The sequence below is a fragment of the Glandiceps talaboti genome, chromosome 4 (genome assembly GCF_964340395.1).
Source record: "Glandiceps talaboti chromosome 4, keGlaTala1.1, whole genome shotgun sequence".
NCBI classification, from domain to species: domain Eukaryota; kingdom Metazoa; phylum Hemichordata; class Enteropneusta; family Spengelidae; genus Glandiceps; species Glandiceps talaboti.
Window position 1 is genome coordinate 6,791,513 of NC_135552.1, and position 72,089 is coordinate 6,863,601.

Consider the following 72,089-nt stretch of genomic DNA (forward strand, 5'->3'; position numbering starts at 1 on the left):
CTCCTGTAGTTTATTTGGTCGACAACGTACATTAATTTTATTCAATGTTTAGTAGACATTGCTGTGTATCATGTTATGATTTTGCCCACGAATTGTAGGACCATATTTTTGACATCAATTAAACAGCACATATATGTTGGGGGCTATGTCTTCGAAGAAAGAATTCTTGTTGAACAAGATGTGTGGTATATTTTTGATAGCTGTAAATCTTAATGTAGCACTGTTGATTTAACTTGAAAGTTTTAACCTTTGACCTTGTTATGATTGTTTTGCAGGGTAAAGTGTGTGATAGATGATGAAGATGTAGCAAATAATAGAATTGTATCTAGTACAGTGGAATCATTGCAGTCGTTAGACATACAAGTATGTGAACACTTTATCAAAACTTTGGGCGTGAGAAACAGCTGTCCAGTAGGGTTATAAAAAATGTTGGTCTAGAACAAAAGAATGATTGTATGTAATCTGTATGGTTCAACTGATAAGATAACACTAATGTGAGAAACTGGGATTGAAACCCTGGCCTTTAAACTCATTATGATACACATAGATATAGTCAAAAGAATAGATGTGTCACATCACTTTCCTTACATTTAAATTGGACGTTGAGTTTGTAGTGAACTGAATGAAGTAACCAATTACAGCTGCCTGTCAGTGTGTGCTAGATTATTACAGACATGTGCTGTTCATCCCTTCCCCAGCAGGAGATTTAGCTAGAATTTTTATGGAGTTGTCTGTTTCACTATACATTAGAGAGAGATTGTAGAGAATGACTACATGAATAGTAACTAGACAAGTTTCAAATCTGACATACATGTAGAAAGTAACACAATGTTCATGAACCATCCTTAGCATCCAGTAGGCCATGTATTGAATTCAAGTTGTCAATTACACCACAAGACATACAGTACATGTACAACTATAATGATCAGTATGGCAGGGTGTATGGCAATGGCTGCCATCAGTCTACTAGACCAGGTGAATCACCACATCCTTGTAACATATTGTGCAATGGAGGCTGCCATGGATTCATACAAAAGACAAATGCAAGGAGAATTCAACATTAACAAGTGAGAATTTTTTTATGTTCACTTCTAAATTATGAATGATTTTATGTACATGTAGAACAGGTCTGTATGGATGTCAAGTTATGTACATGTATAACAGGTCTGTAAGGATGCCAGGTTAAAAATAGCCATTTTATACCATAATAGAGTCTTAAAATATATCAAAGTATACTGGTTGTTCACTCTTCAACATATCACTAATTTGGTCATGTTGTTCATTTGTTTGACAGCTTTGATTTGAATTTGATAAACATACATGTAGAATTACTGGGCCACCGCAAACAGAATTGATGATAGAAGATGGCTTGATTGCTGTACATGTACTTGAACCCAGACATCTAAAAGCCATCTTTGACGTCGAAAACTGTCGTCATCACTGCATTTTAGTAAGTACTTTATCAGACAGCATATTAACTTTGAACTTGGCAAGGCATCACATTGATTTTATCATTGTATGTGTTGTGATGTCGAAATCTAGTTTTTCCTATCATATCAGGTTATACCACTAAAATACCTCACTGTATCAGGTCTGCAACAGGGCTGTAGCAGGCCTGCCCCATCAGGAATACAGGCCTGTGAATATCTAGCTGTTTATTTAATGATGATGTCAAACCATGCTGTGGTATTACATAGTGGGACCAGTATCTGGCTTACCTGTGTGTATTTGTGAAGTCTAAATCTTGTTCCTTCCAAATCAGTGACATGACAGTGTAAAGTGTTACCATTGTATGCTTCAATCCAGGGGAACCTTAGGAAATAAAGGCATTTTCATAAATTTTGGATTCTGGAGAATCATTTCATGATTTTACATCACATACATTTCATGTACTGGTAATTGCTGAGAAACATCAAATTGAGCCTGTGTCTCAGTTTCAGTGATCCAGCTACTCACTGGTAATGTCATATAGTGTTATCAAAGTGTGTTTCAATTCTAAAGGCATGCAAACTTACCATGTGTTTTGTTTCTTCCTACCTTTATCCAGCTAATCAATGGTGACATCAAACCTACCTCCAGACATACAGGATACAAAGAATCATTGTCTATTTTGCCAGTTGGTCATATTGGCGATATAAAACTGAAGACGAGCTGGTTGGATGACATTGTACAAGTTTTACAGGAGGTAGGTGCCATCACAAATAATAACTGTTACAATTTACAAGTATGAATATCATAATTCATAGTTACTAATGAAAGTGTCTACTCACAGAGTCAAAGCATTTCTTTTGAAGCAAATCTCAAATTTTGCCAAGATCGATATCTCGTCAACGCCAATGAAGATGTTTGCTGAAAATTTGGGATTCGTATCCAAGAAATTGTTTGACTCTGTGAGTAGAAATTTTCATTGCAAATGACAGTTTTGTGTTGTATAGTGATTATGTTTAGTAACCTTGGCAACAGAAGAAGGTAAAACTTGCATAGATTTCCATACTTTCTACTTCTCTTCAGTGGGGAACGCATTATAATTAAAACACGTACATAGATTTTACCTTCTATGATGTACTGTTTTTAAAAACAAAAACACTGCATAGCACATATTCATTATTGAATTTGATCAGAAAATACTATCATACAGTTCATCACTTATTAATGATTGTAATGTTATTTTATTTGACTCAGTTAAATATAGGTATCTTAGCTATGAAGGGAGTGGTCAATGAGCGTCTCCATGACTACTGCATGTCTACTCAGATAGTGGTGGTAGAGAAAGTGAAATACCATGCATTGCAAGCACTGGCTATTTCTACACATGCTAACATTGTAATATATACCACTGATGCCATCCAGGTATATACTGGTACTATTAATGGTGCTTGGATCAAAAGAGCAACAAAGAGAGGTTGATTTTATCTTAGTTGTATTTCTTACACTTAAGGACCCAGAAAAGTCAGTTTCACCTATCCTGTATTATGTGGCCTCTCTAAAATAGAGTTATAGAAATTGGAAAATCTGTCTTAGAAGAGGTCTGCCATGTACTGGAGAGAGGCATTATGGGAATTAGAGTATGGAGCTAATTCACACATCTTGCAACACGTGCCTCAGCTAAACTGCTACAAAAAAACTTCACTACAAGCATTTTATATTTCAGCTGAAAAATTGGGAGTAGATATGACTAAAATAGGACCACAATAGTATTCAATATACTAGTTCACACAAGTTTTATCATTATTTTTTTTTAAAAAGGAGGAATTCTAGATGTCCAGTAAATAACAAACGATAACAGAGACATAATAAACATTCAAATATTTTACATCACCCTAATGTAATATTGATTTGTTGTGACCAGGAAGATGTTGGCACAGTAGTCTCAGTGGAATGCTGGGAGTCAGGATGGCAGCCTAAGACTGGGGTAAGGACCAGTCAGTTGAAAAGAACAGCTTATGTGAAATTGACAACACAGGGTCCCCTGCAAGTGAGTATGTTCATACACCCAGGTCTGTGGCACTTTGTAATGTATCTGGTGAAATTTTTATAAGTGTCATTTCCTGTAAACTGAAATATTGAGGTGCATTTTCATTGTTTTGTAGAAAAAAGATGTATTGTAATCAAGAAATGTTGCTTGCAATTAAATTGTGGGCAATACCTAATGTTTTTGTCAAAAGTTTTTGAGAATTGAAGATTTCTATTTGGCTTGTATGGAGGTACCAGTATAAAAGAACACATGAAATAGCAGCTTGAAAAGAAAGTTAAAGAGCTTTGTATTCGATGAATTGTTGATGTTTTGATTATGTTGGTTCCACCATATTGTAAATGTTTATAGTGTTAATACTCTACACTTTGGGACAGTGTATTTTTATTAGATGTTATTATTATTTTCTTCTTTCAGACTGTAATTCTATGTGGTCCATCAACTGTAAAACTTACAATATTAGAAGAGAGTTTTCAGAACTGTGTTCACAGACTACAAGATGTGATTAGTACAGACAAGGTATTACCTGGTGGCGGTGTACCTGAATTGAAAGCTATGCAATGTATACAAAGGATGAAAGGTTAGTATAACTGAATTGGGTGACACACACACACACACACACACACACACACACACACACACACACACACACACAAAAGCATGTAGAGACACACTGACAGATACTATGTACACATAAATATACTCTCACAAATTTAAATTGCATAATCACACACAACATACAACACAACACAGACATGTACGTACATACATTGTACATACGTACGTATGTATGTACATGCATGCATGTGTGTATACGTATGACGTGCATGCATGCGTTTGTTCATACATACATACATACTTACATACATACATACATACATTATGCATACATACATACATACATACATACATACATACTGAGATTTGCACACTTGAATACCGTAGTATAGTTCCATTATGATTAGTACATGTTATGATTTACAGTACGTTTATCTTCACTCATCACGTCTAGTCAATGTCGTTACCAGTACCCTCACTACCAAGACTCAGTAGATACATGATGTATTTGTTGCTAGTGTCCGTTCAATTTGCCTACCTATTTAATTTATCTTTTGAAGTCTTTACAATTATGTGTATTGTACTTCCATAAATATATTTGTGATAAAGGAAAGTTTCTAATTAGGGACCGGTCATTTTTGAATTGTTGATGATTTGAAGTTAAACTTTTGGGTTCGAATCGTCAGTGATGAGTACCGCACGTTCTGTATGTGCATTATGCCTGCTGACTTTTAGACTGTATGTTAGAGGTTACATTTTTGTACACAACTAGTTTTTAAATAAAACATATTTGAGCAGTTTTTACCTCCGGTAAGGATACAGGAGGTATTAAAAGGTGGATGTCTGTCTGTGTGTCAGTTTGTCTGTCTGTCTGTGTGTCTGTCTGTCTGTCTGTCTGTCTGTCTGTCTGTCTGTCTGTCTGTCTGTCTGTCTGTGTCATCATTTTCTTAAAAACGGCTAGCTCAATTATACTGAAATTTGGTACACACAATGTTTGGGGTAATGGCTAGACCTGATTAGTTTTTTTAGCGAGATCTGTTCTTGCTAATTAGAGAAATTTGCTTATCAATGAAATAAACTAATTAAGCTATATCTTAAGACTATACTTCAATTTCAATAAAATTTAGTATATTCATTAAATATAACAAAGTGCACATGTCCTATAAAGTTTGTTGATGTACCTTACAGAGTTAATGAATAATTTGCATAATTAATTATTTTCAGTAATTAGGCTATATCTTAAGACTGCATACTTCAACTTCAATTCAATTCAGTACACACTTTAACCATAACAAATCGCATATGTTCTATAAAGTTTGTTGATGTACCTTACAGTGTTAATGACTATTTTGCATAATTAATGAGTTTCTGTAATTAGACTTTCTTAAGACTGCATACTTCAATTTACCTTTCCTTACAGTGTTAATGACTAATTTGCATAATTAATGATTTTCAGTAGTTAGGATGTATCTTGATAATGCAAGCTTCAAATTTTATATAATATGGTACATATATCAACCATAATAATATGCACCTGTCCTATGAACTTTGTTGATACAACTTTTACCTTTAATGAGTAATTTGCATAATTAGTTATTCCCTTACGGGAGGCATTCAGTTTAAACCTAGTTTTAGGAATACGACAAAATATAATCTGCGTCTGAATGTAGACTAAGATATACCCACAGTTACAAGTATTTTGACATCAGAGTCAGTAGAGATGTATATAGAAAATGTAGATTGTATTTCTGGAACATACTGGTTTGCCCAATTATTTTTACACTAGTCAGTAAAAACAACATATTTTGTATAATTTATTGGCACTGTGGAATTCTACTGACTTTAGTGTAAATGTAACTGTGAATATACCAGTATGTTCCTGAAATCTATATGTACATCTCTACGGACGATCGTTCATTGTGTTGAAATGTCAGTACAATTTCCAAGGATTTTCCTTCTGTGCTTTTTGAGAATATTGTTAACAGTCTTTTGTTATGAATTGAACTGTTTCAGTGCCCCATACATAGAAATGTCATAATGTCATAATAGAAAATGCCATAATAGTAAAATGGTGGTAATGGTGATTGGCATTCTTCCTCATGAAACCATTGAGCTAGAATTGTTTCATTTTCATCTTCAGATTTACTTTGATCGGTTTCATATTCAAAATCGGAGCTAGAACTTAGCGGCGCCATGCTGGAGTACGAACACAAAATCGACTTTTGACAATTTGAACTTTGCTTGATCGTACTGTGGCAGTCTCATTTCAACAGAAGTATGACGAAATATGAACATTTTATAACAATATCACTGATTGGACATGTTTTATATAATATTGATATGGTATTATGTGAGATGAGCGAATCAGAATATACCATACAAAATACATGTACATGTATGGTATCTAGAATGGGCCAGTGTATCGGCTCATATCAATTTACATATGAATGGGTTGGCCAATTGTTCGAAAGAATGAAAGGGTATCCATGTATCTCTATGATATCAACATTTTGACTATTCCTGTTTATTCTGACTTCTTGGAAATAAACAGAAAGACAGAATATTCCTACTATTTCGGTTTATTCAAACTTAGAAAACTTAAAAAATGAAAGCGTACCTATGGTATCTCTAGGATGTAACAGAAAGACAGAATATTACGACTATTGAACTTTAGTGGCAATGGAAGTGTTCAGAAATTTGCAAACACTCTTTTTATGTGTATGTTGATACAATCTAGAATGTGCAAGATTTGACGCAACCTGGGTAACGGATGTCAATTTTCCATTTGCTCCTGTAGTTTATTTGGTCGACAACGTACATTAATTTTATTCAATGTTTAGTAGACATTGCTGTGTATCATGTTATGATTTTGCCCACGAATTGTAGGACCATATTTTTGACATCAATTAAACAGCACATATATGTTGGGGGCTATGTCTTCGAAGAAAGAATTCTTGTTGAACAAGATGTGTGGTATATTTTTGATAGCTGTAAATCTTAATGTAGCACTGTTGATTTAACTTTGAAAGTTTTGACCTTTGACCTTGTTATGATTGTTTTGCAGGGTAAAGTGTGTGATAGATGATGAAGATGTAGCAAATAATAGAATTGTATCTAGTACAGTGGAGTTATTGCAGTCTTTAGACATACAAGTATGTGAACACTTTATCAAAACTTTGGGCGTGAGAAACAGCTGTCCAGTAGAGTTATAAAAAATGTTGGTCTAGAACAAAAGAATGATTGTATGTAATCTGTATGGTTCAACTGATAAGATAAAACTAATGTGAGAAACTGGGATTGAAACCCCGGCCTTTAAACTCATTATGATACACATAAATATACTCAAAAGATGTGTCACATCACTTTCCTTACATTTAAATTGGACATTGAGTTTGTAGTAAACTGAATGAAGTAACCAATTACAGCTGCCTGTCAGCGTGTGCTGGATTATTATTACAGACATGTGCTGTTCATCCCTTCCCCAGCAGGAGATTTAGCTAGAATTTTTATGAAGTTGTCTGTTTCACTACACATTAGAAAGAGACTGTAGAGAATGACTACATGTATAGTAACTAGACAAGTTTCAAATCTGACATAGAAAGTAACACAACGTTCATCATTTCATCCTCAGCATCCAGTAGGCCATGTATTGAACTCAAGTTGTCAATTACACCACAAGACATACAGTACATGTACAACTATAATGATCAGTATGGCAGGGTTTATGGCAAAGGCTGCCATCAATCTACAAGACCAGGTGAATCACCACATCCTTGTAACATATTGTGCAATGGAGGCTGCCATGGAAACATACAAAAGACAAATGCAAGGAGAATTCAACATTAACAAGTGAGAATTTTTTTATGTTCACTTCTAAATTATGAATGATTTTATGTACATGTAGAACAGGTCTGTATGGATGCCAGGTTATGTACATGTAGAACAGGTCTGTATGGATGCCAGGTTAAAAATAGCCATTTTTATACCATAATAGAGTCTTAAAATATATCAAAGTATACTGGTTGTTCACTCTTCAACATATCACTAATTTGGTCATGTTGTTCATTTGTTTGACAGCTTTGATTTGAATTTGATAAACATACATGTAGAATTACTGGGCCACCACAAACAGAATTGATGATAGAAGATGGCTTAATTGCTGTACATGTACTTGAACCCAGACATCTAAAAGCCATCCGTTGACGTCGAAATTGTCGTCATCACTGCATTTTAGTAAGTACTTTATCAGACAACATATTAACTTTGAACTTGGCAAGGCATCACATTGATTTTATCATTGTATGTGTTGTGATGTCGAAATCTAGTTTTTCCTATCATATCAGGTTATACCACTAAAATACCTCACTGTATCAGGTCTGCAACAGGGCTGTAGCAGGCCTGTCCCATCAGGAATACAGGCCTGTGAATTTCTAGCTGTTTATTTAATGATGATGTCAAACCATGCTGTGGCATTACATAGTGGGACCAGTATCTGGCTTACCTGTGTGTATTTGTGAAGTCTAAATCTTGTTCCTTCCAAATCAGTGACATGACAGTGTAAAGTGTTACCATTGTATGCTTCAATCCAGGGGAACCTTAGGAAATAAAGGCATTTTCATAAATTTTGGATTCTGGAGAATCATTTCATGATTTTAAATCACATACATTTCATGTACTGGTAATTGCTGAGAAACATCAAATTGAGCATGTGCCTCTGTTTCAGTGATCCAGCTACTCACTGGTAATGTCATATAGTGTTATCAAAGTGTGTTTCAATTCTAAAGGCATGCAAACTTACCATGTGTTTTGTTTCTTCCTACCTTTATCCAGCTAATCAATGGTGACATCAAACCTACCTCCAGACATACAGGATACAAAGAATCATTGTCTATTTTGCCAGTTGGTCATATTGGCGATATAAAACTGAAGACGAGCTGGTTGGATGACATTGTACAAGTTTTACAGGAGGTAGGTGCCATCACAAATAATAACTGTTACAATTTACAAGTATGAATATCATAATTCATAGTTACTAATGAAAGTGTCTACTCACAGAGTCAAAGCATTTCTTTTGAAGCAAATCTCAAATTTTGCCAAGATCGATATCTCATCAACGCCAATGAAGATGTTTGCTGAAAATTTGGGATTCGTATCCAAGAAATTGTTTGACTCTGTGAGTAGAAATTTTCATTGCAAATGACAGTTTTGTGTTGTATAGTGATTATGTTTAGTAACCTTGGCAACAGAAGAAGGTAAAACTTGCATAGATTTCCATACTTTCTACTTCTCTTCAGTGGGGAACGCATTATAATTAAAACACGTACATAGATTTTACCTTCTATGATGTACTGTTTTTAAAAACAAAAACACTGCATAGCACATATTCATTATTGAATTTGATCAGAAAATACTATCATACAGTTCATCACTTATTAATGATTGTAATGTTATTTTATTTGACTCAGTTAAATATAGGTATCTTAGCTATGAAGGGAGTGGTCAATGAGCGTCTCCATGACTACTAAATGGCTAATCAGATAGTGGTGGTAGAGAAAGTGAAATACCATGCATTGCAAGCACACATGCTAACATTGTAATATATACCACTGATGTCATCCAGGTATGTACTGGTACTATTAATGGTGCTTAGATCAAAAGAGCAACAAAGAGAGGTTGATTTTATCTTAGTTGTATTTCTTACACTTAGGGACCCAGAAAAGTCAGTTTCACCTATCCTGTATTATGTGGCCTCTCTAAAATAGAGTTATAGAAATTGAAAATCTGACTTAGAAGAGGTCTGCCATGTACTGGAGTGAGGCATTATGGGAATTAGAGTATGGAGCTTCACACATCTTGCAACAAGTGCCTCAGCTAAACTGCTACAAAAAACTTCACTACAAGCATTTTATATTTCAGCTGAAAAATTGGGAGTAGATATGACTAAAATAGGACCACAATAGTATTCAATATACTAGTTCACACAAGTTTTATCATTATTTTTTTTTAAAAAGGAGGAATTCTAGATGTCCAGTAAATAACAAACGATAACAGAGACATAATAAACATTCAAATATTTTACATCACCCTAATGTAATATTGCTTTGTTGTGACCATGAAGATGTTGGCACAGTAGTCTCAGTGGAATGCTGGGAGTCAGGATGGCAGCCTAAGACTAAGTCAGTTGAAAAGAACAGCTTATGTGAAATTGACAACACAGGGTCCCCTGCAAGTGAGTATGTTCATACACCCAGGTCTGTGGCACTTTGTAATGTAACTGGTGAAATTTTTATAAGTGTCATTTCCTGTAAACTGAAATATTGAGGTGCATTTTCATTGTTTTGTAGAAAAAAGATGTATCGTAATCAAGAAATGTTGCTTGCAATTAAATTGTGGGCAATACCTAATGTTTTTGTCAAAAGTTTTTGAGAATTGAAGATTTCTATTTGGCTTGTATGGAGGTACCAGTATAAAAGAACACATGAAATAGCAGCTTGAAAAGAAAGTTAAAGAGCTTTGTATTCGATGAATTGTTGATGTTTTGATTATGTTGGTTCCACCATATTGTAAATGTTTATAGTGTTAATACTCTACACTGTGGGACAGTGTATTTTTACTAGATGTTGTTATTATTTTCTTCTTTCAGACTGTAATTCTATGTGGTCCATCAACTGTAAAACTTACAATATTAGAAGAGAGTTTTCAGAACTGTGTTCACAGACTACAAGATGTGATTAGTACAGACAAGGTATTACCTGGTGGTGGTGTACCTGAATTGAAAGCTATGCAATGTATACAAAGGATGAAAGGTTAGTATAACTGCATTGGGTGACACACACACACACACACACACACACACACACATGTAGAGACACACTGACAGATAATATGTACACATACATATACTCTCACAAATTTAAATTGCATAATCACACACAACATACAATTCCACAACACAGACATGTACGTACATACATTGTACATACGTTTGTATGTCTGTAACTGAGTCCAAAATACATTGACGTTTTCCAAGGCATAATGACCCACCATAAAAGTTAATAGGTTTTTGACAGATTTGTTCTCATTTTCACCAGAGATGGTTCATAAGTGTCTGATGTTGGCTGGAATTTCCAGCCACAAACCAGAGATGGTTCATAGGTCTCTGTGGTTGGCTTGAATTTCAAGCCACAAACCAGAGATGGTTCATAAGTGTCTGATGTTGGCTGGAATTTCCAGCCACGAACTATCGCTGGTACATAGGTCTCTGTGGTTGGCTGGAATTTCAAGCCACAAACAAGAGATGGTTCATAGGTCTCTGTGGTTGGCTGGAATTTCCAGCCACAGACCTTAAAATTCACCCATATTATGCACAAAGTGGTGAAGAAAAATAGCCTATTTCCATTTTTTTGTGCATATAATGACCATGAAATTGACCATTTGGAATGGTCAATATATTTTGGACTCAGTTATGTACATGCATGCATGTGTGTATATGTATGACGTGCATGCATGCGTTTGTTCATACATACATTTTTTGTACTAGTACATACATATATACTTACATACATACATACATACATACATACATACATACATACATACATACATACATACATACATACATACATATACACACACATTATGCATACATACATACATACATACATACATACATACATACATACATACATACATACATACTGAGATTTGCACACTTGAATACCGTAGTATAATTCCATTATGATTAGTAAATGTTATGATTTACACTACGTTTATCTTCACTCATCACGTCTTGTCAATGTCGTTACCGGTACCCTCACTGCCAAGACTCAGTAGATACATGATGTATTTGTTGCTAATGTCCATTCAATTTGCCTACCTATTTATTTTATCTTTTGAAGTCTTTACAATTATGTTTATTGTACTTCCATAAGTACATTTGTGATAAAGGAAAGTTTCTAATTAGGGACCGGTCATTTTTGAATTGTTGATGATTTGAAGTTAAACTTTTGGGTTTTCTTAAACCGATCCTCGACCTCAGATTCAAAGACGACAGCCAACTTGAAAGCAATGATACACACACAAAAAGGTAACAATCAGACATAATATTATTTTTCATTCATTTATTTTAGTAAGTTTCAAAGTAACATTTTTAATTTTGTGTTATTGAGATTAAAATGTTCCAGAGAGAAGACTAGCATAGTCTTGTTGGCTACGGAATCGCTTCACACATTTTGTCTTCAAAGTTTGGAAGCTTCGGGCTGATTTGGAGACCATTAAATTCCTTCCTTTCTTGTTAGTCTTCAATGATGACAAATATACATCGGTTTTATCCATTTTATTTTCTATGTCTTGGAATGCCTTTGCAAGTGTTTTGAAATATTGAATTCCCTCGTCAACAATATCTTTGGCTGTTACAGTAGTAGTATCTCCAGACGCCATTTTGTCGTTCTGTAAAATAATATCTTTGGCTGTTACAGTAGTAGTATCTCCAGACGCCATTTTGTCGTTCTGTAAAATATAAAAGTTGTATAAACATCAGATATTATGATATATGACATACACAATAGTTTGTGACATGGTCATATGAACAGCGCCATCTATCATAGAGTACAAGAGACTAACAGTTTGCACTTAAAAGTTCTAAGTTTACCAAATTATGTTGTGTGTATTGGTTAACCTTTTAGTACTCATCAGAAACTACTGTTGCTATGGTTTCCAAAACAATAGTCTTATTAATATTTGTCAGTAATATCATGTCAGGTATCATGTTCATTCCGGAATTCCAAGTGGTCAGAATTCTGTTGTCAATTTATTTGAAATAGATTGCGTCATTGAAACAAACTTACCGTTTGATCAATATCATCCATTTTTACAGCAGAATCCTGAAGTAAGCCATCGGTGGCATAAATTGCAATATTGTCAAATTGGAACTTTGGTAATTCAGTTGCTCCGTCAGCTTCTCCGTCAACATCTTGCAGGAGACTTGTACAGTCGTCATCTGGCCGACGTACGATGCAATTTCTCTTGAAAATTCGGAGTCTTCTCGCTGACTTGGAAGAAACTGTTTTCTTTCCCATCTTGTGAGGCTTCACTTGTGACAAGTAGACATCACTTTTATCTATTTTGGTTTCTAGGTTTCTGAATGCCTTCCCGATTTCTTTGAAGAACATAATGCCTTCTTTAACAATATCTTTGGGTGTACATCTATCTGTAGACGAAGTGTTCGACACGATGGCATCCTGCAAAAATATGAAAATTGTTCAAGAACAATATTTAATCGTCAAAGATGATATTTCTTTGGTTTAGTTTTCTTCTTTTTGTCTTGACATTAGTCTATTTGACTTTTTTCTTCTTCCAGAAATAGGCGTTTAGCACCTATAAAATGACTCATAATAAATCAATGAATATAGCGAAAGTATTTACAAAATGGCAATATAACATAGTTTGCATAATTATGACACAAACACGTGTACACACACACACACACACACACACACACACACACACACACACACACATACTGAGGCAGACACTTAAACTTTTCAAATATCTAAACCTATACTTCAGTAATATTAATCAAAGTCCCATATCATATTATATTATATTACATCACATCACATCACATCACATCACATTACATCACATCACATCACATCACATAACATCACATTACATCACATATCAATACTATACAAATATAATTGTAAACACTTACCACATAATTAATATCATCTGTTTGCACAAACGTATCCTTGAAAGACTTCTCAATTGTTTGAGTAGAAATATCATTTCCACGTACGATCGTTGGTGACGCTGTTCCATCAGTAACGTCGGCATTATAGATATGAGTTCCGACGGTCTTTGTCGCTGACGTTGCCTGTATTCCCACAGTTGCAGTAGTGGTACACTTTTCTTGTGTCTGTACGCAAAGTGACTTCGTTAGGAATGGTACGGTTTGTGCTGCGACTGTCTTGCTGACAACCTTAGTCTGCACACACGAATCATTCCTGTCAACTACGTCTGGTTTTGTCTGTACACCAACGGCGTTAGTTTTGTGTACGATAGCCGACCGTTTTTGTCGGTGACGGTTTCGTTTCACATCAAATGACTTCAACAACTGCTGGTGAAATTGTTGGTTATCAGTCACACTGTTAAATGAAAATAAAAATAAATATTGTGCTGTAACTCGAGTAATCTGAAGTAAAAATGTTCATGCCAACAACTGTTTTAAAACGAGAGATGCTGGAAAAGTGACGTAAAATGCAGTATGTCGTCTGTCTAAATGAAAAGTGATATTTCTTACTTGTCGTAATCCGTGATCGCCGTTGATGGCGTCCCATTCTTCCTTACGATAAACATGACTACGATACTGAGGACGACAATACTAAGAATAACAATCATTAATTGCTAATGAGTTTAAATTTGTACAGGTTCTGTCAGTAAATACGACAGTGTTCCTCTCTTCACACCATACGGCGTAACTACGGCGTGTTCTACAAGTGTTGCACTCTTATAGCGTGTTCCAAATATTCTGGCATAGAATATCTGTCGTCATTGGCCAATGCATATCACGTGACTGAATCAGTAGCGCTCATTGGCTGAAAGTTACAATGCTTAAATAATGCTATCGAACATAGTCGCATTTGTCGCACAGTACAACATGCCGTACGTACAGTCAACTTATTTATCAGGACTGTTCTACTCATTACGTTTGCACTCCTATGCCCTACACATGGATCTGTTTCATTTAAATATAGTATTACACCTTAAACTTAATATTCAGAGAAAGTGTAACAAATATTATCTATTTATAGGAAAGGTAACAGTACAGAGAACAAAATTGAATGAATGAAACTAAGTACTTTCCCGTGTTAATGACTAATGTTATACACTTCCGGTATTGAATTTTGAAAGATAACCTGTACCTACCTGTACAACCTTCCATATACAGTCTATACGTACCTGCGTCTCGCATTGTGATAGCTAAGAGCGCCCCCTAGAGACGGACATCTATCACATATACTATTATTAATTATTAACCTATAACCTTTCAACGAACCCGGGTGCGTCGTCCTCTTGCGGTGGCAAACGTCAGTACATTTGCAGCTAGACTACAGTTCGCACTTTGTTTCAAGATTATTTATGAGTATTTATTGATAATTTCTGAATAATTCATGTGAATTCAATGTATTTGAGTCCATTCCAAATATAATATCGATATACCAGTATAGTGGTTTACTTGGTACTGATGATGCATACACAATTGATTGAGAGACAGCTAATAAGCTGCTCTGTACATATCCAACATGCGCTACGGGAACGAGCAGACTTTACGATAAAAAGATGGCGATTGATTAGCAAATTATTGTAGTCATGAAAATTTTGATAAACTGAACAGAGAGCTTGAAATATTTTGCTCTTTATTTGACAGTTATTTTTTTGGAACCAAATTAAGTTTCAAAAGTAGTCGTTCACCAAGTGTACCTTTGTAAAATTCCTTGCGACTTTGCCATAACAATTCAACATAGCCCAGTGATCGTTTCACATAGTCGCAAGCCAGATCTGAGAGTGTTTCAGTAGAAATGTGTGATTGTGTTTACTTATGTTTGTTTGTATATGTCTGTATAAATATAAAATCGCGCTGGGGAGCAAATCACAGCACAAAACTCACGAAAGTTATACTTACAGTTCAGTTTCTAAATGAACTTTCGTGAACTTATTTCGTTAAATTGAAATGGTATGAATGAAAACACGTATCTTATCAGCATTGATGAGGTTTTAATACATAATGCTATAGCCTCGGCTCACACATTATAGCGTTAGCATCATAACATTGACACAAGACACAATGTCTTACCGTTGACTTATATTATGACTCTAGTGTATCCAAGTTGTACGTTTGTGGACATTTTAGGGGAAAGGTGTAAATTGCGTACGGCATCTTTAGAAAATTACCGAGCCCACCATATAAATAAATAATTTGACTTACCTGAAAATACGTCATACACGTTGTAATATTTCAATAAACAGCAGCATGACGTAAAGACAAAATTATCAAAGTTATAATATTGCTTTCTCTAACTGTAATTTCTACATGTCTGGCTTGGAGGATAGCCGTATTAGGACAACGTCATATTACCATCTGTACTGCTACATATCACAATTCGACACCCCTATCAGTTACCAGTGATGAATTCGTCGACGATGGTACACTGTGTTTATCATCGTACAATGTGGATGCTAACAACTATAGTCGTTGTATGGAGTCCGCCATCAAGCTGACTGACAACAGCTGGACTACTGTGTAACTTGATCTACCTATAGCTTATAAGATCATAGGGTTATATTTGCAAACAAGACGACCAATTGCCGGGTTTTTAAAATAAAATATTAAAGCGGCCATATGCATGAGGATTGGATATGTAATTTGGAGTTTAATTTATAAAATTAATTTATCAAGGCGTCCTACTTGAAAAATCAAAGGGAAACATCACAGACCACGTCTGTGTTTGTAACCCAATACATTGCAAAAAAGGCCCAATCATGTGTAAAAAAGGTTTCTATTGTTACAGTACGTACAATAACAAACATTTTACACATTTATCAACCTTTTGCAATTTATCGAGTTAAAAACAAGCACTTGGCATACATGTATGTTCTTTCACATTGATTTTTCAAGTAGGACGCCATGATAAAATTGTTTTATAAATTAAAAATCCGGATTAAATATTCAATTCTTATCCATATGGCCACTTTAACCTGTATTATAATTGTTGAGAAAGTATAACCCTTGAGAACAGTAAAGCGTATAACAACAGATTGATGGTCAATTGGATGAGTGATGTTTGATACGCCCATGGTTCTGGCGACTGCTGGTGGCGGAGTAAATACTCATTAGATTGTAAAGCATGTACATGAAAGTCAAACTTAATATGAAAGGTCAAAGTAAGTGCATTTTAATATCAAACGCTGAACGTATATGAGTGATCGAATACGAAAAAAAGTAATATAGTTCTAACGATATATTTAAGATGACTTCGACTCATCATGAAAATGACACATACTTTATATATATATATATATATATATATATATATATATATATATATATATATATATATATATATATATATATATATGTTGAGGGTAGAAGAAAATCAAGTCGGGTTTTTCGTCTCTACAAGCCTGTTTCGTGAGTAAATCACTCGTCAGGAGATGTTGATGTACATCAACAGGCTTGTAGAGACGAAAAACCCGACTTGATTTTCTTGTACCCTCAACATATACTCCGCTCTGCGTGCAGACGTATCGAGCACTGTACTACGGACAAATCTTACCACTGACTTCCTATATATATATATATATATATATATATATATATATATATATATATATATATATATATATATATATATATATATATATATATATATATATATATATATATATATATGTGTGTGTGTGTGTGTGTGTGTGTGTGTGTGTGTGTGTGTGTGTGTGTGTGTGTGTGTGTGTGTGTAGACCTCAATATTCAGTGAAGTAAGGTCACTTTCCCCAATCATTATTTTAAATGAAAACTCAGATTCGTTCACACTGCTATTAAAACCGTTATAAACATTACGAAATACGAGTTCTTAACTACAAGGTGTAACTAAGTCTAAGATGTATAACCATTTCTTGAAAATCACTTTTAGGTATACAGTGTCGTGAGGTCCTCAACGAAATAATTGATGAAGATCACTGTAACAAGTCTGCACCCATGACTACGAACTATATTAACTGTGTCGTTTCGATCATTTTACTTGCCACGCGAGTTCTCAAAAGTAACAATTATGATGGTGTATGTATACCTGGTCCTAACAGCCGCTGAAAAATTATCTGATGCGTACAATGAATTCGAAGTAGTAACGGAATCCCCTGAGAACCATGTCTTTATTGTTGGTGACTTCAATCAGTGTGATCTGACTCCTCATCTACCTAACCTTCATCAATACGTCGTCGTACCTACACGTCTTGATAGAACTATTGACTTATGTTACGGAAATATTGCCAACGCGTATAGATCGATTGGGAAACCACCTATTGGGCGCTCAGTAGTGCAATGTAGTGCATCTTCTTCCGAAATATAGGCAAAGGTTAAAAACTATTCAGATTTGGTCACAGGAATGTATCGAAGAACTGAAAAACTGTTTTGAAATAACTGACTGGGATATATTTAAGCAAAAGTGTTCCAACTCACAAGGACTAGTAGATAACATTTCTTGTTACATTAAGTTTTGTGAGAGCATTGTTGTTAAGACCAAATCAGTACTCATATTCCCAAATGATAAACCCATTGTATGAGGGGGTAATGGGACTCCGAACATTCCTGAGCCAAGACCACACAATCAACTAATGAAAAAGTGGCGGGAACTGACCGATTACACGAGCAAACGGTTTCTGGATCTCCTGGTAGTATATCTACCACAATATATCCAGATACAACGTAAAGAAATAGACAGGTTAAACCAGGGCCTGTTGGAAGAGATTATCAAACAACAGAAGCCAAAAAGTCTGCTAAAACAATATTCTCTCAAATTTCTCGCATCTAGGATAGCGCATAGTGATAATTGAAAATTGTCGGAGTTCCAAATCTGACTGAGAATTAGAATTAAAAAAACATGGCGACTCGACAACCAAAATGACACTCGACTCTCAGTGTAATAGCTCATTAGTACTAAATGACGTGGCCTCCTTATTTGGTGTATCATACGTCACAGTGACGGGCTACCTAATATCTACTATGTACACAATACCACGTTACTTTGTCTATAATGCAACCGATGGAAACCTTACTACACAACCATTCGCAGGACTTGATTCACTAACCTGGTTTAGAACGTTAACAGTGTACATCGGCTGATCATGAATTTTGTGAACTTGTTTGTTCCAACGTCGCGATACCTGCGTGCACATCCTTTCGGGATACTCAGACAAACAATTACGGTATACGCAGCAACAGACGGTCAACAATATCAACGGGAAGCGGAAAAAAAATCTAAAAGTCTCAATGCACTAAAATTAAAACAAAATACAGTGTACTTGTACATGTGGCCAAGTGTTAAAATATGGTTTTATATGGTTGTACAAGTTCTATATCATCTATCGGGACAGTTACTAGTACGAAAAGAACTGTGTAACATAAGCAAACCACAAAATCGTTTTGTTCTGTTCACTATTAATTCAAAAATAACGGGTACTTTACATTTTGATAACTTTATTGAGATATCAAAATGACAGTCGTACCCACTTCGAATTCCGGCTGGCGTTGTAGTTGCTCAAAAAAAAACTAACTAACTAACTAAATAAATAAATAAATAAAAGTATAGAATATAATCCATCCATCCGTACTCCTATTTATTTATTTGTTAGTTAGTTTGTTTGTTTGTTTGGTTGGTTGGTTGGTTGGTCTGTCTGTATATTTATTATTTGTTTGTTTATCTATTTATTCATTTTATTTGTGTATGTATTTATTTATTTTAAGAATGCCGACGCACAACTACAACACCGATGTGTGGCCGGTCCTACGCAATTAGTGCCGGATCATACTGAAAGTGTTATAGCGCCCTCTCGCGACTAGTCATGCGGTAGTACATTTTTTACCAGAAAGTGTGTAAATACACATGTACTTGATCAGTCTAATGGTAATGGCTGTCGTATCGTATAGACGCGGTAAATGCAAATGATGACGTCACAACTTTCAACCTATGAAAATCCAAATATTCTCAAACATTCTCCAAATATATTAATAAACATCACGAAAAATAGCTACACATATTAAGTGTCTGTTTTATTCACAAAAAATCTCAAAATATGAAAACTAGAAAATATTTTTGTGAAGACAATATTGTTTACAGCATCAAAGTGTTGGTGACCTAACATCTCTTTGTTAACCTATATATATTCAATAAAATTCTCTTTTTATTTCTTGTAAAATGTACACTGTAGTGTAAAGTAGATTTCTTTATTTGGTGTAAACTCTGACACGGTTGTCTTCTGGGTGTGAAACTATAATCCTAGGTTGTCCATACTTAACAACAGCAATGTAACTACCCCAGTTTCGGTAATCTCTAAATACTTCAACTTCTTCTCCATTCTTTGTATATTTCACAATGAACCCCCTAGACGACCCCCTAAGTGACTGAATGTTATAAACATTGTCCCATAAATCTACACTTAGCCCATAGGGAGACACATCACTACACATTGTGAACAGATATTGTAATTGTTTACCAAACACTTTGATGCTACCATCTCCAACACTTCTGCCCAAGTCAGAAACAATAACATTGTTATCACTATTGACCACAACAAACCGAGGGTCATAGAGTAGACTTGGTTGGACATGACCGCCAGCCTCTGCTAAACTTTCACCATTCATGTCATACTTGACCACTCTATGACCTTTGTCATCAGTAACAACAAATCCTTCATCCAGTAAAGCAATTGCTCTTGGTTTAATGTCATCATTTTGACAAAATGTTTGAGTAGTTTTATAAGATTTGTCAAACATGACGACTTGGTCATTACCAGAATCTGTCATGAAATATGTATTACTTGTTGTCACGGCAACATCATATGGTTTGAATTCATTAGGAAAGTGACCATCAAATCTAATCTCAGAGTCAACTTCATAAGTTGATTTCAAGGTGAGTACACTATTGTTGCCTTCATCTGCCATGACAACTTGACCAAGGGGATTTGTGGTCACTCCTTGCACTTGTTTGAACTTTACTGGACCACTTTCACCATCAAGTTCCATGGTTATTTTCCACTGACCTGTAACGTAAACAATGGTCAGATAGACTACTCTATTTATGCAATACATCTTTCAAGTTAGAATATTCAATTTGTGGGAATTCTAATTAAAATTATAATGATCAATTGTTTTTGCCATGGGAACATGTAGCAATCCTGCAATGTGATACATGCACTGTTTTCTTCAACTTTATTTTGTAAAATGAATGAAAACCAAGCAATTCCATGTAATATTTGAGTACATATTGTCAACTTCTAAATTGCACTATATTTATGTGATTTCTAAAACCACTCAAAACATAGAGTTGATGTTGCTTATGAATACATAAAAACATGGCAACATATTTCACATTTTGTTCAAATATTCTGTTAGGTATATTGCCTGTTTCAAGTGAGATTGAACTTTGTTGAAAAGCAGTAATATCATGTAGAGTACTGGTCAAAATTTATTTTCCCATACATTTATTGAATACCATTACACAAATTATAACAATTTTCCTCTGCAATTCAGAATTTATTTTTGCATTTAAAAAAATATATATTTCCAGTCGCTAGTGAGAAAGAAAGTTCTAATTTTAAGATTTCTTGGAAAGAAGTAGTATAAAGTGGAATACAGAACAGTATTTATTTTTTTTATTACCACGACAAAAAAATGTTACTATGAAGATGTACATGCATGATATCACACCACACTGTGTATATCACACTGTACTTGAAATCACACAGCATTCTGTGTGTATATATTAATACTGTCAATGAAATCACACAACTCCTTGTGTATACTGTGGATACAGGACACACTCTGTCCATGAAATCACAAAACAGTTATGTATATCACACTATGCATCATTCTGATTAAAATCTGATGTGATGAAAGCGGCTAGATGTCTTTATTTACCTTTATTTCCATCGTGTTGTGACACTTGTTTTGTTCCAGGTGATCCCATATCTGACCCTGTGTAATAGACAATCTCGTTTGAATCTCAAGGATCTCACTCTTTCGAGTAGCCAATCAGGATGAGTGTTACGTTGGCAGTTGTGCATACTTGAGAAATTGAGAGAGAGAGAGAGAGAGAGAGAGAGAGAGAGAGAGAGAGAGAGAGAGAGAGAGAGAGAGAGAGAGAGAGAGAGAGAGAGAGAGAGAGAGAGAAAAGCAAGCAAACGAAAAACCCTTACACAACACGTGAAAGTCAACACATGCGGAGTCTCTTTGAATGATTTTGAAAGAAGCATGCTGATTGGTTGTAGAAACATATACCAAGATCCTAGAGTTTCATCTTAAAGATTTTATACTGAAGAAGAACTTTGAAATTTTGCTGCCAAAGTTGCTACGTACACAATTTAGTATGCAATAGGAGCAGACATTGAGAAGAAATCTGAGCGATCACATATTAAAGTCATAGGTAAATGCAAGTAGAGCTTAAAGCAGAACAATTACACAGTCATGTGTTTTAAACACATTTTAATATCTGGCAACATATGGGCAGTATTATATTACATAATAGCAACTATTGCCTTCAGCTTTCATTCAGTAATTTCATAGCATCAACCTATATTTGCACTTTCCACATGGTCTTATCTATCAATATCTACTTACAGTTATTATGATTGGCTTATTATGTCTCTCTGCACCAGTTTATTAAAATTCATCAGTGGATACTCACTGCAATTTTGCTAATAAAACAACTTGTGGAAGAAATACATGAAAGTCTATATTTCAGTAATTGCAACCACTTCCACCATATTAAGAACCACTATGTTTATCTTCTAGACTAAATGCTGTTAGACAATACTGACATAAATTGAATACAATATCATTTGAAAGAAATTAATTCTATCCTTACTACTAACCTTTGATTTTGTCCACTTCCATTTCAAGTCTTTCAATCTCTTCCTGCTTATTAATATTCTTCTTTTCAAGGTCCTCAACCTTTTCTTTAAGACTGGCGACTTGTCTGGCGACTTCCTCCTTGAGTTGGCAGTTTTCCTCTGAAACGGATGCATCTCCTCCCTCTCGAGAAGATTCTTTCAATTTAGAATTTTCATCACTTAATTTCAGTATTCTATCTATCATTACTTTCTTCTCCTTTTCCTTTTCCTCTAGATTCTTTCTCAACAATTCTATTTCAATATCTTTCCCTTTAACACGTGCTTGCAGGGTGGCCTGATCTACTTTTAGTAAATCTGCATTTTCGTTAAGAAACTGAATTCTAGCTTCATACTGTATCATTTTTTTCTCTAAGGAATTGACAGTGGTTTTTAGTTTACTAGTCTCTAGTCGAAGCGCACTATTTTCTTTAGTAAGCTCAGTTTCTCTTTGCGTGCTTTCCTCATTGTCATCCACATCAGATGTTGTTGATACTGTAACAGAAATTTCACCTGTAGACCAATAAAAATGGTAAAGTTAGAAATGTACAAATGCTTCAAAGAGGCAAAATGTCACTGAATATGACATGGAAAGTTATGATGTAAAATTCCACAATTGTATATGGACATTGGTGAATGTGTAATTAATATTTAGCTATCAGCTAATTAAGTATCTCAGCGTGCTATATTTGAGTTCAGCTAGCTATCAGGAAATGCAGGTACACAAGTCCAAGAATTGGTAAATGATCCACAGAATAAAACATTAATTAAAATAATGTGGGATTTCCTCAGAAAAAACTTTCTTTGGAATTGTGAATTGTATTTTTCATATAAGACTTTTATTTGTAAATCTGAGGAATAGTGATAATGTGTCTACTCATCCACATCATTCCCCAGAAAAGTACTAAATTAAACACTACTGGTCTGATAACAGAAATAGTACCAAGAATTGATAATACATGGGTTTCAGTAAAGTATCTTTAAGTTCCAGAAGTTTATTAGCTATGTAAGGAAATCCTATTACTTAGATGTTAGTTCAGAATTTTCAGAAATCAGTAAATCATATTAGAAACACATTACAGTATTTGATTACCTGTTTCAATTAATTCTTTCCTACACTGTTCATATTCTTCGATGTCCAGTGTAGTCTGTATAGAGAAGTACATGGCACCAATTTCTTTCAGTGTTTTCTCTGTAATGGTTGTAGATGTTACCAGTTTGTTCAGATTCAGGGCTTCATATTCCTTCCATAGACATTCCAAGGCATCTAAAGACTCACACGCAATGGAATACCAAACACTATTGCCACCAACATTATCCACATGCAGGTCTGGATGAATGTTGTTAATATGCTCGGGAAGTTCCTCCTGAACTTCATGGCTTTGGAAATATGCTTGTTCTACTTCTGTGATAGACACACCTTCCTTTGGAATACCACCAACAGCATTTACATGAAGATGCATGTGCCCTTTATGAAATAGAAATTAAAGAACAATGTATCTGTATACTATAGATATTCCTGTATGCAAGTTGTGAATCACTTGCAGCAAGATAATTGGATAGGATAATGTTACAGCTGAAAGTCAATAAGAAATTGTTGAAATCTTCTTCTTCAAGAACCTGACACTGCACAGGGTAATTATTTCTATTTGTTGTTATAATACATAACAACTTGGAAATTTTACTTAGTAGGGTTTTTTTAAAAGTGTATCTGTACCTGACAATCTGTTCTCTTCCTTACTTGTGGTTGTAAGACTGCCTTTGGCACAGGCTGCTACATTACCTAGTGAAAGAAAAGGAGGAATATCAGTTATCACAAGGACAGCATTCCTACAATATGACACATTTGTCAAATTGCAATGTACCAGTATAGTGACACTGTGTAAGTCATGTTATATTTTGTATATATTGAACCATGTCAAATCTGAATACTTTTGTAGTTTGAAACATTCGCGGCATTAGTTATTTATACTACAACTAATGTAAATTGACAACATTTATGGACATTTACATGCTTGATGTAACATTTTACATTCCTTCTTGTAACATGTGACGAAAATTTATAACGCGTCAATTAAGTAGGGTTCACCTATATTTAAACAATAAAACAAAGGTCCAGAGTGAACGCAGCATTTGTTTTGATAAATATAGTCATGAAGCTGCATCTTATCCTTAATTTTATGTCCTCTTAATTTATAATATGATTTTATAATAGAAACCAACATTGATTGTTCAGAATACACACACTTATACCAAACCACAATGTTATCAAGAAATACTAAACAGGAAACTGTTTTCATAGCTGGGTTAATATGTGGTTTATCTTGATCCACAGTAGACTGGTTACTAAAATTTCCCTTCAGGCTAGCATCTGTAACTCAAGAAGTTAAAAACCAAGATATTGACATCTATTTTTGTTAAACAGTTTCCGATTTGTTTGGACTTCTTCATAGAATATTATTTTTTGGTTCTATTCACTCTCCATTAATTCTTAGTAAGTCTATTGACTAAATAAACACTGCCAGTACACATATCCTGTTATGAGGATTCACTACTTCATTTGAGGAATTGTCAGATAAAACTAAACATTCAATATTATTATAGTCATATATTTACCTGTACTTGTACTTTCATGATTGGTTGTTGTAGGAATGGCATCATCAAGACGTAATGCTGGAGACACAATACAAAAGGGAGTATGATACGTCTATAGTAACTACACCAAGTAGTCCATGTCAAGTATTTATACTCAAGATATATTTTGTAAATAAAGAAACATGAGCGCCAGCCTTAGATATCCTTATATATTAGGTATACATTATTTAAAAGGTTATTATGTTAAGGAACAATAATTATCATTAAAGATGACGTTGATATTTATAGAATATACTACAGTATAGGCCTACACATGGTGGGGAATTTTTGTTACATTATAACTATAGACAGTATTATATCACATTGAAATGGAAATCCAAACCCTAACCTGTCTACACAATTTGTGAAGTGAATTTAGGCAACTGAATCTTACCAGCAGCTTTAGTCTCTTCATGTTCTGATACACTCTCATGTAAATGAGACTGAGGGCCGTCTTTTCTGTCAGATAGCGAGTCGGCGGCTGCTCCTTCTGCCTTATTTCCTGATGGGTTGTCATCTATCACATAGACAGAAAGAAGGAAAAGCTGCATTACATGTGATGATCGTTTAACTGAAAAAAAAGGGAAACTTGTTCTGTTTGGTGAATGCAGAGTACACGCGGGAGCTGTAGATTAGATTTTGGGATTCAACTGATGTATCGACAAAGCAACTTACTGGATATGTAGTTGTCATGCTGTCAGCAGAACAACTACACTAATTTAGGTTTGCAAAAATTATTTTCATTTGAATACAAGAAAAAAACCTACTCAATAAGGTTGCTAAAAGGTATTAATGGTTCAATTTGATAAACTTGCATTGTGACTGAAAGAAAAATATATTCACCTAGAGCCATGCTAGTCTTTGCACTGGCCTCAAAGAGTTCAATGGTGTCCCACATATATAAGCCCATTGCCAGTGTATGATAGCCTATGATTATTTCACCATCAACCATACATTATTTGACACTCATGAGTCTCTTTCTTATAACTTTTAGAATGAGAATTGATCAAGACTAAACATGTATGCAAATGTCACAAATATTTAACATATTTCGTAATCTTACCAGGAGTAGCAGGCCTGTCTATCACTGGTAGATTTGCTGTACTTTGAGAAGACTTTTCATCTTGTAGATCTTGTTTCACTTTGTCCATAAAAGTGCCATTCATTTCCCTCATGGATGGAATTACTGTCGTTGCAAGGCGGTCTTTTACTTCAAGTGCCAACTTGAAGTACACCTCTGGCTTTCGGAGAATCAATGATATACGGTCTTTAAACTTATCATCGTCTTCCATGTCAACCACAAAACAATATTCATGGTCTGGAAAGTGTTTCCTGATCAAGTCATGACAGGGGGAATGCATGGAAACCAGAAATGGAATACCTATTGCCATAGCATACAGCATTAGCTGAATGGAATTCATTCCAGGTTCTCCTGGAATGAGGATAAGATGGGAACAACGGATTTCCCGCTCCATGTATTTCACAGCGGGCATAGAAGATGGAATTACCTTGAGGTGTGGATGTGGATTTAGCTTTCTCTTATAGTGAGATTCCTTAGCTTCTGGAATGCTAAGAATTTTCCACCTTGGAGGCTCAAGATGCATAGTATGCAAATTTCCAGCCACTTTATTGATGGCTTTTGCTAGTTTACGATGACTGTGCATTTCCTCTAAATCATATTCCTCAAGAAATGATAAAATTTGGCATCTTTGATCTTTGGTGCGAACTGCCGGTTGTGTGAATCCTAAATATACATTATCTGCTGCAAGAGAAACTTGAAAGTGCTTCGCTGCAAGATCACCAAATCTCTGTTTAAAATCTTCGAATGTGGTTTCATCGAGAGAAATTAACGCGTTTGCATCCTTACAATCATCTTCTAAATTAACAAGCATTTCTTGCAATTCATCCCTATCACATCCAACTACAGGATGACGAACATCAGATGGCCAAATATTCGCTATGTAATATTTTGCCACAGGGACCACTTCATTTATGATTTCACGCGCAATATCAGAGGATACGAACGAAAATCCTACACATATCTCTACATTATCTATTCTGAACAATCTCGGAAAGTATGCCTTAAATGCAAGGAGCCACTGTATATCTGGCTTCCTACGTTTGAGGCGGCCTTTTAGATAGGGGGGAATAAGCTCAACATTTTTCCTTTTAGCATCTGCATATTCTTCGTCGGTCATCTTTAAGACTGTGCAAAAGACTGAGAGACCAACTTTATTAAAGAGATAAGCAAGGAGCCTTACAACAGCAGGGGTCCCATTCTGGAATGGTGATCCCCACCTGTCACTTATGATCAGAACAGCTGGACGTTGATTGGCTGGTTTGTCATCCATATTTGACCTAACAGAATGAAAAATAGGAAAGAGTCATCATACAACATCAGGGAGCAAATTAGTAAATTGCATTGGTTTTGAGTTGGGGGGAATCAAATGTGACCATCTCTATCTATTCCTTTTTTTTAAAGTGACCCGCTCCACTTTCCCTTCTTTAAAATATTACGCTATCCCGTCCAAATAATTGTAAAACATTGGGTTAACATGCTCTTTGACTTGAACATGGAGAGAATCAATTAGAAGGACTTGATCCCACTGCTGCCATCACATTGATGTATTTACAGGCATTCGCTTTTCCTACTACTACCACTATGGTGAATTTATGAGAAGAAACCGTATTAATCAGTTAGCTAATTAATTAACAGACTGGGAATATCAGAAATCAACGACACGTAATACAGTACTTTTAGACGTATGCGACAATCGAGCTATCTAGGTGTCGTTTGTTGCAGATTTTAAGTCCATTCATCTGCAAATGATCTCTGACCTCAGTAGCAAAGAAGGTGTGCCACTCATGAACGCAGAAAAACGTAAATGTAGACTCAACCAGCATTGACATAATTAAAATTCTCTTAGTACAAATGGGTTTAGATTGTCGATACTAGTAACAAACATGGAAGCTAGAGCAAACCATGCAAGGTGAAAGAGTTACTTCATTTTGTCATGAAATTGCCAATTTTTAGAATGCTGGTATTATTTGGTATAATTGCGTCAAGTGTTTCCCCGGTTTAGTTGATTAAACATTTTTGCGGGGGGGGGGAGTGGCATGTCGTAATGAGACTGGTAAAAACGCTGTTAAAGTTGCAGTGATACATTACTTGAGCGAAGTATTTCAGTCACGTGATACTGTAACCTACTGTACGTTAAATATATCATGCCATTAATACTCGACTCCCATTATTCTTGTAGAATGTAAATCGTTACTGTCTTTGTCCTGTGACCCAGCACATATCAAAATGTATTTTGATGACATTGCTTTGGCTAGTAGTAGTGGTGGTTCGAAGCCAAAAGCTGCCATTATTGAAAAAAATAACAGTTTAAAAATTGAAAATATTTGGATTCATACTTAATTGTCGCACCTGTGTGATGATCACGTTCCTCTTTAGAATCTGTAGGAAAGCGTTTTTGAAATGAGTTGTGATAGTATGCATGAAGGCATTATGATCAATAACAACAGGGGTGAAAAAAGAGCCTATTAGAGGCCCCTCGATACAAATGTCTGCTATAGATTTGCCCAGGATGTTTCTTTTGTTCACATCGATATCTCACCAGACCTTGCTGAAATGAATAGGGTGTCTGTTGAATGACTGCCTCTTTTGTGTGACATGCCCATGGGTACGTTACTTTGCAAAATTTAGACGGAAATATGTGATAATGCTGAATTATTTGTTTGTTTACAACAACATTTCACATTTATGTGAAAGTTTGCATAGCTCGAAACAAGAAGCGATGCCAATGTTGTCAACAAAACTGCCTACATAGGTGTATTGAACTTTCACTATTAAGGACAAGTATGGCCTGGTCTGGAATGGTCTGACGTCATGAGAGGTCATGAAAGATGTAAGGTTGCGACAACTTATTGAATACTTGTTTTGTCATTCAAATGATTTAAGAAACAAGCACTATTATTTGCTATTACTTCAGATATATACTTGTTGAAAACACAGCTACCGCTGTACACGCTAGCTAGCTGTCACACATTCATCAAAGCGTTGGGTCGTAACGTCACTAGTACTGTCGTCATGCCTACACGTCAACACAAGCTCTGATCTGGCAGACATTTTAAAAAGAAAGAAAAAATACAACATACAAGCTTGAAAGAAACGGAATATTGAAACATGTCTATTTGATTTTGATGACAAGATAATAATTCATTCAATACAATTGAGTTTAATCAACCCAACGAAACATTATGGTCTTGTTGACTGTGTTCCAAATCGTGAGCTAAGATGAGAGAACCATACCTTTGTATTTACTGATAATATGTCCGACTAATCTGTCACACACAGCGTTTCATCACATATATGGACGTTTGATGTCGCACTTGTGAACGTTCGTTTAGGGGAGGGGGGGGGCGAAACGAACGACAACACGCGTTCAGTCGGTTGCTTTTAAAGATAAAGTTTTTTTCAACGTTATCATACAAAATGTCTTACCTTTCAATTAAACCGATGCATAAATGCTACAACGGTACTCTTGATAGTGTCTGTCAACGTCTTATAGAGGATGCATCGAATTAAAACAGGCTGGTAAAGACGCCAGTAAGGTTATGGGATATCTACAACAGGTCAGAGTGGAATATAGTAAGTCACGTGGTATTATAGATGAGCACTGATGCAGTGTATCAACTGACAAACTTGTGTCGGTTTCAATTGTTCAAACTCAATTAAAACTTGAATATTTTGAACTGTTGTGTTAGATATGACTAATTAATTGCAATAATATTGTACACTGGGTCATCTGTGGGTAGACATATTTGTGTAGCAGTACACATAGCATGATGTAATATATTCAATCGAATTGTCCGAAGTTTGGGTTTACCCCAAAAAAATCAGCGTCACCAATTATACACAATTCCATTTTATCACTATTCTACTCTACTTACAGCTAAAATAGATCTCTGATTGACATGTACAGTGTCTAATTATTGATAATTTAACAGTTTTCAGTGGAAATATTGTTGGTTGTCTAATGAAAAGTAGAAGTTCAGTTGCAGCCAGCAGTGCATATGTAAAGTTGTATCAATGGAAATATGTAACCCTTTTAATAACCAATTATGATTTGATATTTAGTCTTATATAACGTGGAGGCACTATATTACTTAGTTCCTGTGTTTTGATCTAATTGGCATAGCTGAGGCCACAACTCCCAAAGACTAGATTTTGAATGGTTCGGTGACTGTACAAACAAAGTAATATCACGTCACACATGAAGACAACTAGAACTGATGACATTCATATTTCTTATTAATGAAGATGATTGAAAGTAAGCAGGCTAAAGTCCTCAATTAAAATTACTAATTGTAAATTTACCAGGGCACTCCGGTTTGTGAATGTTTCTCCAACTATGATAAATATGATTGGTGTCTAAAATTAAGTCCCTAAATTCAAGACAGTGGTACTGATTTGCCCAGGGCATCTCTTTTGCACACGTCCCTCTATTCAATGTTGATGAGGTTGGTAGACAAATAGTACGTGCAATACATGATAAATATCAAGAACCTGTGTTTGTTGAATTCATTACTTAATTCATGTGTTTTGAAGAAAGTTGTATGCATTCAATGAGTCAAAAATAATTTGTAATTTTTACACATCGATTGAAGTGCAACACAGCGAGTTTTATTTGATATATGTACGACGTTTTATTATTAATTGTTAGTAATTCAATACACACTGGTGTGACATTTGACCCAAGTAACAACGGCTTGCAATCCTTGGGTAGAAGAGACGCCATTTTGTTGGAAAGCCACACCGCAGTGTTTCAATATGTTCATAGTAAGACTAGTGATTAATAGCAAAAAGATAAACACATCACAGTTACTGTGGTCAGTGAGTTTCCGAGATTTCCTGATTTTGTTTCCATGAACAGAATGTTTTACAAATCTTAAATGCCAACATGAATGGTTTGTAGTTTTGTTGAATTTTGCATTAAAATGTCTCCAGAAAATGTATCTCACCTTTGAGTATATCGTCACAGTTGTCAAATCTGTTGTCCACGTGCATTACCTCTCACTTGATGTACTGGTTAATCTCTCACTAAAACACTTTTGAAATGTTGAGGTTGGAAACTACACACTAGGGTTGTTGTAAAGCACGGCACGGTATGGCAATCATGTGACAAAATATGCTCAAGTTCTGTATGTGACATGAATAAATTATCTAAATCTCTGTAGTTATAGAATGATGGAGCATTGTATCTTTGCATGATTTACTTTTCGAAATTACGATAGACTTTAAAACATCATTCTATCCAATATTTAAATTAATTGCTCAGTAGGTTGGTTGGTTGTTCAATAGGTCGACCGATTGATCGATATAGAAGTCATGAAAATCACTCCAAATGTCTCCATATACAGTGAGCATGTTCCTTGTTTGAAACTATAAAGAACTTGGGGAGTTCAGCCTCTTAGTTTTTAAAAAAATCGACAACCCAGTATTAGGCAGTCATTTTAGACATAAATAAGTTTAATTTTAACCACATTATGTAAAAGTTAAAGTGGTCACACTGACAGAAAATAGGGACATATTTTTTTATTTTAGTAGACGGTGGGTACTTCGTGTCATACACTTTGGTTACAACAAGGAAGTGATAACGAGTCTTACAGTCAATACATAGTCCAACAAGATTACATAGTATATACTTGTAACGTTTCTATACACAGACATAAAGGATTGAAGTACACTATAGTATGTGAAACAAAATTGCTCTTTTATTTCACAATTAAGTAAGCAAAGAAGTCCACAGAAATTACTACAAATACACCAAATATTTATTATCTACGACTAAAAGTGTCCCTAAGCAGCTTGGTCGTTATAACCTGTGTATGTCATTTATTGCCCATGTTATTGAAAATGAATATAACTTTGTCTTTTGGATACTCATTTGACATTTCATTAAAACATATATGCAAATCTCACTACATAAATAATATAAACACAATCATTACATACGCACTAAAAAATATGGTCACTCTAGATCTCATAGTGAAAGAAGACTAATATTTGGCAAAATTTTCTCTGTGTTCTGTGTACCCTGAACTTCCAACATTATGTACACCAATTCTGTGTGTTCTGTGTACCCTGAACTTCCAACATTATGTTCATCAATTCTCTGTGTTCTTGATACCCTGAACTTCCAACATTATGTACATCAATTCCCTGTGTTCTGTGTACCCTGAACTGCCAACAGTATGTACACCAATTCTGTGTGTTCTTGGTACCCTGAACTTCCAGCATTATTTACATCAATTCTGTGTGTTCTTTGTACCCTGAACTTCCAACAATATTTACATCAATTCTGTGTGTTCTTGATACCCTGAACTTCCAACATTATGTACATCAATTCCCTGTGTTCTTGGTACCCTGAACTGCCAACAGTATGTACACCAATTCTGTGTGTTCTGGGTACCCTGAACTTCCAACAATATTTACATCAATAAAACCTTATTATGATAAAATGTGCTCATTCAAAAAAAAGAGGAAAATAGCCGACGTTTCTGGATTGACCCTCAACAGTACATTTACTGTAAGTTATACATAATTTATGACTATTCAAATTGGACGCCTTTATTAAGAGATTGACATGCAAAAATTTATGCGACACTAAGCAAATGATGATGACCCTGGGAAGATCTACAATGTGATGTGCAGATATATCTAATAAAGTTTACAGACGATTTTAATTTCACACCTAGTTGTACCCCAATATGGTCGTTATATTTTGACTGACAGTTATGAATGAAGGCATTGACCAATCGTTAAGGGAAGAATCAGGAAGACATTATGTATGAGCCACCACTCTGGGTGTCTTAGCAGACGACATTTATGTAGACTATATGGCTCCACATTCTCTCAGCATTGGCTCTAATTTGCCTGATCTGTACAAATCATCTGTTTCTGTTCCTCCTCCTATGCACTTCCCTTTGACAAACACTCTTGGAACCTGTAACAAAGTAAACAAATAGATTTTCAAAAATGACCTAACAAGAAAACCCAATTGGGATAAAAGGGTTTCATTTTACAACCCATATTTGGTTAGAGCTCCTTAATAGGGAACTTGCAAACCCGCCATGTTGAATGTTTCATCATGGAAATGTGATAATAAATACATATCAAATAGTATTGTAAACAATAATGTTACATTGTTTTTAACCACAATTCATAGTCACCCTCATCATTGTGGGAGGTTTATTTTATTGGTAGCGCCAGATTAGGTATTATGATAACCACAGATAATCCCATGGTCCTTTGCGTCTGAGCATGCTCAGTCTGGATTGCAAGTTCCCTATTAGCAGCACTACTTCATTGAATGTATATTAGAGTGTACATCTCTGCTTGCTGTTTCAACAACACATCTACTAATATCTTGGTGCAAAAAGAAAACAAAACAGTGGACATCAGGGTTTGAGTGGATGTTTTTTGTTCTTTCAAGATGTCAGATACAACAGAAAATAAAGGCCGTATTTTGTGAATTAAATCAATCAGTTCATACTTTTTATATAATCATTATTATTCCCTCCCTAAATAACACCGATTCGACATTTTTGATCCTTCACGTTCAAAGGGAATAGAGGTATTTCAGATTTGGTGTTGTCATTTGAAAGGATCTCAGTACTAGTCAATATGTTATACTTACAGTGTTTTCACCTGTCATTTTACCCAATATATCCTGCAGTGTTTCACCGTCATCTCGTTGATCAAGTTCCACCACTTCATACTTAGCTTGCAGTTCATCAAACACTTCCTTAGCCAGCTGACTATACATACAGTAAGTTTTAGAGAAGACCACTACACACTTATCATGTATCATGTTTTGGATGAATATGGCTTCAGGAGAACTCATATCAACTTCGTCACCCATTTTGATTACTCTATAATTTAGAAAAAAAGAAGTGATAATGATATCAGGTAAGGTTTCTCAAAGTTAAATGTACAGGAAACATATATTGTGTGGAAAGTACATGGCAGTACAATAAACATAAATATAAGGACTCAGTGTCAAAGATGGTGTGTATTCAAAAGATAAATTAAATAGGTAAGCAAATTGAACGGACACTAGCAACAAATACATCATGTATCTACTGAGTCTTGGTAGTGAGGGTACCGGTAACGACATTGACAAGACGTGATGAGTGAAGATAAACGTAGTGTAAATCTTAAACGTACTAATCGTAATTGGAACTAGACTACGATATTCAAATGTGCAAATCAACATAGCAACAAGCACAGACAAGTATGGTGTACATTTTGTATGAGCAACAAGCAAGCAAATTGCAAAGGTTTGCGGTTGTTAATGTTATGCCAGTACACCAGTGTGTGTGGTGGTATTTTGGTAGCGCACGTGTGGGGTTAATCAATGCTAATGCATGCTCAGTATGTCAAGGCTGTTGACCAACTTCACAAGACCATGGAGGTAGGAATATTACTGACACAGTTACAAGGACAAAACAACAAACATACAACTGTATGCATGCACAACGTCATCGCGAGTGGAATGGTGAGGAAGAAAGAACGTTCGTAATAACATTAATTCTTATCATTTACTACACGGGGAAATAAAATGTAAGTGATCGCTTACATACCTTAAATATGCCTCGAACAACGAGTCAACTATGTTCTCTCAGGATTCGACGTCCAACTCAACCTTTCAGGCGTCTTGCAATAAGTTCAAAACCTCTGACCTATTAGTACGTGAGAAGAATGAACACTTGGGGGCGCTATATACTGTCGAACTGGAAAGATGTCGAGCTCGCGTCGGTCGACCATACATGGGTTATCACAAAGCTAGTCTCCATAGAAGGGTTTAAATATTTCAAATTGGGGTGAAAAAAATTAGCACGAGAAAGTGCGTAAAATAAGTCATTAAATTTAGTTCTTATTATGTTATCCTTCCTATTTGTATTATATGCTCAAATTTTAAAAAATATCTGATACAAATTTAGAAAACTTTCTCACCTTCAGCAATGCCAGGTTCTGTAATTACAACCGAAATGTTGATAAGTTGATCAAAATTTACTGTTGATGTTAATGTGCTTTCTATGTATTTACATTGCATCGATATTGGTCACCGTGTGACTGCTACAATTTTCATCATGGTTTACATTATATACAAATGATATTGAACTTATGAACATTAGTTTTTTGTTTTTGTTTTTTTTTGGGGGGGAGGGGGTTTTGTCCTAAATGAACAAATTTTGTTTACTGAATTTGTGCAATCATCTTTTATGATGATTGAGTAATAATAAATGCACACTATATGTAAATAGTTCAGTCTCTAGTTCAGTCTATACTTCAGTTACAAACACAATAGAAAATAAATGACAGTGAAGTCTGAAGTGCACTCTCTTTTTTTGAAATATTGTAGATATATGAATTACCTTTATTTTACAATTCAGAAGGCAATGAAGTCAACAAAAATTATTGCAATCAATGATTGATTGTCATCATTCAATCAATCAATCAATCAATTGCATAACAACATGCCTTATAGCAAGCATGGTGAAGCATACAAAAATAACATACAGTAATAAAGTGAATACAATACTGTCATTCAGTAAACTGCTGAAGAACTGTTTACATCAACAAGAAAATTTTCCAAGAGGAAGTTTATCATCAGAAACAGAATAATACTTTTGGCCTGAATGGCTTGCCGTACCTGTGGTCAGACTATAGAAATCATATTATTCCATCTGCATACATTGTTGGTGTGACCTTTGACCTGTCATCTATGCCTGTAATGATATTCATATCACTCAATAGTATTAACTGTATTAAACACCTGGCACTTCGCCATGCCTCCATTTTAGCTGTGTAGCAGTCATATACCATATCAAGACCCTTTTCTGAGTTCAACTCTGATGGAATACAAGGAACCAATGTATCAACATTTTGATGAATTAAATTTAAAACTCAGCGAATGTCAGTGTCAAATCCTGAGTTTATGATGGTGGTACATAGGTAACCTTCAAATACTCTCTCCAGTTCTTCCAAAATAGCCGACTCATAGCCATGTTTACCTAACCATTTGGATTGCTCGAAATATTGTTGATCTGGGAAACAAAAAGTGAGAATTAGTATTTGACATTGATACTTGTGTTGTAATAACAGAACACATGAAAAAGTGTTTTGTGTCTGCTTTTGTGCATATGTGTGTATGTGTACGTACGTACGTACGTACGTATGTATGTATGTATGTATGTATGTGTGTATGCATGCATGCATGTATGTATGTATGTATGTATGTATGTATGTATGTATGTACGTATGCATGTATGAATGAACAAACGCATGCATGCATGCATGCCATACGTATACACACATGCATGCAAGTACATACGTACGTATGTACAATATATGTACGTACATGTCTGTGTTGTGTTGTATGTTGAATTGTGTGTTATTATGCAATTTAATTTGTGAGAGTATGTGCATGTGTACTTTGTATCTGTCAGTTTGTATATTTCGTTGGCATGAACATGATTATTTCAGATTACCCGAGTTACAATACAATAATTATTTTTATTTTCATGTAACAGTATGACTGATTATAACCAACAACTTCACCAGCAGTTGTTGAAGACATTTGATGTGAAACGAAACCACAGACAAAAACGGGTGCCTATCATACACAAAACTGACGCCGTTGGTGTACAGACAGAACCATATACAGTTGATATGAATGATTCAGGTGTGTAGACTAACATTGTCAGTGCAAAGACAGTCGCAGCACAAACCGTACCATTCTGAACAAAGTCACTTAGCGTACAGACACAAGAAGAGTGTATTCTTACTGCAACTGTGGGAATACAGGCAACGTCAGCGACAAAGACCGTCGGAACTCAGATCTATAATGCCGACCATATTGATGGAACAGCATCACCAACGATCGTATTGGGAAATGATATTTCTACTCAAACAATTGAGAAGTGTTTCAAGGATACGTTTGTGCAAACAGATGATATCAATTATGTGGTTAGTGTTTAAAATTATATTAGTATTACTATGTGATGTGATGTGGTATATATGATATGGGATTTTGATTACTGTTGCTGAAGTCTCGGTTTAGATATTGGAATCGTTAATGTCCACGTGTCAGTGTGTGTGTATATGTGTGTGTGTGTGTGTGTTTACACCTGTTTGTGTGTCATAATTATGAAAACTCTGTTATACTGCCATTTTGTAAAACGGGATGTGCTCAAGATTACGATGCGATTTGCAAGTATACCCGTTACTTCAAATACTTGCGCTATATTCATTGACTTATTACGAGTCATTTCATAGGAGCTTTACGCCTATTTCTCGAAAAAGGTCAAATAGACTATATATAATTGTGAAAAAGAAGAAGAAAAGTAAACCAAAGAAATAACATATTTGACAATTAAACAATATTCTTGAACAATTTCCATATTTTACAGGATGCCACTGAGTCGAACATTTCGTCTACATTGTACAGCTCGACCTGCACCAAAAGATATTGTTAAGAGCGCATTATGTTCTTCAAAGAAATCGGGAAGGCATTCAGAAACCTAGAAACCAAAATGGATAAAAGTGATGTCTACTTGTCACAAGTGAAGCCTCAGAAGATGGGAAAGAAAATAGCTTCTTCAAAGTCAGATCGAAGATTCCGAATTTTCAAGAGAAATTGCATCGTACGTCGGCCAGATGACGACTGTACAAGTCTCCTGCAAGATGTTGACGGAGAAGCCGACAGAGCAACTGAATTTGACAATATTTCAATTTATGCTACCGATCACTTACTTCAGGATTCTGCAGTAAAAATGGATGATATTGATCAGACGGTAAGTTTGTTTTCAAATCTATTTCAGATTAATTGACAACAGAATTTTGACGACTTGGAATTCAGGAATGAAAAGAATATGTGATATATTACTGAAAAATATTAATAAGACTATTGTTTTGAAAACCATAGCAACAGTAGTTTCTGATGAGTACTAAAAGGTTAGCCAATACACACAACATAGTTTGACAAGCATAGAACTTTAAAGTGCAAACTGTCAGTCTCGTGTACTCTTTGATAGATGGCGCTGTTTATATGACCACGACGCACAAATTATAGTGTGTCAGATATCATATCTGACGTGTATACAACTTTTATATCTTATAGGTCGAGAAAATGGCGTCTGGAGATCCAACTACTGCAACAACCAAATATATTGTTGACGAGGGAATTCAATATTTCAAAAGACTTGCAAAGACATTCCAAGACATAGAAAATAAAATGGATAAAACCGATGTATATTTGTCATCATTGAAGACTAACAAGAAAGGAAAGAATTTAAAGGTCTCCAAATCAGCCCGAAGCTTCCAAACTTTGAAGACAAATGCGTGAAGCGATTTCGTAGCCAACCATGATTCTTTCGAAATGTTTGGGCAGACGAAGATTATATACTAGTCTTCCCTCTGGAAATGAAGTAGAATGTGGCTAATAGGAACATATACAATTTGGTATGAAAAGTTAAAAAAAACAAAAACATTTTAAGCTCAATAGCACAAATTCATGTTACTTTGAAACTTATCAAATTAAATGAATGAAAAATTATATTATGTCTGATTGTTACATTTTTTGTGTGTATATCGTCGCTTTCAAGCTGGCTGTTGTCTTCGAAGCTGAGGTCGAGGATCGGTTTAAGAAAACCCAAACGTTTAATCATCAACAATTCAAAAATGACCGGTCCCTAATTAGAAACTTTCCTTTATCAACAATGTGTTTATGAATACTAAACCTCTTGGACAATTTTGATATTGAATACTAATGAAGGATTCAAAAAGGATGAAATATTAAAATATAAACTGGTCCCCAACAATATAGATGTCAGCAACATAATTTACATAAAATTTGCATGCATATCGTTATAGCTTGAGAAGAGTGGTGTGAAAAATCATGTTAATACAATAGATGTCCGTCTCATGCATGGTCACGTGACATGCAAGACTAGACACACCGTTCTCATATCCGTACTTTGAGTCAATGGCCCACTGAGACAAGAATCCATAAATTTCGACTGAGAAGTCACGAAAATCACTCAGAATGTCTCCATATACAGTGAGCATGTTCCATGTTCTAAACTATAAAGAACTTAGCGAGTTCAGCCTCTTATTATTATTTTTTTTTTAAATCGACAACCCAGTATTATGCAGTCTTTTCAGACATAAATAAGTTTAAGATTAAGCACAGTATTTACGTTAAAGTGGTCACACTGACAAAAAAAAGGTACATATTTGTTTATTTTTAATTGACTGCAATATTTGTGATTGTGGTACTCCATGTCATACACTTTGGTTACAACAAGGAAGTGATAACGAGTCTTACAGTCAATACATAGTCCAATAAGATTACATAGTATATACTTGTAACGTTTCTGTACACAGACATAAAGGGTTGATGTACTCTATAGTATGTAAAAGAAATTTGCTCTTTTATTTCACAATTAAGTAAGCAAAGAAGTCCACAGAAATTACTACAAATACAACACCAAATGTTTATTATCTACGACTAAGTTTCCATCAGCAGCTTGGTGATTATAACCTGTGTATGTCATTTATTGCCCATGTTGTTGAAAATGAATATAACTTTGTCTTTTGGATATGCTGGATATTTCATTTTAAAAAATATATGCAAATTTCAGTACATAAATAATATAAACACAATCATTACACACGCATTTAAAAAATGTGGTCACTCTAGATCTCATAGTGAAAGAAGACTAATATTTTGCAAGACTTTCTCTGTGTTCTGTGTACCCTGAACCTCCAACATTATGTACACCAATTCTGTGTGTTCTTGTTACCCTGAACCTCCAACATTATGTACACCAATTCCCTGTGTTCTTGGTACCCTGAACTTCCAACATTATGTACACCAATTCCCTGTGTTTTTGGTACCCTGAACTTCCAACAGTATGTACACCAATTCTGTGTGTTCTTGGTACCCTGAACTTCCAACATTATGTACACCAATTCTGTGTGTTCTTGCTAACCTGAACTTCCAACATTATGTACATCAATTCCCTGTGTTCTGTGTACCCTGAACTTCCAACATTATGTACATCAATTCCCTGTGTTCTGTGTACCCTGAACTTCCAACATTATGTACACCAATTCTGTGTGTTCTGTGTACCCTGAACTTCCAACATTATGTACACCAATTCTGTGTGTTCTTGCTAACCTGAACTTCCAACAATATTTACATCAATAAAACCTTATTAAGATAAAATGTGCTCATTCAAAAAAAGAGGACAATAGCCGACGTTTCTGGATTGACCCTCAACAGTACATTTACTGTAAGTTATACATAATTTATGACTATTCAAATTGGACGCCTTTATTAAGAGATTGACATGCAAAAATTGATGCGACACTAAGCAAATGATGATGACCCTGGGAAGATCTACAATGTGATGTGCAGATATATCTAATAAAGATTACAGACGGTTTTAATTTCACACCTAGTTGTACCCCAATATGGTCGTTATATTTTGACTAACAGTTATGAATGAAAGCATTGACCAATCAGGGCGTTAAGGGAAGAATCAGGAAGACATTATGTATGAGCCACCACTCTGGGTGTCTTAGCAGACGACATTTATGTAGACTATATGGCTCCACATTCTCTCAGCATTGGCTCTAATTTGCCTGATCTGTACAAATCATCTGTTTCTGTTCCTCCTCCTATGCACTTCCCTTTGACAAACACTCTTGGAACCTGTAACAAAGTAAACAAATAGAATTTCAAAAATGACCTAACAAGAAATCCCAATCGGGTTAAAAGGGTTTCATTTTACAACTCATATTTGGTGAGAGCTCCAGGATAATTAGCAGCACTATACTTCACTTAATGTATAATAGAGTGTACAGTTCTGCTTGCTGTTTCAACAACACATTTACCAATATCTGGGTGCAAAAAGTTCAGATTTTGCCAAAAGACTGCATGTAATGTCACTAAGACTTTGCTCAACTTGTAGAAAACAAAACAGTGGACATCAGGGTTTGAGTGGATGTTTTTTGTTCTTTCAAGATGTCAGATACGACGGAAAATAAAGGCCGTATTTTGTGAATTAAATCAATCAGTTCATACTTTTTATATAATCATTATTATTCCCTCCCTAAATAAGACCGATTCAACATTTTTGATCCTTCACGTTCAAAGGGAATATAGGTATTTCAGATTTAGTGTTGTCATGTGAAAGGATCTCAGTAATAGACAACATGTTATACTTACAGTGTTTTCACCTGTCATTTTACCCAATATATCCTGCAGTGTTTCACCGTCATCTCGTTGATCAAGTTCCACCACTTCATACTTAGCTTGCAGTTCATCAAACACTTCCTTAGCCAGCTGACTATACATACAGTAAGTTTTAGAGAAGACCACTACACACTTATCATGTATCATGTTTTGGATGAATATGGCTTCAGGAGAATTCATATCAACTTCGTCACCCATTTTGATTACTCTATAATTTAGAAAAAAAGAAGTGATAATGATATCAGGTAAGGTTTCTCAAAGTTAAATGTACAGGAAACATATATTGTGTGGAAAGTACATGGCAGTACAATAAACATAAATATAAGGACTCAGTGTCAAAGATGGTGTGTATTCAAAAGATAAATTAAATAGGTAAGCAAATTGAACGGACACTAGCAACAAATACATCATGTATCTACTGAGTCTTGGTAGTGAGGGTACCGGTAACGACATTGACAAGACGTGATGAGTGAAGATAAACGTAGTGTAAATCTTAAACGTACTAATCGTAATTGGAACTAGACTACGATATTCAAATGTGCAAATCAACATAGCAACAAGCACAGACAAGTATGGTGTACATTTTGTATGAGCAACAAGCAAGCAAATTGCAAAGGTTTGCGGTTGTTAATGTTATGCCAGTACACCAGTGTGTGTGGTGGTATTTTGGTAGCGCACGTGTGGGGTTAATCAATGCTAATGCATGCTCAGTATGTCAAGGCTGTTGACCAACTTCACAAGACCATGGAGGTAGGAATATTACTGACACAGTTACAAGGACAAAACAACAAACATACAACTGTATGCATGCACAACGTCATCGCGAGTGGAATGGTGAGGAAGAAAGAACGTTCGTAATAACATTAATTCTTATCATTTACTACACGGGGAAATAAAATGTAAGTGATCGCTTACATACCTTAAATATGCCTCGAACAACGAGTCAACTATGTTCTCTCAGGATTCGACGTCCAACTCAACCTTTCAGGCGTCTTGCAATAAGTTCAAAACCTCTGACCTATTAGTACGTGAGAAGAATGAACACTTGGGGGCGTTATATACTGTCGAACTGGAAAGATGTCGAGCTCGCGTCGGTCGACCATACATGGGTTATCACAAAGCTAGTCTCCATAGAAGGGTTTAAATATTTCAAATTGGGGTGAAAAAAATTAGCACGAGAAAGTGCGTAAAATAAGTCATTAAATTTAGTTCTTATTATGTTATCCTTCCTATTTGTATTATATGCTCAAATTTTAAAAAATATCTGATACAAATTTAGAAAACTTTCTCACCTTCAGCAATGCCAGGTTCTGTAATTACAACCGAAATGTTGATAAGTTGATCAAAATTTACTGTTGATGTTAATGTGCTTTCTATGTATTTACATTGCATCGATAGTGGTCACCGTGTGACTGCTACAATTTTCATCATGGTTTACATTATATACAAATGATATTGAACTTATGAACATTAGTTTTTTGTTTTTGTTTTTTTTTGGGGGGGAGGGGGTTTTGTCCTAAATGAACAAATTTTGTTTACTGAATTTGTGCAATCATCTTTTATGATGATTGAGTAATAATAAATGCACACTATATGTAAATAGTTCAGTCTCTAGTTCAGTCTATACTTCAGTTACAAACACAATAGAAAATAAATGACAGTGAAGTCTGAAGTGCACTCTCTTTTTTTGAAATATTGTAGATATATGAATTACCTTTATTTTACAATTCAGAAGGCAATGAAGTCAACAAAAATTATTGCAATCAATGATTGATTGTCATCATTCAATCAATCAATCAATCAATTGCATAACAACATGCCTTATAGCAAGCATGGTGAAGCATACAAAAATAACATACAGTAATAAAGTGAATACAATACTGTCATTAAGTAAACTGCTGAAGAACTGTTTACATCAACAAGAAAATTTTCCAAGAGGAAGTTTATCATCAGAAACAGAATAATACTTTTGGCCTGAATGGCTTGCCGTACCTGTGGTCAGACTACAGAAATCCTATTATTCCATCTGCATACATTGTTGGTGTGACCTTTGACCTGTCATCTATGCCTGTAATGATATTCATATCACTCAATAGTATTAACTGTATTAAACACCTGGCACTTCGCCATGCCTCCATTTTAGCTGTGTAGCAGTCCGAGTCATATACCATATCAAGACCCTTTTCTGAGTTCAACTCTGATGGAATACAAGGAACCAATGTATCAACATTTTGATGAATTAAATTTAAAACTCAGCGAATGTCAGTGTCAAATCCTGAGTTTATGATGGTGGTACATAGGTAACCTTAAAATACTCTCTCCAGTTCTTCCAAAATAGCCGACTCATAGCCATGTTTACCTAACCATTTGGATTGCTGGAAATATTGTTGATCTGGGAAACAAAAAGTGAGAATTAGTATTTGACATTGATACTTGTGTTGTAATAACAGAACACATGAAAAAGTGTTTTGTGTCTGCTTTTGTGCATATGTGTGTGTGTGTGTGTGTATGTGTTTTGGGGAAAATGTATGTATGTATGTACGTACGTACGTACGTATGTATGTATGTGTGTATGCATGCATGCATGCATGTATGTATGTATGTACGTATGTATGTATGTATGTATGTATGTATGTATGTATGTATGCATGTATGAATGAACAAACGCATGCATGCGTATACACACATGCATGCAAGGATACGTATACACACATGCATGCAAGTACATACGTACGTATGTACAATATATGTACGTACATGTCTGTGTTGTGTTGTATGTTGTGTGTTATTATGCAATTTAATTTGTGAGAGTATGTGCATGTGTACTTTGTATCTGTCAGTTTGTATATTTCGTTGGCATGAACATGATTATTTCAGATTACCCGAGTTACAATACAATAATTATTTTTATTTTCATGTAACAGTATGACTGATTATAACCAACAACTTCACCAGCAGTTGTTGAAGACATTTGATGTGAAACGAAACCACAGACAAAAACGGGTGCCTATCATACACAAAACTGACGCCGTTGGTGTACAGATGACAGAACCATATACAGTTGATATGAATGATTCAGGTGTGTAGACTAACATTGTCAGTGCAAAGACAGTCGCAGCACAAACCGTACCATTCTGAACAAAGTCACTTAGCGTACAGACACAAGAAGAGTGTATTCTTACTGCAACTGTGGGAATACAGGCAACGTCAGCGACAAAGACCGTCGGAACTCAGATCTATAATGCCGACCATATTGATGGAACAGCATCACCAACGATCGTATTGGGAAATGATATTTCTACTCAAACAATTGAGAAGTCTTTCAAGGATACGTTTGTGCAAACAGATGATATGAATTATGTGGTAAGTGTTTAAAATTATATTAGTATTAATATGTAATGTGATGTGATGTGGTATATATGATATGGGATTTTGTGTGTATATATATGTGTGTGTGTGTGTGTGTGTGTGTGTGTGTGTGTGTTTACACCTGTTTGTGTGTCATAATTATGAAAACTCTGTTATACTGCCATTTTGTAAAACGGGATGTGCTCAAGATTACGATGCGATTTGCAAGTATACCCGTTACTTCAAATACTTGCGCTATATTCATTGACTTATTACGAGTCATTTCATTGGCACTTTACGCCTATTTCTCGAAAAAGGTCAAATAGACTATATATAATTGTGAAAAAGAAGAAGAAAAGTAAACCAAAGAAATAACATATTTGACAATTAAACAATATTCTTGAACAATTTCCATATTTTACAGGATGCCACTGAGTCGAACATTTCGTCTACATTGTACAGCTCGACCTGCACCCAAAGATATTGTTAAGAGGGCATTATGTTCTTCAAAGAAATCGGGAAGGCATTCAGAAACCTAGAAACCAAAATGGATAAAAGTGATGTCTACTTGTCACAAGTAAGCCTCAGAAGATGGGAAAGAAAATAGCTTCTTCAAAGTCAGATCGAAGATTCCGAATTTTCAAGAGAAATTGCATCGTACGTCGGTCAGATGACGAGATGTTGACGGAGAAGCCGACAGAGCAACTGAATTTGACAATATTTCAATTTATGCTACCGATCACTTACTTCAGGATTCTGCAGTAAAAATGGATGATATTGATCAGACGCTAAGTTTGTTTTCAAATAATGAAATCTATTTCAGATTAATTGACAACAGAATTTTGACGACTTGGAATTCAGGAATGAAAAGAATATGTGATATATTACTGAAAAATATTAATAAGACTATTGTTTTGAAAACCATAGCAACAGTAGTTTCTGATGAGTACTAAAAGGTTAGCCAATACACACAACATAGTTTGACAAGCATAGAACTTTAAAGTGCAAACTGTCAGTCTCGTGTACTCTTTGATAGATGGCGCTGTTTATATGACCACGACGCACAAATTATAGTGTGTCAGATATCATATCTGACGTGTATACAACTTTTATATCTTATAGGTCGAGAAAATGGCGTCTGGAGATCCAACTACTGCAACAACCAAATATATTGTAGACGAGGAAATTCAATATTTCAAAAGACTTGCAAAGACATTCCAAGAAATAGAAAATAAAATGGATAAAACCGATGTACATTTGTCATCATTGAAGACTAACAAGAAAGGAAAGAATTTAATGGCCTCCAAATCAGCCCGAGGCTTACAAACTTTGAAGACAAAATGTGTGAAGCGATTTCGTAGCCAACCATGATTCTTTCGAAATGTTTGGGCAGACGAAGATTATATACTAGTCTTCCCTCTGGAAATGAAGTAGAATGTGGCTAATAGGAACATATACAATTTGGTATGAAAAGTTAAAAAAAAAAAAACATTTTAAGCTCAATAGCACAAATTCATGTTACTTTGAAACTTAAATTAAAATTAAATGAATGAAAAATTATATTTTGTCTGATTGTTACATTTTTTGTGTGTATATCGTCGCTTTCAAGTTGGCTGTTGTCTTCGAAGCTGAGGTCGAGGATCGGTTTAAGAAAACCCAAACGTTTAATCATCAACAATTCAAAAATGACCGGTCCCTAATTAGAAACTTTCCTTTATCAACAATGTGTTTATGAATACTAAACCTCTTGGACAATTTCGATATTGAATACTAATGAAGGATTCAAAAAGGATGAAATATTAAAATATAAACTGGTCCTCAACAATATAGATGTCAGCAACATAATTTACATAAAATTTGCATGCATATCGTTATAGCTTGAGAAGAGTGGTGTGAAAAATCATGTTAATACAATAGATGTCCGTCTCATGCATGGTCACGTGACATGCAAGACTAGACACACCGTTCTCATATCCGTACTTTGAGTCAATGGCCCACTGAGACAAGAATCCATAAATTTCGACTGAGAAGTCATGAAAATCACTCAGAATGTCTCCATATACAGTGAGCATGTTCCTTGTTCTAAACTATAAAGAACTTAGCGAGTTCAGCCTCTTATTATTATTTTTTTTTAAATCGACAACCCAGTATTATGCAGTCTTTTCAGACATAAATAAGTTTAAGATTAAGCACAGTATTTACGTTAAAGTGGTCACACTGACAAAAAAAGGTACATATTTGTTTATTTTTAATTGACTGCAATATTTGTGATTGTGGGTACACCATGTCATACACTTTGGTTACAACAAGGAAGTGATAACGAGTCTTACAGTCAATACATAGTCCAATAAGATTACATAGTATATACTTTTAACGTTTCTGTACACAGACATAAAGGGTTGATGTACTCTATAGTATGTAAAAGAAATTTGCTCTTTTATTTCACAATTAAGTAAGCAAAGAAGTCCACAGAAATTACTACAAATACAACACCAAATATTTATTATCTACGACTAAACGTTTCCATCAGCAGCTTGGTAATTATAACGTATGTATGTCATGTATTGCCCATGATGTTGAAAATGAATATAACTTTGTCTTTTGGATACTCATTTGACATTTCATTGAAAAATATATGCAAATCTCACTACATAAATAATATAAACACAATCATTACACACGCACTAAAAAATATGGTCACTCTAGATCTCATAGTGAAAGAAGACTAATATTTGGCAAGAGTTTTTCTGTGTTCTGTGTACCCTGAACCTCCAACATTATGTACACCAATTCTGTGTGTTCTTGTTACCCTGAACTTCCAACATTATGTACACCAATTCCCTGTGTTCTTGGTACCCTGAACTGCCAACAGTATGTACACCAATTCTGTGTATTCTTGCTAACCTGAACTTCCAACATTATGTACACCAATTCTGTGTATTCTTGCTAACCTGAACTTCCAACATTATGTACATCAATTCCCTGTGTTCTTGGTACCCTGAACTTCCAACATTATGTACACCAATTCTGTGTATTCTTGCTAACCTGAACTTCCAACATTATGTACATCAATTCCCTGTGTTCTTGGTACCCTGAACTTCCAACATTATGTACACCAATTCTGTGTGCTCTTGCTAACCTGAACTTCCAACAATATTTACATCAATAAAAACTTATTACGATAAAATGTGTTCACTCCAAAAAAATGGAAAATAGCCGACGTTTCAGGATTGACCCTCAACAGTACATTAACTGTTATACATAATTTATGACTATTCAAATTGGATGCCTTTATTAAGAGATTGACATGCAAAAAATGATGCGACACTAACCAAATGACGATGACCCTGGGAAGATCTACAATGTGATGTGCAGATATATCTAATAAAGATTACAGACGGTTTTAATTTCACACCTAGTTGTACCCCAATATGGTCGTTATATTTTGACTGACAGCTATGAATGAAGACATTGACCAATCAGGGCGTTAAGGGAAGAATCAGGATGACATTATGTATGAGCCACCACTCAGGGTGTCTTAGCAGACGACATTTATGTAGACTATATGGCTTTTCATTCGCTCAGCATTTGCTCTAATCTTCCTGATTTGTACAGAGACTTGGTTTCTGTTCCTCCTCCTATACACTTCCCTTTGACAAACACTCGTGGAACCTGTAACAAAATAAACAAATAGATTTTTAAAAAAATGACTTAACAAGAAAACCCAATTTGGATAAAAGGGTTTCATTTTACAACCCATATTTGGTTAGAGCTCCTTAATAGGGAACTTGCAAACCCGCCATGTTGAATGTTGCATTATGGGAAATGTGATAATAAATACTGATGAAATAATATTGTAAACAATAATGTTACATTGTTTTTAACCACAAATAATCAATTCATAGTCACCCTCATCATTGTGGGAAGTTTATTTTATTGGTAGCTCCAGATTAGGTATTATGATAACCACAGATAATCCCATACTCCTTTGCGTCTGAGTATGCTCAGTCTGGATTGCAAGTTCCCTATTAGCAGCACTACTTCACTGAATGTATATTGGAGTGTACAGTTCTGCTTGCTGTTTTAACAACACATCTACCAATATCTGGGTGCAAAAAGTTCAGAATTTGCCAAAACAATGCACAATATCACTAAGACTTTGCTCAACTTGTAGAAAACAGAACAGTGGACATCAGGGTTAGAGTGGGTGTTTTTTATTCTTACAAGATGTCAGATACCACAGAAAATAAAGGATGTATTTTGTGAATTAAATCAATCAGTTCATCCTTTTTGTATAACCATTATTATTCCCTCCCTAAATAACACCGATTCATCATTTTTGATCCTTCACGTTCAAAGGGAACTGAGGTATTTCAGATTTAGTGTTGTCATTTGAAAGGATCTCAGTAATAGTCAACATGTTATACTTACAGTGTTTTCACCTGTCATTTTACCCAATATATCCTGCAGTGTTTGACCGTCATCTCGTTGATCAAGTTCCACCACTTCATACTTAGCTTGCATTTCATTGAACACTCTCTTAGCCTGCTGACTGTACGCACAGAAAGTTTTAGAGAAGACCACTACACAATTATCATGTATCATGTTTTGGATGAATATGGCTTCAGGAGAACTCATATCAACTTCGTCACCCATTTTGATTATTCTATAATTTAGAAAAGAAATACCGCCAATGGCGTTGCAGCACAACTATAGTTTTTTTTAAATATTTATCCATATGGTAGTCCATGCTAACAATAAGTGTTCATTTTTTGAATGACTATCCAGTTGCCTATCCAACCATGTTGCTATCTTTACGATATATGCTATCATTTGGCTGTTGCTATGGGCGTGGTCATGTTGTTAGATATATTTGCATACATTTTAAAATGTTTTTGTTCACTTGTGTATGAATTCCTGATATTATCTTTGCAATATACGTGATCATTTGGCTGTTGCTATGAATGTTTATTCAATTGTCTATTAATCCCTGTTATCTTTGTGAAATACAGGACCGTTTGGCTGTTGCTATGGGCGTGGTCATGGTTGCAACGGTATTTGCATACATTTTTTGAATGTTTACTCATTTGGCTACCAGATGATGTTGCTATCTGACCAAAATATACTGTCATTTGGTTGTTGCTAAGGGCGTGGTCATGGTCTCTAGGGCCAATTTTCTCAAAAATCTGCAGAATAACACTTTCAGAAACATCTTACCAAGTTTCAGACTCTGTGACCACGTACTTTTTGAGATATATGTTTGACCAAAAAAGAACATTTTTACACCTAATTTGCATATCCCTCATGGAATCATTGTATGCTTAATACTTCTTCGTCCATACATCCCCATTCAATTTCAGCCCAATCTGCTCAGTCGTTTTGGAATTACAGATTTTTAACCAAAAAGACACATTTTAGTCTTAATTTGCATATTAATGATGGAATCATCACGTCATGACCAAATCTTACTTTACACCCCCTTAAGAATGTTCCCACCAAATTTTGCACCGATCTGCCCAGTAGTTTGTGAGTTTAAGCTTTTTTTTTAAAATCCAATTTTTTTGACCCAAATCACACACCTGTGATGCGATCATTTTGATTTGAACAATTTCCCAACTAGACACCTAAGGTAATGGACCCACCAAATATAATGGCAATCGGTCTGGCGGTTTTTGACTTTAAGTTGTTCACACACACACACACACACACACACACACACACACACACACACACACACACACACACACACACACACAGAAAGACGCCGGGCGATCCCTATAACACTACTGAACCTCAGTTCAGTTGTGCTAAAATAAGTGTACAGGAAACAAAAATTATGCAGAAAGTACATGGAAGTACAATACACATACTTATAAACACAGTGTCAAAGATGGTGTGTACTCAAAACATATAATAAATAGGTAGGCAAACTGAACGGACACTAGCAACAAATACATCATGTATCTACTGAGTCTTGGTAGTGACTAGACGACATTGACTCTAGACGTGATGAATGAAGATAAACGTAGTGTAAATCGTAACACGTAATAATCGTAATTGGAACTAGACTACGGTATTCAAGTGTGCAAATCAACATAGCAACAAGCACAAACAAGTATTAAAGTGTATGACTCTATGAGCAACAAGCAAGCAAATTGCAAAGGTTTGCGGTTGTTAATGTTATGCCAGTACACCAGTGTGTGTGGTGGTATTTTGGTAGCGCACGTGTGGGGTTAATCAATGCTAATGCATGCTTAAAATATCAAGGCTGTTGACCAACTTCACAAGACCATGGAGGTAGGAATATTACTTGCATAGTTACAAGGACAACACAACAAACATACAACTATATGCATGCACAACGTCATCGCCAGTGGAATGGTGAGGAAGAAAGAACGTTCATAACATTAATTCTTATCACTTACTATACACGGGGAAATAAAATGTAAGTGATCGCTTACATACCTTAAATACGCCTCGAACAACAAGTCAACTATGTTCTCTCAGGATTCGCCGTCCAACTTAACCTTTCAGGCGTCTTGTATACGTGTAGAACCTTTGACCTATATATATAGTGAGAAGAATGAAAACTACGGGGCCCGGGGGCTATACTATCGAACCGTTAACGAAGGGCTTGAGGCATCAATTCTGGTGTCTATAACAATATTGAATAATGCTGTGAATATAGACAACATCAACAAGTTCCGTCAAGTTCTTGTTTATAATCATTTCAGTATCTTGAATCGCTAATTAATATCTAATTATAATACGCAGAGAAATACATATATTTAACTTAATCGAATCACGCTGGACAAATAGAATGTACTACGGGACGCTGCATGCGCTGTGGAGTGTACCGATTGAATAGCGCCATCAACGGTCATAGAATTTACTTCTCTGTCTTGTCGCGAGATCGAATGATTCGAAAATTCAACCTCCACGAGCTCAGTATTTGCTAAATTTGCTAAAAAAGAAGGGGTAGCAGGACTATGGCAAGCCAAACGTTGCAATATTCTTTAAAAAACTATTTTCTTGTTGTATAACTTCCATTCATGTTCCATAGACCTATTTTCTTTCTGTAAAACGTACATTTTTGTTGTTCAAATCCAAGTTTGCCTTGGTCAAATCTACGTTCCTTTTACTAAAACACATGTTTTCCTCAGTGCTTTAAAAACTATTTTCTTGTTGTATCACTTCCATTCATGTTTGTCAACGGAAACCGAAGAGTAGTCTGGGTAACCAAGATTGTTTCGTTTGACATAGAGCCTAGAGGTCTCTATAACGTCTATCGGCTGAATGGTCAAAGCCACCCTGCAGCTGTGGCGGCAATTCTGTAGACTGTAATGGCGGCATCATCATCATCGTCAGTACCCAATCTGATTAAAATCCGATGTGGTGAAAGCGGCTAGATGTCCTTATTTACCTCTATTCATCGTGTTGCAATTTGTGACGTTTGTTTTGTTCGGAGTGATCGCCGCCTTCCCACAGAAGGCGGCGATCACTCCGAACAAAACAAACGTCACAACACGATGAATAGAGGTAAATAAGGACATCTAGCCGCTTTCACTACATCGGATTTTAATAATAATAAATAATAATAAAATCTTATCAGCGCATTACGCAACAGCCTCAATGCGCTTTACAATACTGAGAAAAGACAACTTGAAATTCACTAAAAAACAAAACTTATTGATTACTGCATATAAAAGTATAGTATGTTCTAAAAGTTTGTAAACAAGTATGTCTTTAGTTGGGACTTGAATGTTTCGATCGATACCGCTCTCCTAATGTGAATTGGGAGAGAGTTCCATAACTTAGGACGTGGTAGTTGCAACACGTGGAATGGTAAGTGTAAGATGAGTACTAGAACGTAGGGCACGTGTTGGCTTGTGTATGGGTATTAGTTCAATGATGTAGGATGGTGACAGTTTGTTGACAGCCTTGTAGGTGACGAGCAAGATTTTGTATGCAATACGTTGACGTACAGGTAACAGGTATCAGATTGCGTCAGTACCGTGCTGTACAGAAGGGGGTGCGATAGTGCACATATACCTCTTGATGAGGACGGCCATCTGTATAGACGGAGTATCGTAGCCCAGTTTCCCACTGCCACCGGTTTACGGTGGCATTGGGATGGCATACAAATGGCCGTTCGATACGACGCTAGTCGAGATAGATTTATACCACCGAATGGTAATTGGAATCATAACGGAACGTATACAGTTATTCAGGCAACCAGCGGCGGGGTGATAAGTAAGTATTGATGCTTACACAGTATTAGAGTTCCCCAGTGCCTCTGCCCCTCCTTGTTTTTTATGCAAATTTTTATGGCAATCCTTTGAAGATTCAAATCACACAGTTTATTTCAATATTCTGTCGCTAGATTAGGTGTTAATTGTAAATTTGTGAAAATATGTCAAGCCAGGCTCTATTTCTTTTATGGCTCTCTTCCCAGTGAGTTGTATTGGTTTTGTTTTCACACGAGATATTGAACCCTAATAAATCATTAAATGTGATAGGTTTTATTACTAATTTAAACCAGCTGTCTTGCCAACTCACCCCCCTCTGTGAGATATCTCACTCCAAAATTACTATGGTTGCTCAATACATTTAGTTTGATATCAGTCAAAGTGTGGTCATTAAGTTTTCATACTGTAATGCGGAGAAAGTGACATCCGCATTATTCAAAAAAAAAGAGAGATTTGCTCAGAAAGATAGGACCAGATAATTTCAATGATTTCAAAATAAATTACGATGAGTTAAATAGTTAGAAAATTAGGAAAATGCTTCTCAAGAACTAACTTTTGAAAATACTTGTAGTGTGTGGGTGTACCTAAAATCAGTGATAGAAAATGAATTACTTTTTAACAGGTCAAGCTCGTACTGCGGTTAGCAATATTTCGCAGCTAGCCACTGCAATGAGTCAAGGGTTTGATTCCAGCAAGCCATCAAGTTCAACATCAAACTTCAACCCTCGACGAGCCGCAGTATACAATGCATACAAAAGTGGAAGAAAAACCCGAGAACTGGCAAGGGTGAAACCAAAAGCCAAGCAGATCTAAGTAAACCAATGAGGGTTTGCTTTATCGTGGAATGTGAAGTTCCAACAAAGTTGTTGAAGAACCTAATCATAATGGAAGCACAGATAGATGTCTCTCCGGAAGACAGGGAAATTGCTATAAGAAGCAAATTGAGAGATGTATTTGCAAGTGTTAAGATCAAACATTCTACAGGTAAACCATTCTCCTAATGTGACGTTATAAAATCAAAACAGTGCTGGCAACAGTTGTATTTCTCCACTTTTTGATATCCAATAGGTTATACCTGTTAGCCTTTAGGAATACAAGTCGTCATTAACACTGGTTGACCCACAAATTTACTAGGCATAACAGTATATAGCATATGTAGATTTTTTTTGCTGCAAAACAAAGTCCTATGGCAAGAAACTGGCAATTGTTGGGTTCATCTGCATTGTATTCATATAATTTCCATACCTGTGTAATGCTGTCAACATTCACAGAAATTCTTTGCTCACTGAAATTAAGCAAATCAGCTCTAATTCATCTAGTTTCTAAAGTTGTCAGTTTCAATATGCGTAACTGTCCTCATAATTCAAGCCACCAAGCTGCGGAATCATCCTGGTGAACCGACACTGCACTTTTTCCAAAAATGCAATATCCCAACTCATATATATGTGGGGAAGACACTGGGGAAGCATAGTCAAGGTGTGGACTTACAAGTGCTTTAAAAGATAAAAACCAACCGGAGTTGTCATAGTAACTGAAATAATTCATGGTTGGCGTACATTTTTGAAAGAATAGCAATAATCAACATCAAACAATACAGGAAATCAAATAAACCGGAAGCATCATACATAATATGCAAATGATATGCAAATAAAGAAGCCAGAATTTATAATATTGTGATTAAAATGCAAAATTATACAACTGTCTACAAGTTTATAGTCTACAGGATGCCCATAAGTACATGTATACAGATATAAAGCAATCGTACAGTTCACATATTCTAATTTGCCATCAATATACAGAAAAACCATGATTTTACATCATTTATGAAATTGCTGCAAAAATTACCCTTAATATTGAAATAAAAATTGCCAACATATATTTTTTAATTGCTCAGATGATGGGGAACACAATGAGATATATTGGCAAAAATTAACATGAATTTCACACGAAACCCAAAAATCTGCCATATGCCCCCGCACTACATGTATATACCTAAAGCTACGCTTTCAGCTTTCGCTGACAGCGGAGCTAAAAATATGATACAAATTTAGGAAACTTTCACACCTTCAACAATGACAGGTTCTGTAATTACAACCGAAATGTTGATAAGTTGATCAAAATTTACTGTTGATGTTGATATACAGTGTTGGGTGTCTGCTTAGTATTTTAATGTGTTTCTATGTGTTTACATTGCATTGATATTGGTCACAGTGTTACAAACACAATAGAAAATGACAGGTATATACACACAATAGGCAAGCAGAATGAATACTATAAATACATACACATTCCAAAAAATGGTCACTTTCACAGAGAAAGAAGATTAATATGTTTAATGGCTGGCATTAAAAGGCCCTCTTTGAAAAAAAGGTTAGTGTGTAAGGTACGCCGTGATGGGACGCTCTCACAAATTGGCCAACCCCTCCATAGGGTGAGAGGACTGCCGGTGAGGGCAGAACGTCACATCCTACCTTACAGTCTATTGTTAGGTGTAAAAAAAACAGTTGACTGACAAAAGCTATAGAAAAAGTAGGTCCACAATAAAAGAATACTCCTATATAATCCTCTTGGCTCCACTGATACGATCATGTTAATGTGAGAACATGTGGCTGAAACCCTAGCCTTTAATACTTGGATTAAATTAATTTGTTGTTAGCTCTAATGGTACTCTGAATTTCAAAAATTATGTACATATTAAAATATATCTATTGTAATAAAATTTACACATTTGATGACTTTTGAATGTTTTTCAATCTTCTTTTGCATATGCAAATGTCAAATTCTCAAAAAGTTAGAGTGTTCAACTTCCTATTAAAACAAAAACACTATGGTGGTTTGTATTTCAATATCATAGTCTTTATTGTTGCTATAGCAACATCAAATAAACAAGTCATCGAGAATGACATATGGGTTTTAAGGAACTGGCAGTTTATGTTGTTATTTCTTGATATCACTCTGATCACGCAACACTTGTGAACCTAAATCAAACAGAATAGATATGCAGTGTCTGCTCGTTAGACACAGAACATGCCTACTCACGTTGTGTCTCCTCATTGGACATGGAACATGCCTTCTCTTCAAGATGACGTCATGGAATAAACCATTCAACAATAAAGGATGGATGGGGTATGGGGAGGGGGGGGACCTGTTCAATCATATCTGAGTTATGGCTTTGGACATGAACACTGCACCAACAAAATCACTGCCAGGCAGCCATATCAGATTGTATCACGACAAAAATGGATATGCACATGTATGTCATAGAACACTGTCCTAACACCTAACTTTGAATGAGATCTGTTCAAGCATGTCTGAGTTATGGCTTTGGACAGGGAAAATTCACAAACAATATGGCTGCTCGGCGGCCATATTGGATCGTATCATGAAACAATTTGACGTGCATATGTATGCCATAGTATGTTGCCCACCAAGTTTGAATAAAATCAGTCCAGGCATTTCGGAAACAGCACTGGACAGACGGACAGACGCACAGAACCCAATCCATAAGTCCCCGTCCCCGGGGACTAAAAATACTGAGATGTCGATTGTAGATTGGTATGCATTTGCATATTACATTTTTTGTTGTTGCGATATCACCAACAAATCGAAATGATAAACATTGTTGGGGGGTGGGGGTAAGTATTTGCACTGCAATACCAACAACAACAAATAAAAATGCTGAACATTGCTGTGGGGAGGGGTGAGTATTTAAATATCACATTCTTTATTGTTGTAGCATCATGAAATGAAAATGCTAAATAAAAAGTGTTAAGTTTGAACTTTAAATTTTAACATTGCTGTGGTGACCTCAACAGAAAATGAAAGCAACAAACTGATACACAGTAGATAAGTACAAGCAGTATTGTTGTTATGGCAACTTGTATTTTGTAGCCATGACAACACATATCATGGGTCAGACCACAGGGGCTGGAAATTGGCTACATTTGTTTACAAATTTTTGTTTATTGTTTGTTTTCCGTTTTAAAAATACTTTTTTCTTACAAGGTGCCATGTAATAAAGTAATGATTTGAAAAGCTGGTGCTGCTTTGTAGGGAAAAGATATTTTTAAAAAGCCAAAGAAAAGGAAACAATAAACAAAAACAAATATATGTAAAAAATAAATAAAAAAAGGAAAAGTAAACATTAAACAAAACAAAAAACTGTAAACAAATATGGCCAATTCCAGGGCCATGTATTGCAAGCAGTTCAGGTCAAACAAAAGTATTATTCTTATTCTGGCTGGAGTATTTTGTATTTTTTGCAGACACAAAGTAATTTAACCATTTATGTGTAGTTTTTTTTATATAATCCACACTTTTATTCCATGTTAACATTGTTTAATTAAGCAAGTTTTTATTTATTTGAGAATATTGTTCAGTTACAGGATTTATTTTGCATCAAACCAGAATTTTTCTCAAAATATATTATTTTGTTTTTTAAAAGTTCAAAAAAAAAGTTTTTTTTGTAGAAAATAATTAATTTCAGATTTCTAAATGTTTTTTAAACAGTTTTGGAAATTTGAAATTAGCCGATTTTTTTTTTTTACATGATGCTTGGCAAAGAAATGGCAACCTAAGTAGGCCCAATGAATCACGTAACAAGTCTCGTCCACATACTTTTCTTGTGATGATGTCATATACGTTCAGTTACGTATTAAAAATATATAGACCTAGACTGAAATTGTTTCACTAACATATTAGTCTTCATCACCTGAGAACGTTGTGCGAAAATTAAACAAGTACAAATGTGAACTTATTTGGCGTTTAAGTACAACTTCATCTTTCTGATAGAAGGTGCATTCTCAGAAACTTCTCTTTTGCACGAGTTGTATCATCGCACGCATCTATTGCACGTGGCCGTACGTGGGATGTCTGGTACTAGCTGGCAAACATGTCTTCAGGTTAAGCATCTTTAATTATGTTTGCTAAGTTATGCCTTGATTTTGAATACAAGATCTTTGGGTAATATTCCAACACATGTACGCATGTCTGTTGTGCCAGTTGACAGTCATAGTCATTAGAGGGACTGTGGCCAGTTATATATTACATGTGTACAATCTTCTGCTGTGTTCAATCAAACTTCAAAGTCAGGGGTAGTATAGAGAAGGGAGTCAAATATTGAAAGAATTAAATCAGATACTAAGACTGGGAATCATCCACTAAAAACCCACATTAACCAGATACATGTTTTCTCTGAATCACCATGTGAGGGCACAATCGAAGGGAAGGCTTGTAACATGTGCTGGGGAGTGACACTTTTTTTCCAAAAATAGCATTTTGTGTTGGCTTGTCAATGAAGTACGGCCCAATGTACCTTGTCGTCCCACACTATATATATGTATATATTTTCAAAGAAAGATTATAAGTGTAGTGTCAATTAATCGTGTGTGTTTAATTTGAACCAAGTTGAATTGTAAACAAAAAGTATACAAATAACAGATGTCAAATTCACTCTTGTATTTCTAGCTTAGTAAGCAGAGGCAGTTTTTTCCAAATGGAAATGGAACTAAGAAAATACATCAGGTTGGCAAGTATTAAACTAGCAATGGAAGAATTTGCAAAAACGGCATACATCAAGGCAACCCATTTCGATGGGGAGGAGGATAAGCGTATTCAGATTCCCATTATGGTATTTATTGGTGGTCATTGTATCGGCAAGATAACAATTGCCAAAATACAAGTAAATAAAATGTTTGAATATTGAATATTTAGCTTATACTTTAGCTGATATTAATTTAAAACAGGTTGTAAACAGAGCAGGATCCTGTCATTTAAGTGCTTTGGTATAGTAGCTATTATTGATATAACGGTTACACACGTACAAAGTTGCTTCAATGAATCAAATTAAATAATTTCTCCACGTTTCTAAGCACAACGTGGTAATTATTAATTTGATAAAGAGATAGTACATGCTCAGTAGTTTTTTTTAAGCACAACTGAACTGATAAGGTTCAGAAGAGCTTATGGCATGGTGGTGTGTGTGTGTGTGTGTGCGACTTAAACTCAAAAACTGAAGGGCCGATTGTTTTGATATTTGGTGGGGATGTTCCCTTTGGCAAAATGATTGCATCAAAAAAACTTGAACTCAAAAACTACTAGGCAGATGAGTCTGAAATTTGGTGGGAACATTCTTAGTGGTATGTATATTTAGTTTAAGATTTGTCCATGTCATATTGATCTCATCAGTAATAGGCAAATTAGGCAACTGGATAAACATTCAGCATATGAACACCTATACCTAGCATGGATCAGTTGTACAGTTGTACTACAACGCCATTGGTGCCATTTTTATGAAATAAGAGAGGATAGGTCACTTCATACTTTTAAATCAAGGAACTTTGATGCGGTGTACTCGATAACATCAAATAATCTGATTACAATCTGATGTGGTGAAAGCGGCTAAATGCTTGATTTACCTCTATTTCCATCGTTTTGTGACATTTGTTTTTGTTCTGAATGATTGCCGCCTTCCTCGATGAGCCTAACATAAATCTTACAATCCTATTTAATACATACAATTTCATGTGTTCATTGCCATTGTAATTTGTTATTTCTTTCAGAACTTCTATATGATCTGGGTTTGATGAAAGAAAATAAAGCTGTAGAAGTGCAATGTTCAGTCCTTGTAGGATCCTACATTTGTGAAACCACCATAAAAACAAAGGTTATAGATAGAAGCAAAGGTGGTATACTCTTTATAAGCGAGGCATATCACCTCATCGGGGAGGGTTGTCAAAAGGATCACGGAAGAGAAGCACTCGAGGAACTTATGAGCACTATGGAGGACGGTGACCCACTGATAATTCTTGCCAGATATGAGAAAGATATCGATCGCTGGTGCTTTCCTCAAATCATGGAATAAGAAGAATTATACTGGACATGTATATTCAGGTTTGAGAACTTCAGCAATGAAGAGATCGCACAGATTGTTATTAAGCTAATTGAAGCAAGTTGTAATGTTTGGTACCAGTTTGGTACAAATAACAGATGTCACATTCACTCTAGACTTGTATTTCTAGGTTAGTAAACAGAAGCAGTGTTTCCCCAACGGAAATGAAACTAAGAAAATACGTCAGGTTGGCAAGTATTAAACTAGCAATGGAAGAATTTGTAAAAACAGCATACATGCAGGCAACCCATTTCGATGGGGAGGAGGATAAGCGTATTCAGATTCCCATTATGGTATTTATTGGTAGTCATGGTATCGGCAAGATAACAATTGCCTGAATACAAGTAACAAGTAAATAAAATGTTTGAATATTGAATATTTAGTTTATACTTTAGCTAGTTGATGTTAATGTAAAACAGGTTGTCAACAGAGCAGGATCCTGTCTTAAGTGCTTTGGTATAGTAGCTATTATTGATGTAACGGTTTCACACATACAAAGTTGCTTCAATGAATCAAATTAAATAATTTCTCCATGTTTCAAAGCACAATGTGGTAATTATTAATTTGATAAAGAGATAGTACGTGCTCAGTAGTTTTTTTTTTAAGCACAAGTGAACTGATAAGGTTCAGAAGAGCTTATGGCATGGTGATGTGTTTGTGTGCGCACGCAACTTAAACTCAAAAACTGAAGGGCTGATTGTTATGTTTATGAAATAAGAGAGGATAGGTCACTTCATACTTTTAAATCTGGGAACTTTGATGCTGTGTACACGATAACATCAAATAATCTGATTAAAATCTGATGTGGAGAAAGCGGCTAAATGCTTTATTTACCTCTATTTCCATCGTTTTGTGAAGTTTGTTTTTGTTTCGTGTGATCGCCGCCTTCGTCTATGAGCCTAACAGAAATCTCACAATCCTATTTAATACATACAATTTCATGCGTTCATTGACATTGTAATTTGTTATTTCTTTCAGAACTTCTATATGATCTGGGTTTAATTAAAGAAAACAAAGTTGTAGAAGTGCAATGTTCAGACCTTGTAGGATCCTACATTTGTGAAACCACCATAAAAACAAAGGTTATAGATAGAAGCAAAGGTGGTATACTCTTTATAGGCGAGGCATATCACCTCATCGGGGAGGGTTGTCAAAAGCATCACGGAAGAGAAGCACTCGAGGAACTTATGAGCACTATGGAGGACGGTGACCCACTGATAATTCTTGCCAGATATGAGAAAGAGATATCGTAGTTGCTTTCCTCAAATCATGGAATAAGAAGCCGCACTGGACATGTATATTCAGGTTTGAGAACTTCAGCAATGAAGAGATCGCACAGATTGTTATTAAGCTAATTGAAGCAAGTTGTAATGTTTGGTACCAGTTTGGTACAAATAACAGATGTCACATTCACTCTAGACTTGTATTTCTAGGTTAGTAAACAAAAGCAGTGTTTCCGCAACGGAAATGAAACTAAGAAAATACATCAGGTTGGCAAGTATTAAACTAGCAATGGAAGAATTTGCAAAAACGGCATACATGCAGGCAACCCATTTCAATGGGGAGGAGGATAAGCGTATTCAGATTCCCATTATGGTATTTATTGGTGGTGGTCATGGTATCGGCAAGATAACAATTGCCTGAATACAAGTAAATAAAATGTTTGAATATTGAATATTTAGCTTATACTTTAGCTGATATTAATTTAAAACAGGTTGTCAACAGAGCAGGACCCTGCTATTTAAGTGCTTTGGTATAGTAGCTATTATTGATATAACGGTTACACACGTACAAAGTTGCTTCAATGAATCAAATTAAAAAATTATCCATGTTTCAAAGCACAAAGTGGCAATTAGTTTTGATAAAGAGAATAGTACATGCTTAGTAGTTTTTTTTTTTAGCATAACTGAACTGATAAGGTTCAGAAGAGCTTATGGCATGGTGCTGTATCTGTGTGTGTGTGTGTGTGTGTGTGTGTGTGTGTATGACTTAAACTCAAAAACTGTAGGGCTGATTGTTTTGATATTTGGTGGGGGTGTTCCCTTTGGCAAAATGATTGCATAAAAAATAAACTCAAAAACTACTAGGCAGATTAGTCTGAAATGTGGTGAGAACATTCTTAGTGGTATGTACATTTAGTTTAAGATTTGTCCATTGCTTGTTGAGCTCATCAGTAATAGGCAAATTAGGCAACTGGTTAAACATTCAGCATATGAACACCTATACACCTATTTAAATATGCTTTAAATATGCTTTAAAGGCATGTAGAGTCAATGAGAATAAAATGAAAGCTGATGCTCTGGCTAGAAACCTCTCTAATGGTAACAGCAAACAGTTTTGGAAGACTGTCAGTAGAAACAAAAAGTCTTCTCCCTTATCGTCATCTGTAGGCGACTGTAATGGTCACCATAACATTGCAGATATGTGGCGTGATCATTTTGCCAGTCTTTTGTCATCTGTGGCCAACAACAGTAACGAACGTTATGTTCGGAATGGTATATCTGATATCACCTTCTCTGATAGCATGATTGTCACACCAGACGATATTTGTAAATGTGTGAACAGTTTGGCCAATAGGAAAGCAGTAGGGCCAGATGGTATTGCCGCTGAACAAATTAAATATGCTAATGGTCGCCTTCATATCTTGCTTTCATGTTTGTTTACAGCTGCTCACGTTCATGGTTATTTACCGACTCGTATGTTGGACACTATTTTAGTGCCTATTGTTAAAAACAAATCTGGTGATGTCACCGACGCAAGTAATTACCGTCCTATAGCCATTGCTACCGTCATCTCGAAACTATATGAAATTATGATACTCCGTAAATGTGATAATTCTCTCAGCACCACTGATTACCAATTTGGGTTTAAAGAAAGACACTCTACCGACATGTGTGTCTTTTTACTTAAAGAAATTATTGACTTTTATAACCGTCACAATACGCCTGTGTTTCTGTGTTTTTAGATGCCACTAAGGCTTTTGACCGAGTGAACCACTGGACACTTTTTCGTAAATTGCTTGACAGAAATGTACCTATTTTCATCGTCAGAATTTTAGTTTATTGGTATCGGCATCAACGATTTTGTATGAGATGGGGATCCATCTTGTCTGAGAAATTTCCTATAAGTAATGGTGTTAGACAAGGTGGCATTCTATCGCCTCATCTTTTTACAGTGTATATCGATAGTTTAAGTAGCTCGCTAACTGGGACTAAGATTGGCTGTCACCTTGGAGGTAAATGTATTAACCATCTCGTGTATGCTGATGATATTGTTTTGATATGTCCGTCAGTTAAATGTCTCAACAGTCTTGTAAAAACGTGTTGTAAATATGCTATGAAGCACGATATTATTTTCAATCCCAAGAAGACTAAATGCCTGTCTATTATGCCACCAAGATGTAATATTTCGAACATTCCTCAGGTGAAGCTTAACAATACAGTGCTCCCATTTGTAAACAAGCATTCGTATTTAGGTGTTATTTTTAATTCTGACGGTAATGACAATGACGATATCAGACGTCAAATTAGATCATTTTATGCCAAGGCTAACTCTCTTATTCGTAATTTTTGGAATTGTTCATATTCTGTTAAATGTATTTTATTTCAAGCTTATTGTTCGTCAATGTATTGTTCGCATATTTGGAGTGTTTATACCAGTAAGTGTTTTAATGATGTACGAGTTGCGTACAATAATGCTTTTAGAATTTTACTTGGTATAAAGAGCCGTGTTAGTATTTCTAACATGTTTATTCGTAGTTTCATTATGACTTTCGAAAGTAAGCAGCGTATTCTGAAATCTAAATTTTATTTTAGACTTAAAGAAAGAGAGTAATAATATTTTAATTGCTGCATCGTTGTCAGATTTTGTCATTTTTAATAGTAAATTTTGGAGAAGATTCTTTATTGAATGTTTTTAAATGTGTACTGTAAATTTGTCTTTTTGTGTCTGTTTTTTATGTTGTTCGTGCAATTTATTCTGTTTGTGAGCTTGTTCTCGAAATAAAACTATTATTATTATTATACCTAGTATGGATCAAAATGTGGATAAACATTTTTAAAACCTGTACAGTTGTATTACAACACCATTGGTGCCATTTATATAAATTTAGAGAGGATAGGTCACTTCATAAATCAAGGAATTTTGATGCTGTGTATACGATAACATAAAACAATCTGATTAAAATCCAATGTGGTGAAAGCGGCTAAATGCTTTATTTACCTCTATTTCCATCGTTTTGTGAAGTTTGTTTTTGTTCCGTGTGATCACCACCTGCGTCAATGAGCCTAACAGAAATCTCACAATCCTATTTAATACATACAATTTCATGTGTTCATTGACATTGTAATTTGTTATTTCTTTTAGAACTACTATATGACCTGGGTTTGATAAAAGAAAATAAAGTTGTAGAAGTGCAAAGTTCAGACCTTGTAGGATCCTACATTTGTGAAACCACCATAAAAACAAAGGTTATAGATAGAAGCAAAGGTGGTATACTCTTTATAAGCGAGGCATATCACCTCATCCGGGAGGGTTGTCAAAAGGATCATGGAAGAGAAGCACTCAAGGAACTTATGAGCACTATGAAGGACGGTGACCCACTGATAATTCTTGCCAGATATGAGAAAGAGATATCGCTGGTGCTTTCCTCAAATCATGGAATAAGAAGCTGCATTGGATGTGTATATTCAGGCTTGAGAACTTCAGCAATGAAGAGATCGCACAGATTGTTATTAAGCTAATTGAAGCAAGTTGTAATGTTTGGTACCAGCGTTGATATAGAGGATCTTACCAAGCTCATTGCAGACAATACTTCAACAGATTTCATAGCTGAAAGGAATGGCAGATTTGCCAGAAAGTTGAAAGAAGAGGCCCAGTCGTGCAAGCTGGTGTGCATATATGATGAAGATGATGTTGATGCCTCTCCAAAAATACAAATTCAAAATAACACTGCAATATTGAAGCTAACATCACTAAGCTTGTACGTTTTACATTCCAATAGTACAAGATGTACAGTAAAGAGTCTTCAGTAAGGGGGCCTTCAGTAATTACTGGGAGGGGGGGGGATTAGGGAATGGGTCACTTCCTACAAACTGGTCCTCGGGCAGGGCCATATTAATAGTTTTGCTTAAAGAGAAGATACCAAATTGTGCCTATTATTGCCTCATTTGATGAAGAAGAAATAGGAGAAAATGAAAATGCAGTCTTAAAACTTGGATCTCTTGTAGACGAATGAATTATTCCAAAGAAGAGAACAGACAGGAAGTCTGTAGGAGGGCATCTGACAAGGTCATGACCTATGGTGAAATACGTATATATTAATAAATTAAGTACCTTTAGTTCTTTTTTTTTCTCAGTCACAAGCATCCTCAGATAATGTAAAGGCTATTTTTTCCCCCACTACTTTGTTATATTAAAAAAAATCATAAAAATGTCAGAATAAAGATGTTACAACCAAACTTACTGCAAACATCCTTCTTGATATGATTGTTTTAGGAGTATTATTATTTTGTGTTTCTTTATGATTAATGAAATATGACGCCAGTAAATATGAAAATTAAATATTTTTTAATATTTTGATTTCGCTCTGTGAGAAAATATAAAGTTTTGCTCTTTTCTTTGCATTTATATATTGCTTATAACATTTTAAACTTCTCTCAGTGGTTTTGTTGATATCCATCTTCATTTTTTTTAATGAAATTTTTAAAAAGACAAATTTTGGTAAAAAATTAGTGATTCTTTCAAGACACCGTGTTCACAAACTATATGTGCTATGTTGAAAAACCACAGACAGAATTTTCTTTAAATCATGGACGTGCAATTATACACAAGGTATTTAATACATATGCCTGACAAAAGGGCTAGTTGGAATTCTGTCATAGAATTGAACAAGTCCGCAAAAGAGAAGTGCATTTTTGGTTGGATAACTTGCACACATTAAACGGGTCTAAGTTGACAGAGGAACAGAATCACACCACAGAGGTGTTCAGTGATGCATCTGCCACAGAGTATGGTGGTTATGTATTAAAGTGAATTGTCAGACGACAGGCCGACCAGTAGCATTTGGTCAGACAAGGAGAATTTATGGAGTTCCACTTGACAGGAACTGGAGGCTGTATACACTGCATTGAAGGATATGAAGATTGTTGAGTCGTCAACAGTTACAACACAGGTGGTCAAAGATAACACGAAAATTCAAATTACATTTTGAATTCTGTGTCTTGTATTTTCATCATGTTGACAGTGATTAAATGAGTTTTGTCTGATTTCAAGCTTCTTTGCTGTCATTGGTCGTGTACATCTGTCAGATCGTTTCTTTTTTACTCATATTATCTCATTAATATTCATGTATTCGTCATTGTTAAGAATAACTAAAATGTAGACACTTTCTTTGTTTAGGTTAACTACATCTAGGACCACTTGGACAACTTATTCGCCACCATGATCTTAAATTCCACCAATACACCGACGACAACCATGTTTATCAAATTTCTCCAGGGCCAACACCTGAAGTGCAGTTTCAAGCATCAAGGACCGTCTGGTAGACATTAAAAATTGGATGACCCTAAACAAGTTACAGCTTAATGACGGGAAAACTGAAATACTACACATTCATTCAAAATTTGACTGCTCATCTTCCACTATTAACAGTATACACAGTGTTGGATCAAGCACAATTCAACCATCTACCTCTGCTCGCAACATCTGGTTCACATTCGATACCACACATGATTTTAAGCAACACATTATTCGAACCTGCAGGAATATTTATCTGAATGTACGTCGTATTGGTTTCATTCGGAAATACGTATCTCAAGATGCCTGCAAAAAACTTGTATACTCTATCATCTCCTCACAACTAGACTATGCTAATGCCCTCTTGTTCGGACTACCACATGCACACATCAGTCTTTTGCAAAGAATACAGAACTAAGCCACCCGACTTATCACAGTCAAGGAAACGTGATCACATCACACCAATCCTGATGCATCTCCATTGGCTTCCAGTAACCTTCAGAATTTCTCACCTATAAATCATTAAATGGTGTCACCCCTCAATATCTTGCTGAACTTATTGTAGTTAACAACCCTACAAGATCTTTGCGCTCAAGTCATCATACAACACTCAAGGTTCCCTGAACAAGACTCAAATCATATGGAGATCGATCTTTCAGCTACACTGCCTCAATTCTGTGGAACCAACTACCTAACACTGTTCGCTTTGCACTGAGTATTGTGACTTTCAAATTAAGACTAAAGACATACCTTTTTGAGAGAGCTTATCTGTAACAGTTTCTATTGTAAAGCGCCAGTGAGCATCATTGATGGAGACTTGGCACTATATAAATCTATTATTATTATTATTATTATTATTATTATTATGATTATTATTACATGTACTTGCGGCCACTTTTTTTGTTTAAATCAGTCTTATTAACTTGAATCTATAATTAATGAGTCAAAAGTGTCCGTTAACAGAAAAAAAGGGCATAGTTTGAACAATAGGGATGAGCCAAAAACTAGTATAACTACATGTATACATAATGGTGAAAAATAGTCTGAAACACCCCCAAAAAATTAAAAATAGCCAGAAAAAGAATAATACTTTTGGCCTGAATGGCTTGCCATACCTGTGGTCAAACTACAGAAATCCTATTATTCCATCTGCATACATTGTTGGTGTGACCTTTGACCTGTCATCTATACCTGTAATGATATTCATATCACTCAATAGTATTAACTGTATTAAAGACCTGGCACTTCGCCATGCCTCCATTTTAGCTGTGTAGCAGTCATATACCATATCGAGACCCTTCTCTGAGTTTAACTCTGATGGAATACAAGGAACCAATGTATCAACACATTGATGAATTAAATTTATAACTCTGCCCATGTCAGTGTCAAATCCTGAGTTTATGATGGTGGTACATAGGTAGCCTTCAAATACTCTCTCCAGTTCTTCCAAAATAGCTGACTCATAGTCATGTTTACCTAACCATTTGGATTGCTGGAAATATTGCTGATCTGGGAAACAAACAGCGAGAATTAGTATGATGAATTTGACATTTGTACTTGTCTTGTAATAACAGAACACATGAAAAAAGTGTTTTGTGTCTGCTTTTGTGCATTTAATGTGTATGTATGTGTGTGTGTGTGTGTGTGTGTTTGCGGGGTATGTATGTATGTATGTATGCATGTATGTATGTATAATTGTGTGTATATGTATGTATGTGTGTATGTATGTATGTATGTATGTATGTATGTATGTATGCACATATGTATAATGTGTGAGTGTATGTATGTATGTATAATGTGTGTGTGTGTATGTATGTATGTATGTATGTATGTATGTATGTATGTATGTATGTATGAACAAACGCATGCATGCATTTTATACGTATACACACATGCATGTAAATACATATGTATGTATGTACAATGTATGTACGTACATGTCTGTTGTGTTATACATTGTATGTTGTGTGTGATTATGCAATTTATTTAAATTTGTGAGAGTATTTGCATGTGTACATTGTATCTGTCAATGTGTGTGTGTGTGTCACCCAATGCAGTTATACTAACCTTTCATCCTTTGTATACATTGCATAGCTTTCAATTCAGGTACACCACCACCAGGTAATATCTTGCCTGTACTTATCACATCTTGTAGTCTGTGAACACAGTTCTGAAAACTCTCTTCTAATATTGTAAGTTTTACAGTTGATGGACCACATAGAATTACAGTCTGAAAGAAAAAATACACTGTCCCATAATGTATATATCATGAGTATTAACACTATAAACAGATACAATATGTTGAAACCAATTCAAAACATCAATAATTCATCGAATACAAAGCTCTTTAACTTTCTTTTCAAGCTGCTATTTCATGTGTTCTTTTATACTGGTACCTCCATACAAGCCAAATAGAAATCTTCAACTCTGAAAAACTTTTGACAAAAACATTACTGGTATTGACCACAATTTAATTGCAAGCAACATTTCCTGGTTACAATACATCTTTTTTCTACAAAGCAAAGAAAATGCTCCTCTGTCAATATTTCAGGTTACAGGAAGTGATACATATAAACATTTCACCTGATAAATTACAAAGTACCATAGACTTGGGTATATGAACAAACTCACTTGCAGGGGATCCTGTGTTGTCAATTTGACATAAGCTGTTCTTTTCAACTGACTGGTCCTTACCCCAGTCTTAGGCTGCCATCCTGACTCCCAGCATTCCACTGAAACTACTGTACCAACATCTTCCTGGTCACAACAAATTAATATTACATTAGGGTGTTGTAAAATATTTGAATGTTTATTATGTCTCTGTTATCGTTTGTTATTTACTGGACATCTAGAATTCCTTCTTTTTTATAAAAATGATAGTGATAAAACTTGTGGTCCTTTTTTAGTCATACCTATTCCAAATTTTTCAGCTGAAATTATATAAAATGTTTCTAGTGAATTTATTTTAGCAGTTTAGCTGAGGCACTTGTTGCAAGAGGTAAGAAGCTCCTTACTTTGTTTAATTCCCATAATGCCTCTCTCCAGTGCATGGCAGACCTCTTCTAAATCAGATTTTCAAATTTCTATAACTCTATTTTTGAGAGGACACATAATATAGGATTGGTGAAACTGACTTTTCTGGGTCCCTAAGTGTAAGAAATACAACTAAGATAAAATCAACCTCTCTTTGTTCCTCTTTTGATCCAAGCACCATTAATAATACCAGTACATACCTGGATGGCATCAGTGGTATATATTACAATGTTAGCATGTGTAGAAATAGCCAGTGCTTGCAATGCATGGTATTTCACTTTCTCTACCACCACTATCTGATTAGCCATGCAGTAGTCATGGAGACGCTCATCGACCACTCCCTTCACAGCAAGGATACCTATATTTAACTGAGTCAAATAAAATAACATTACAATCATTGATAACTGTATAGTATTTTCTGATCAAAGTCAATAATGAATAAGTGCTATGAAGTGTTCTTGTTCACAGTACATTGTAGATGGTAAAACCTATGTAAGTATTTTCATGCAGTAGTAGTAACATAGCAAAGGTAATATACACACATGGGACACAGACAGGAAGAACAGCACCCTCACAGCCAATTATACAAAGGACTATTATAGGTTCCCCACTCAAGAGTATGGAAATCTATGCAAAATTTACCTTTTGTTGCCAAGGTTACCAAACATATGCAATAACGCTACATATCATCACTATACAGAACTAACTGTTACTGCTAATGAAAATTTCTACTCACAGAGTCAAACAATTTCTTGGACACGAATCCCGAATTTTCAGCAAACATCTTCATTGCCGTTGATGAGATATCGATCTTGGCAAAATTTGAGATTTGTTTCAAAAGAAATACTTTGACTCTGTGAGTAGACACTTTCATTAGTAACTATGAATCATGATAATCATACTCGTAAATTGTAACAGTTATTATTTGTGATGGCACCAGTACCTCCTGTAAAACTTGTACAATGTCATCCAACCAGCTCGTCTTCAGTTTTATATCGCCAATATGACCAACTGGCAAAATAGACAATGATTCTTTGTATCCTGTATGTCTGGAGGTAGGTTTGATGTCACCATTGATTAGCTGGATAAAGGTAGGAAGAAACAAAACACATGGTAAGTTTGCGTTCCTTTAGAGTTGAAACACACTTTGTGAACACTATATGACATTACCAGTGAGTAGCTGGATCACAGGAAATGAGACACAGGCTCAATTTGATGTTTCTCAACAATTACCAGTACATGAAATGTATGTGATGTATGTAAAATCATGAAATGATTCTTCAGAATCCAAAATTTATGAAAATGCCTTTATTTCCTAAGGTTCCCCTGGATTGAAGCATACAATGGTAACACTTTACACTGTCATGTCACTGATTGGAAGTAACAAGACTTCACAAGACACACTGTACATGTTAGCTAGTTACTGGTCCCACTATGTAATGCCACAGCATGGCTTCACATCTTCATTAAATACACAGCTAGATATTAACAGGCCTGTATTCCTGATGGGACAGGCCTGCTACAGTCCTGTTGCAGACCTGATACAGTGAGGAATTTTAGTGGTATAACCTGATAAAGTAACTTACTAAAATGTGGTGATGACGACAGTGTTGAACGTCAAAGATGGTTTGTAGATGTCTGGGTTCAAGTTCAACTATTAAGCCATCTTCTATCGTCAATTCTGTTTGCGGTGGCCCAGTAATTCTACATGTGTTTATCAAATTCAAATCAAACCTGTCAAACAAATGAACAACATGACCAATTTAGTGATATGTTGAAGAGTGAACAACCAGTATACTTTGATGTGAATATTTAGAGACTCTTTTATTGTATAAAAATGGCTATTTTTAACCTGGCATCCATACAGATCTGTTCTACATGTACATAACCTGGCATCCATACAGACCTGTTCTACATGTACATAAAATCATTCATAATTTAGAAGTGAACTTAAAAAAATTCTCACTTGTTAATGTTGAATTCTCCTTGCATTTGTCTTTTGCATGTTTCCATGGCAACCTCCATTGCTGTACTGTCTCCGTGACTCAGTCCACTGTATGAAAAGATCAATATTTAGATCAATATTTCTGTATGCCAGGGCTTGGAAGTGCAAGTGTGGTGTCAAATAATGTAAGAAGAACTACTATCTCACAGAGTAAAACAGTTAAAGGTACAAGAGCCATGTATAAAATAAAAGGACAATTAATGTTATACTGGGGTTTGCATAACAAATGTGATGTTTCCATGACTACAAATGTGGCATACTCTGGGTACTTGTATTTGCATGAGTACTTCTCTGCAGCTATACTTTCTGGAGCATAACAATAGTGCAATGTTTTCAATATACATAGTACATGTACGTGTGTACACAGATGCAACTAATTGCTTTTACC

The 72,089-nt window shown here is 35.3% G+C and overlaps 5 protein-coding genes across 5 annotated transcripts; 1 reads left to right on the forward strand and 4 right to left on the reverse strand.

Annotated features, from left to right (window-relative positions):
• The first annotated feature begins 930 nt into the window (after window positions 1–930).
• LOC144433786 (chaperonin-containing T-complex member BBS12-like) lies at window positions 931–4,057 on the forward strand. Its single transcript, XM_078122150.1, has 6 exons — window positions 931–1,067; window positions 1,327–1,450; window positions 2,048–2,185; window positions 2,683–2,850; window positions 3,350–3,475; window positions 3,890–4,057. The coding sequence occupies exons 1-6, from the start codon at window positions 931–933 to the stop codon at window positions 4,055–4,057; spliced, it is 861 nt and encodes a 286-aa protein (XP_077978276.1).
• A 15,870-nt stretch (window positions 4,058–19,927) lies between these two features.
• Window positions 19,928–31,496, reverse strand: LOC144434086 (uncharacterized). Its single transcript, XM_078122542.1, has 11 exons — window positions 31,355–31,496; window positions 29,835–29,956; window positions 26,391–27,685; window positions 25,722–25,844; window positions 25,310–25,366; window positions 24,996–25,064; window positions 24,411–24,476; window positions 23,787–24,161; window positions 22,679–23,206; window positions 21,726–21,782; window positions 19,928–20,848 (listed from the first exon to the last, which is right to left on the reverse strand). Exons 3-11 carry the CDS (start codon window positions 27,676–27,678, stop codon window positions 20,034–20,036), a joined length of 3,378 nt encoding a protein of 1,125 aa, XP_077978668.1. The 5' UTR covers window positions 27,679–27,685; window positions 29,835–29,956; window positions 31,355–31,496; the 3' UTR covers window positions 19,928–20,033.
• A 647-nt stretch (window positions 31,497–32,143) lies between these two features.
• Window positions 32,144–35,073, reverse strand: LOC144434074 (glutaredoxin-2, mitochondrial-like). The gene is made up of 3 exons (XM_078122529.1): window positions 34,979–35,073; window positions 34,033–34,267; window positions 32,144–33,339 (listed from the first exon to the last, which is right to left on the reverse strand). Exons 2-3 carry the CDS (start codon window positions 34,255–34,257, stop codon window positions 33,229–33,231), a joined length of 336 nt encoding a protein of 111 aa, XP_077978655.1. The 5' UTR covers window positions 34,258–34,267; window positions 34,979–35,073; the 3' UTR covers window positions 32,144–33,228.
• Window positions 35,074–39,869: 4,796 nt separating this feature from the next.
• LOC144434490 (glutaredoxin-2, mitochondrial-like) lies at window positions 39,870–42,654 on the reverse strand. The gene is made up of 3 exons (XM_078122944.1): window positions 42,581–42,654; window positions 41,635–41,869; window positions 39,870–41,118 (listed from the first exon to the last, which is right to left on the reverse strand). Exons 2-3 carry the CDS (start codon window positions 41,857–41,859, stop codon window positions 41,008–41,010), a joined length of 336 nt encoding a protein of 111 aa, XP_077979070.1. The 5' UTR covers window positions 41,860–41,869; window positions 42,581–42,654; the 3' UTR covers window positions 39,870–41,007.
• A 4,827-nt stretch (window positions 42,655–47,481) lies between these two features.
• Window positions 47,482–51,573, reverse strand: LOC144434461 (glutaredoxin-2, mitochondrial-like). Its single transcript, XM_078122912.1, has 3 exons — window positions 51,475–51,573; window positions 49,441–49,675; window positions 47,482–48,681 (listed from the first exon to the last, which is right to left on the reverse strand). Exons 2-3 carry the CDS (start codon window positions 49,663–49,665, stop codon window positions 48,583–48,585), a joined length of 324 nt encoding a protein of 107 aa, XP_077979038.1. The 5' UTR covers window positions 49,666–49,675; window positions 51,475–51,573; the 3' UTR covers window positions 47,482–48,582.
• Between the last annotated feature and the right edge of the window lie 20,516 nt (window positions 51,574–72,089).

Excerpts from the sequence above, each read along its gene's own strand:
- LOC144433786 (XM_078122150.1), top strand. The coding sequence starts at position 931 with ATGGCAGGGTGTATGGCAATGGCTGCCATCAGTCTACTAGACCAGGTG. Across the intron at positions 1,068-1,326 it reads GGAGAATTCAACATTAACAA|AATTACTGGGCCACCGCAAA; the intron begins GTGAGAATTTTT and ends ACATACATGTAG. Across the intron at positions 2,851-3,349 it reads ATACCACTGATGCCATCCAG|GAAGATGTTGGCACAGTAGT; the intron begins GTATATACTGGT and ends TGTTGTGACCAG.
- LOC144434086 (XM_078122542.1), bottom strand. The coding sequence starts at position 27,678 with ATGGATGACAAACCAGCCAATCAACGTCCAGCTGTTCTGATCATAAGT. Across the intron at positions 24,477-24,995 it reads TAAACCACATATTAACCCAG|GTAATGTAGCAGCCTGTGCC; the intron begins CTATGAAAACAG and ends TTCTTTCACTAG. Across the intron at positions 23,207-23,786 it reads GAAAGAATTAATTGAAACAG|GTGAAATTTCTGTTACAGTA; the intron begins GTAATCAAATAC and ends ATTGGTCTACAG.
- LOC144434074 (XM_078122529.1), bottom strand. The coding sequence starts at position 34,257 with ATGGGTGACGAAGTTGATATGAGTTCTCCTGAAGCCATATTCATCCAA. Across the intron at positions 33,340-34,032 it reads AAATGACAGGTGAAAACACT|GTTCCAAGAGTGTTTGTCAA; the intron begins GTAAGTATAACA and ends ACTTTGTTACAG.
- LOC144434490 (XM_078122944.1), bottom strand. The coding sequence starts at position 41,859 with ATGGGTGACGAAGTTGATATGAATTCTCCTGAAGCCATATTCATCCAA. Across the intron at positions 41,119-41,634 it reads AAATGACAGGTGAAAACACT|GTTCCAAGAGTGTTTGTCAA; the intron begins GTAAGTATAACA and ends ACTTTGTTACAG.
- LOC144434461 (XM_078122912.1), bottom strand. The coding sequence starts at position 49,665 with ATGGGTGACGAAGTTGATATGAGTTCTCCTGAAGCCATATTCATCCAA. Across the intron at positions 48,682-49,440 it reads AAATGACAGGTGAAAACACT|GTTCCACGAGTGTTTGTCAA; the intron begins GTAAGTATAACA and ends ATTTTGTTACAG.